This window comes from Pecten maximus, chromosome 18 (genome assembly GCF_902652985.1).
Source record: "Pecten maximus chromosome 18, xPecMax1.1, whole genome shotgun sequence".
Taxonomy (NCBI): domain Eukaryota; kingdom Metazoa; phylum Mollusca; class Bivalvia; order Pectinida; family Pectinidae; genus Pecten; species Pecten maximus.
Genome location: NC_047032.1, coordinates 32,250,702 through 32,311,649, shown reverse-complemented (window position 1 = coordinate 32,311,649; position 60,948 = coordinate 32,250,702). Strand labels below are relative to the sequence as shown.

Below are 60,948 nucleotides of genomic sequence, written 5' to 3'. Positions count from 1 at the left end.
ACGATCAGATCGGATACATGTAATGACGATCAGATTGGATACATGTATACAATGACAATCAGATCGGATACATGTAATGACGATCAGATCGGATACATGTATACAATGACGATCAGATCGGATACATGTAATGACGATCAGATCGGATACATGTAATGACGACCAGATCGGATACATGTAACGACGATCAGATTGGATACATGTAATGACGATCAGATCGGATACATGTAACGACGATCAGATCAGATCGGATACATGTAATGACGATCAGATCGGATACATGTAATGACGATCAGATCGGATACATGTAATGACGATCAGATCAGATACATGTATACAATGACGATCAGATCGGATACATGTAATGACGATCAGATCGGATACATGTAATGACGACCAGATCAGATACATGTATACAATGACGATCAGATCAGATACATGTAATGACGATCAGATCGGATACATGTAATGACGATCAGATCGGATACATGTAATGACGATCAGATCAGATACATGTATACAATGACGATCAGATCGGATACATGTAATGACGATCAGATAGGATACACGTAATGACGATCAGATCGGATACACGTAATGACGAACAGATCGGATACATGTAACGACGATCAGATAGGATACATGTAATGACGATCAGATAGGATACATGTAATGACGATCAGATCGGATACATGTAATGACGATCAGATCGGATACATGTAATGACGATCAGATCGGATACATGTATACAATGACAATCAGATCGGATACATGTAATGACGATCAGATCGGATACATGTTATGACGATCAGATCGGATACATGTAATGACGATCAGATTGGATACATGTATACAATGACAATCAGATCGGATACATGTAATGACGATCAGATCGGATACATGTAACGACGATCAGATTGGATACATGTAATGACGATCAGATCGGATACATGTAATGACGACCAGATCGGATACATGTAACGACGATCAGATCGGATACATGTAATGACGATCAGATCGGATACATGTAACGACGATCAGAAAATCATGTAACGACGATCAGATTGGATACATGTAATGACGATCAGATCGGATACATGTAATGACGACCAGATCGGATACATGTAACGACGATCAGATTGGATACATGTAATGACGATCAGATCGGATACATGTAACGACGATCAGATCAGATCGGATACATGTAATGACGATCAGATCGGATACATGTAATGACGATCAGATCGGATACATGTAATGACGATCAGATCAGATACATGTATACAATGACGATCAGATCGGATACATGTAATGACGATCAGATCGGATACATGTAATGACGATCAGATCAGATACATGTATACAATGACGATCAGATCAGATACATGTAATGACGATCAGATCGGATACATGTAATGACGATCAGATCGGATACATGTAATGACGATCAGATCAGATACATGTATACAATGACGATCAGATCGGATACATGTAATGACGATCAGATCGGATACATGTAATGACGACCAGATCGGATACATGTAATGATGATCAGATCGGATACATGTATACAATGACGATCAGATCGGATACATGTAACGACGATCAGATCGGATACATGTAATGACGATCAGATCGGATACATGTAATGACGATCAGATTGGATACATGTAATGACGATCAGATAGGATACAGTTATACATCAGTTTACGATATATCATTCAAAGTTATTAAATATTTGTGTGTGTATTGCCCCAGAATGGTTGCAGTAGTTATCAAAGATGATGCCATCATCAGCCTGCTGGCCATTGATGCTATACCAGGTCTGATAATGTGGTAAAAAATATATACCATTACACATACAGTGAAAATTGATCATCCCTTTGGACTTCAAAACAATATATATGTATACTACAACGGAAATACAGATTCTATAAATACTGAAACCAAGAATTGGCTTATATAATACCCAATGTACGTACATAAAATGAGTCATGATCATTAACATGTTCATTTCAAAGACAACAGCTTTTTAATATCACAAATATGTTTAATTGCATTGATGTATAGATTTTATATTATAAAGCGATAATGTACATTAAAATAAAATAGTCAAATATGCGACTAACAATCCAAAAAACAAAAAAAAAACAATAAAACAAAAATTAAAATCTACTAAAAATGTGTAATAATGTACATTATTTGTACTTCAACGAGATAATAATAATAAATAAACATATTACATACAAAAAAATTAGAAGAAAAAAATGCTTTATAATATATGCAAAATTAAACTATTCCATGTGTACATGTACGTGTATGATAAGATCTGCTATCTACCCCTCATTGTACAAACCCCCATCTTTTCCCTTTACATGTATACATACCAACCAAGTGTACATATATATATATATATATAACAGTAGTATATAGTACAACATCAGTGGAATTTTCTATATATATTGAGACAGTTTATACATGTTTATCATACATTACCAAGGCAACATCAGCTCCAACAAAGGTCGTGGATTACACAGCAAGAAACTTATGACAGGCACCTTGTAACAAATATGTAGGTACAATTATAATTTAAATGTAATCAAAAATTAAAAACATTTAAACTTTATAGAATATAAAAGATTGTATGCATTTAGAACAAATCTGGGCTATTTAAGTTTGTTTTACGTGTATTTACCTAATAATTTTTTTTAATTCTAAAGAACTACAATTAATCCATTTGTTATTAAAATTGTATCCTCAGTTGTCTCCCCTTCTACAAAGAATCAATGATGAGAGGAATGACAATTTACCTCCGACACATTTTACTACACTGTATAAAATTAACACAATTATATCTCAAATCAATACAACTATTAAATATTAATAGTTATCAACAGATTCAACAAAAATGAACAACAAACGGTAACCAATATTATATATGCTATCAGTAACTATTCTATGAAGATTTCTGCTCAGCTTTCTGACTTAAGACCAACATCAATTTTTTACAAGAGCAATCAATGTATCTATGAAACTGGTAATAATTTCTTCCACTTTTAAATACTGTGTAAACGGAGCATCATATTGTTCATTCAACAACAATAATTAATATCCCCGGTAATTGGGTGTACTGTATGACAACCAATGAATGAATAAAGAAGCTAATATCAAGAACCTGCTGAACAGTTTAATTATTATTAAAAAGTTCTATTAAATGAATGTATAACAAAATTTACTTTAAGTCATATCTCATGCCTTAAAACCTGAACTCATAATGTGGTTTCATAATTATCAGGGGAGACAACACCAAAGTAAGGATCAACTTTCAGAGTTACATCCCCTTCATCTTCAGTGACAGGCAAGTCAGTGTTATCACATGGTATCGTTCCTGCCAGGTGATTTGCTTGTTTTGACTGCAGAACACAAGTCACAATATCTGGTTGTCTGATGACCTTCACACCACCAACACCTGAAACATGTTTCTTCAAGTTCCGGTCTAGTGAACCAGCATCTAATGTAATTGAAGAAGGCAGAATTTTCTTTTTCTCCAAGTTTCCATCCAGTGTTTTGGACGAGTGTCCTTGTAATCTCCCAGAAGATCCTGAATGCTCTTTCTGTTTGCTGTCCAGTGTTTTTATCATTTCATCATCATGACCTTTCTCCCAAACCACTGGCAGTTTCTTACCGAATATTCTCACAAAACATCCTTGAGTGGTAGAGTTCTCCTCGCCTAGTTCTTCATCTTTATCACTTTGATTTTTATTTGATTGCTTTTCTGAAGAATCACTATCCGACAATTCTCCATTCAGGTCATTGGGTCTGTTCTTTGAATCGTTTTTCACTTTAACATTCAAAAACGACTCTTCTGCTTTGTGATTTTCATTGCTTTCCTGTATTTCAGAACTGTCTTTCCTGTTTGTAGACTTGTCATGGTCAACACTTGCATATGATGTTTTAACATGGAGGACTTCACCTTGATCCTGATCTTTTGAAAGCTTGGCAGTTGTCTGGGTGAGAACGTCCTCTAGGTGACCTGTATTTTCCACTTCCTGTCGCGGATCTGTTTGACTGTTCTGATTATGACAGTGTACCCATACTTCCACCTCCTGTGATGGGTCATGCTCTGCTCCACTTTCTGGCGATTCATCATTTGTAGAATTGTTATCCATTTCATCAAAAACGGAACCAAAAATAGAACTATTTTCACTCAGGGTATCTCCTGGAAAAATATGAATTCACTGAGGTTAATTGAGAGTAATTTGCAAATGAATAACTGGTTCATTCTACTATATATAATACCACATGATATATTTTAAGATTTGTAGTAACATCAGGGCTTTTTCTCACTGGCTTGGGAAGGGGCCTTTTTGTCTCATTTTGGGAAGAAAAATGATGAATTGGGAAAGATTTTTTCAGGAGTAAACAGCAAATTTTGGGAATTTGGCTTAAATATGAAATAGTTTCAATTGGGAATAGGGCCCATTAACGGCCCCAAAAAGCCCTCAGAAAAAGCCCTGAACAGGAATGTGACATCATCGATTGTTGTGACATCATAAATATGATTTATGTGATGAAATCTTACGCTAATCATGACGATGTCATATGGAACTCAAATCAGTTCATCAGCCACTTACAAATGTACCTAAATCAGGCCATCCAATTAACCCTTCATTTTTAGCAATATCAGAAGTCAAATACTATATCTGAGAGACCTGAATGGTCAAAATATCTGTCAAATATACAATTCCTTCAATCCCATAATTCAAATTTGATCTTGGGGAGTCAACACCATACCCTCAGAGTCTACTGGATACCCTGTAAAGGCCCTCAGAGTCTACTGGATACCCTGTAAAGGCTCTCAGAGTCTACTGGATACCCTGTAAAGGCTCTCAGAGTCTACTGATACCCTGTAAAGGCTCTCAGAGTCTACTGGATACCCTGTAAAGGCTTGTGATACACCAAGTAAATGAACTTGTTCAATAAATTCCATATGACATATATAAAGATGTACTTGTAAGATTCATTATTTCTAAACAATCCATAATCAACAAGCTAAAGGCAATGTAGTGAGTTACAGTCCCCTACAAGAGGTGTAATTATATACCAATAATATAAAGATGAATTTGTGTTGGAACCAGGTAATTCTACTCATTGAGTGTTTGACAGACCCATCACATTGAGTGTTTGACAGACCTATCACATTGAGTGTTTGACAGACCCATCACATTGAGTGTTTGACAGACCCATCACATTGAGTGTTTGACAGACCCATCACATTGAGTGTTTGACAGACCTATCACATTGAGTGTTTGACAGACCCATCACATTCAGTGTTTGACAGACCCATCACATTGAGTGTTTGACAGACCCATCACATTGAGTGTTTGACAGACCCATCACATTGAGTGTTTGACAGACCTATCACATTGAGTGTTTGACAGACCCATCACATTGAGTGTTTGACAGACCTATCACATTCAGTGTTTGACAGACCCATCACATTGAGTGTTTGACAGACCCATCACATTGAGTGTTTGACAGACCTATCACATTGAGTGTTTGACAGACCTATCACATTGAGTGTTTGACAGACCCATCACATTGAGTGTTTGACAGACCCATCACATTCAGTGTTTGACAGACCCATCACATTCAGTGTTTGACAGACCTATCACATTCAGTGTTTGACAGACCCATCACATTGAGTGTTTGACAGACCCATCACATTGAGTGTTTGACAGACCTATCACATTCAGTGTTTGACAGACCTATCACATTCAGTGTTTGACAGACCTATCACATTCAGTGTTTGACAGACCCATCACATTGAGTGTTTGACAGACCCATCACATTGAGTGTTTGACAGACCCATCACATTGAGTGTTTGACGGACCTATCACATTGAGTGTTTGACGGACCTATCACATTGAGTGTTTGACAGACCCATCACATTGAGTGTTTGACAGACCTATCACATTCAGTGTTTGACAGACCTATCACATTGAGTGTTTGACAGACCTATCACATTCAGTGTTTGACAGACCTATCACATTCAGTGTTTGACAGACCTATCACATTGAGTGTTTGACAGACCCATCACATTGAGTGTTTGACAGACCTATCACATTGAGTGTTTGACAGACCCATCACATTGAGTGTTTGACGGACCCATCACATTCAGTGTTTGACAGACCCATCACATTCAGTGTTTGACAGACCCATCACATTGAGTGTTTGACAGACCCATCACATTGAGTGTTTGACAGACCCATCACATTGAGTGTTTGACAGACCTATCACATTGAGTGTTTGACAGACCCATCACATTGAGTGTTTGACAGACCCATCACATTGAGTGTTCGACAGACCCATCACATCGAGTGTTTGACAGACCCATCACATTGAGTGTTTGACAGACCTATCACATTGAGTGTTTGACAGACCTATCACATTGAGTGTTTGACAGACCTTTCACATTGAGTGTTTGACAGACCCATCACATTGAGTGTTTGACAGACCCATCACATTGAGTGTTTGACAGACCCATCACATTGAGTGTTTGACAGACCCATCACATTGAGTGTTTGACAGACCTATCACATTGAGTGTTTGACAGACCTATCACATTGAGTGTTTGACAGACCTATCACATTGAGTGTTTGACAGACCTATCACATTGAGTGTTTGACAGACCTATCACATTGAGTGTTTGACAGACCCATCACATTCAGTGTTTGACAGACCCATCACATTCAGTGTTTGACAGACCCATCACATTGAGTGTTTGACAGACCCATCACATTGAGTGTTTGACAGACCCATCACATTGAGTGCTTGACAGACCCATCACATTGAGTGTTTGACAGACCCATCACATTCAGTGTTTGACAGACCCATCACATTGAGTGTTTGACAGACCGATCACATTGAGTGTTTGACAGACCTATCACATTGAGTGTTTGACAGACCTATCACATTCAGTGTTTGACAGACCTATCACATTGAGTGTTTGACAGACCCATCACATTCAGTAAATTCAAGATTTGCATTGTGAGGTAACAATGTGAACAAATTTAGCTGTTATATCACTAAGTATTGCATTGTGGGATACCCACGGTTGATTGCACTATGTTACGCTACATTTATAATTATCACAGTGAAAAATCCTACTTTCAATGATGTCAATCTATAAATAGAAACCAATCAACATAACCTAAGAACATGTCAGTTTAGAGGGAAAAATAAGACCAGGTAACAAGTTCCAGTTAATAGAAGTGAAGGAGAAAGAACCCAGGACAAACTTTTCTTTGATGTAGGTCAAGGATCAAATCAAAATATAGACTACAGTAACATTTTGGTAAACGACACACTGCCCTACCTAGGTGAATCCATGACTCAAACATGAAGGTCCAGTGAAATCAAAGTGCTGATATCGACAAAACAACTTCAAACCTACTTATTTTCCAATCATTAAACTTAAAACTAAACAAAGACAATTTGGGACCAAGTGAAATCTACATAATTATAAAATATTACAAAGAATGTTTCTGAAACATAGTGATAACAAACTTCAACTGTCAAAATTCAAAAATGACCAACTGGCAGCCATTTTCTTTTTCTCATCAGTCTAAAAATTGAACATTTAAAATCAACATTTGAGAGATCTGTCAATACATGTCAAGAAATAGACATAACAAGGATTGTTCACAGACAGAACACAGACGTAGGCGATTTGAATCGGATTATTGTTTAATTATTACAAACAAGATGTCTGCCGACTAGGGATGGAGAGATAGTCACCTGGCCGGGTGTTGTTAACCATCAGCTGTGGAATCTCTGGTGGTGGCAGGAAGTGCCGCGCTAAATTGATATTCCTGATCGTCCTGAACCGTTTGCGGTTTTTCCTCTGTTTGTGATAACGGTAGCCAGTGTAGGCGGGAACCACTATAAAACTTGTTCCTACCAGAATAACACCGGCAGCTACTATTAGACCTCCTAACAGGATTCCACCTAACACTTTAGCACCTGTTCAATTTAAAAACATAATTCAATACATGTATACCAGATTATTATTCACAAGTGATTTCAAATCTGTAAACTAACTGCATTTTAAAATTTAAAATGATTGAAAATTAACTACATTTATACAGAGTCAATCAATTTTCACACAAGTTATTAACAAATATTTACTTTTATAAACAGCTTATAAACGTTTAAAACAAAATCCAAAATCTACATACTGTTATCATAAAACCTACCAAGTATTGAGTGCTGAATAAGTGTGTTATACTTTACCTACCAAGTATTGAACCATGGATAATCTTCCTTAGTAAACTACTGTTATAGTTTACCTACCAAGTATTGAACCATGGATAATCTTCCTCAGTAAACTACTGTTATAGTTTACCTACCAAGTATTGAACCATAGATAATCTTCCTCAGTAAACTAATGCTATAGTTTACCTACCAAGTATTGAGCCATAGATAATCTTCCTGAGTAAACTACTGTTACAGTTTACCCACCAAGTATTGAACCATGGATAATCTTCCTCAGTAAATTACTGTTATAGTTTACCTACCAAGTATTGAGCCATAGATAATCTTCCTGAGTAAACTACTGTTACAGTTTACCCACCAAGTATTGAACCATGGATAATCTTCCTCAGTAAATTACTGTTATAGTTTACCTACCAAGTATTGAACCATGGATAATCTTCCTCAGTAAACTACTGTTATAGTTTACCTACCAAGTATTGAGCCATAGATAATCTTCCTGAGTAAACTACTGTTATAGTTTACCTACCAAGTATTGAACCATGGATAATCTTCAGTAAACTACTGTCACAGTTTACCTACCAAGTATTGAACCATGGATAATCTTCCTGAGTAAATTACTGTCACAGTTTACCTACCAGGTATTGAACCATGGATAATCTTCAGTAAACTACTGTTATAGTTTACCTACCAAGTATTGAACCATGGATAATCTTCCTCAGTAAACTACTGTTATAGTTTACCTACCAAGTATTGAACCATGGATTATCTTCCTCAGTAAACTACTGTTATAGTTTACCTACCAAGTATTGAACCATGGATAATCTTCCTCAGTAAACTACTGTTACAGTTTACCTACCACTTAGTATTGAACCATGGATAATCTTCCTCACTAAACTACTGTCACAGTTTACCTACCAAGTATTGAACCATGGATAATCTTCCTCAGTAAACTACTGTTATAGTTTACCTACCAAGTATTGAACCATGGATAATCTTCCTCAGTAAATTACTGTTATAGTTTACCTACCAAGTATTGAACCATGGATAATCTTCCTCAGTAAACTACTGTTATAATTTACCTACCAAGTATTGAACCATAGATAATCTTCAGTAAACTACTGTTATAGTTTACCTACCAAGTATTGAACCATGGATAATCTTCAGTAAACTACTGTTATAGTTTACCCACCAAGTATTGAACCATGGATAATCTTCAGTAAACTACTGTTATAGTTTACCTACCAAGTATTGAACCATGGATAATCTTCAGTAAACTACTGTTATAGTTTACCCACCAAGTATTGAACCATGGATAATCTTCCTCAGTAAACTACTGTAACAGTTTACCCACCAAGTATTGAACCATGGATAATCTTCCTCAGTAAACTACTGTAACAGTTTACCCACCAAGTATTGAACCATGGATAATCTTCCTCAGTAAACTACTGTTATAGTTTACCTACCAAGTATTGAACCATGGATAATCTTCCTCAGTAAACTACTGTTACAGTTTACCTACCAAGTATTGAACCATGGATAATCCTCCTTAGTAAACTACTGTTATAGATTACCCACCAAGTATTGAACCATGGATAATCTTCCTCAGTAAACTACTGTTATAGTTTACCTACCAAGTATTGAACCATGGATAATCTTCCTCAGTAAACTACTGTTATAGTTTACCTACCAAGTATTGAACCATGGATTATCTTCCTCAGTAAACTACTGTTATAATTTACCTACCAAGTATTGAACCATAGATAATCTTCAGTAAACTACTGTTATAGTTTACCTACCAAGTATTGAACCATGGATAATCTTCAGTAAACTACTGGTATAGTTTACCTACCAAGTATTGAACCATGGATAATCTTCAGTAAACTACTGTTATAGTTTACCTACCAAGTATTGAACCATGGATAATCTTCCTCAGTAAACTACTGGTATAGTTTACCTACCAAGTATTGAACCATGGATAATCTTCCTCAGTAAACTACTGTTATAGTTTACCTACCAAGTATTGAACCATGGATAATCTTCCTCAGTAAACTACTGGTATAGTTTACCTACCAAGTATTGAACCATGGATAATCTTCCTCAGTAAACTACTGTTATAGTTTACCTACCAAGTATTGAACCATGGATAATCTTCCTCAGTAAACTACTGTTATAGTTTACCTACCAAGTATTGAGCCTCGGATAAGCTTCCTTGCACACGGATCATTAGGCAGCAGTGTATGTTTGCATCCAAAGGGGCTGAATTTGCCATGGTGGTCTCCTATCAGTGTGGCAATGATGTGATTAGTGATGTATCGCTCACCACACCTGTAACAGAAACTTGTACCGCACTGTTTACAGGTCATGTGATCACAGCCTCCCTTACGCTGGATAAACACCTGAAAAAAAAAAAAATTATGAAGCTTGGTTAAAAAACCTTGTTAAAAAAAAATATTTACATGTATCTTGGGATCAAATAAAGCTTTCAATTGGTCATGACAACATAGGCCTTATCAGTCACCTGGGTTTTGAAATATTTCAGCTAAATTTACCATTTTTGGCCCCGTCCATAAGCCCCTGGGCCTCTGTCATTCATATGGCCAGCATGTGCATGCCATCAAGCTGTCATCTTATGCTGATAATGTTATAACCAATTGAAATCAAACAAATGATAGTCAAAAATGTGATTTCCCATATAGTAACGTTTACTCCCTCCACATGTACAAGGGCAAATGTGATCATCCCAGGTCATAAAATTCACAATTTTGATACAAAACCAAAGATCCTTCCATCTATGAAAGCATTTTATTCTACTTTATTTTAATGGGTCTTGAGAAGATTTTTTTTTAAATTTCAGTTAATTTGATCCTTTATGCCCCCCCAACCCTCAAGTCCCTGGGGGTCAGTTGGTCCCAATATAAACATATCATTCAATAGACATCCCATATCATACTGATAATTCTAACCAAGTATGTATTAATTATTTCCAGTGGAAGTTGGAACAAATAATGACCAAAAATTTGCCTTCCCTATACAAACTATAGTAAACTTTACCCCCTCCTCAGGGGGAAACGTGAGACCCAAGGGTCAAGAATTTCACAATTTAAAAAAAATTTTTACACGACGGACGGAATATGCACATGCACAAGCGAAACAAAAGGTGATCGTAATTGATCATGAGACTTCGCCTCAGGTGACCTAATAAAATTCACATGTAGCTAGGTTCACAATCCTTTCTGTGTCATATATATATTATGCCATGAAATTAAAATCTGAAGTCTTCAGGTGAAAAAACAGTGCATTTGATAACTCATAATGTGTTAATTTTTAGACAACTCATGATCTACGACACCCAATTATATAATCACCAAATGTATGGCTTACACTGTTACATCTGGTCCAGGGCCCTATCGTGAGGCCCAGTCATGGCTAAAGTCATAACATTGTATTCCTTTGACATTTGTTTTACTATGGACGAACTTGATTCTAGCTTGCCCTTTGTGCCGTTTGCCGGTTTCGAGCTTGACGACGGCACGTACATTCAAGCAAAGCGGCTCAGTTGTAATATGGCAGACATAGAGAGCTAGACCTAAACATATTTATTTATTTTATTTATTTTATATATTGATATCAGAATAAACATATCTCAAAAGCATTGTAAACATTGAACGTTGCAGAACATTCAAAATCAACTTATTTTATATATGGCAAAAATAGCCTGACAGGATCAAAACAAGTTGAAAGTCTTTAACTTCTCATCTTCTAATCTTTCGGTTGAACAAGTCACCATCTTGTTTGCCTGCAGTGCTTTCAAACCGGCAGGAACTTATACAGATCAGCACGTGCCAAAATTGAGCACGCATTTTGGGGACACTATCAAGTAATTTTACTGCCTCCGCGCCGGCACACTGGCACGTCAGAATCCAGTTCGCCCTATGTAGTATATCACCTACCTAATCTATAATGAAGTAATCAGAGCAGATCATTTAAATTATAACATCTATATACAGTCTCTAATCTCCTACCTTACAACGGGGACACTGTTGAGCATTCCATTCAATTCCTGTTTTTACTTTTGCCCAAGATTTCAAGAGTTTGTCTCCCTTTGCAAACTCTTTACATGTAATGCCCTGATGCGCTGGAGCTTGGCAAGGGAAGCACCACACAAGCTCACATTTTGAACAGGTCACATTTGTACGAAGACCTTTGGCCTTCTTCTTGGCAGTTTTCACTTCTTCTTTTGTCATGTTGTAAACTGTTGAACACTGAGGGCAGGTTTTGACCATAGGATCTTGATTGGCATTTACTAAAAATCTGTAATATTTTTCCTTCATCTCTGCCGATAATCTAGACAGAATTTCATCCCGATGGACGAATGACTTACAGTAACCTATACACTGAATAGTAACAACTCCATTTGTCACTTTTTCCTCAACATATTTCTCCATACAAGGGTCACAGACAGGAAAATCACAACACAAGCGTTTTCTTACACTAGTTTTCTCATAACAAACTTCACAATCAGTTCTTGGTGTTAAACTTGCCCTTCTGTATGGTGAAGATCGAGATCTTTCTTCTCTGTTTGACCTCTGGTTTTGCAGATGAAGATCGATATCTCGGACATAAATCCAATGTTCATCAGGCCATAGGTCATCATCATACAAGTCTGTAGGATCCTCAAGCTCTAGGGCTAAATGTACATCACCAAAGGGCATGATCACATGTGTTTCAGTCAGATCTTCCAAGTCGCCCCCATTAAATGAAGTATTTTCAGCACTCGAGTCTAAATCAATGGCAGAATCTACTGGCGACTTCCCTTCATATCCAGTTCCATTTGAAATGGTAAAAACAGAGGGTCCTCCCATGTCAACATGTCTTCGATTTCTCTCAGCGTTAATATCTTTCATAATTCCACTTCCCATATCTCCTATTCTACTACTAGATGGATTTTTGTTTGATATCTGCTCAGTATTAGATGTACCCTGTACTGCCGTTGAAGTTGTACTTCTGCTGTTTTTTCTATAAACCTGTGTCTCTGTCGTTGCCATATCCCCACTACCGACTGCTGTACTGTTGTCACCTTTCTGATTAGACTCTGTTTGTTTCCTCTTGCTAACTTTGTAGTTTCTGCGATGTCTGTTTAATGGATTCTGAATTTCTGTAAACTCTCTTAGTTTATGTTGCTGATATTGCCTTGTTAACGACAGAAGGGTAGGCTCCTCTTTGGAATCGACATCTGCATTTTCTTTATCCCCATATTTGGATAATTCTTCAGCCTTCTCTAATGGCAGTATCTTAGTCAATGAAGATTCTTTTAAGTCTGTGAGAGAAGTGAAAGAGGACTCGGCTAATTTTTCTCCAATCAACTCCTCATGATCACTGATGTCTGATTTATTTTCCAAGCTTTCAGTAAATTCCTCAGTATTTTCTTCAAGTTGATGATTTGGTAAACTGTCAGCAGATTTATCCTCCATCTTGTCAGACATTTTCCCTACAAAGTAAAAAAAAGAAAAACACATTACGTACAAAAATGCTGTAATACCATGAATTCTGGAAAGTAGTAATTTGATTGCTGAAGCCACATACATGTAAACTGTCCTTTAGCAATCTATATGTTTTATGGGTTGTTTGCTATAGTATACCAGGGTAACACAGAATGATTAATACATACCACCATATCATAGCAATATAGCCATCTAAAAGCAGTTCTCAAATTATTATCTGTGGTTTTTGGCCTGTATGATATAATTAACAACAAGCGATTTTCAATGTCAGTCTCATCTCCCTAGGGAGCATACAGTCGGAGCTGATATATCAGCACTAGCAGCTTATACACATGATAGTTCTTTCACTGCCCAAGATCATTACAGTCACTGCCCAAGATCATTACAGTCACTGGCCAGTCCTGTGATCATTTACAGTCACTGGCCAGTCATGTGATCATTTACAGTCACTGGCCAGTCATGCGATCATTTACAGTCACTGGCCAGTCATGTGATCATTTACAGTCACTGGCCAGTTATGTGATCATTTACTGTCACTGGCCAGTCATGTGATCATTTACAATCACTGGCCAGTCATGTGATCATTTACAGTCACTGGCCAGTCATGTGATCATTTACAGTCACTGGCCAGTCATGTGATCATTTACAGTCACTGCCCAGTCATGTGATCATTTACAGTCACTGGCCAGTCATGTGATCATTTACAGTCACTGCCCAGTCATGTGATCATTTAAAGTCACTGGCCAGTCATGTGATCATTTACTGTCACTGGCCAGTCATGTGATCATTTACAGTCACTGGCCAGTCATGTGATCATTTACTGTCACTGGCCAGTCCCATGATATAAATACATATAATGTATAATACAGGTATTCAGGGATAACTCTGGCTCTTAAAACCTATGGGAGATTTTATGAGATTAGCAAAATTCCTATGAGATTTGTCTGTATAAAGAGGTACAATTTTGAATTTTTAATGAGATTTTTTGAAAAACATGGGTAAAAATCCCCAAATCTCTGCCCAAAGTGATCCCTGGGTATTTCATTCAATTAAGCCATGTCACATGCACCTTGGCTTCTATTTTGGATAGGGATGTGGCATTGGAAATTAATGTGGTTTTGTGACATTTCTTGAGATTTTTCTCAAAAAAGCACTTGATAGGTTGACAAAGAGCAAAGTACAGGACAACACATCTAATGGTAATTATAAATAATGCATCTCCATAAACCCAGACAAAGTATGTGATAACATTTCATGAAAAAAGACAAATTTCGCTTTTGCTAACATTTCCCCATTATTTTATCATCTATATATACATATATATTAAAGTCAGTGAATAACTTTAATTTTGTAAGTAAACGTTTTTGAAGCATGTTTTCTTAATGTGGCACCTATTTTATAATGTATATCTGTTATATCATTGGTGTGTTAATTGTTTGTGTTTTCCGTAACATTCTTTTATTTTCATTTCGGCTGTATGCACTATTACAGTAGTAGGCCCTGAATAGGTATACTATTGTTTTATATGGGTGTTGTGATTTATGGACACACTGATTCCTTTTACCTAATATCCTTCACACTTTGCAAGTGTGTATTTGATTTATTTGTGTTCAATTGTGAGTTTTATGATGTACCTGTTCTGCAAATTAAAGTTAAGTATTATTTCAGTGATGTCGAGGCGATTCCATTCACTTCGCCTCATTGATCTTTCCATAAATAAATATTCAGAAGCACTTCACCTAGTTGGTCATTTGTTAGCTTGTCAATAGAGTGAACACTCACCAATTCTAAATCAATAACCAGTTTTAACTTGATTGTGTCGGTCATTAAGATTTATGATAAGATAAGTTTATTTCTGGTTCAGGACTTTTAAAGTCCTCTATACCAGACTCAAAATAATACATAAGATTGATATAGTACTTCTGTCCGGTCTACTGTACATTGTTTATGATTTAATTGATGCTTTGTAATTAAAGAAAAGTTCTTGGTTTTTCAAGTGATCGTCTAGCTTGTTTTTGAAGGAGTTTACATTTAATGCTGATATAACCTGTTCTGGCAATTCATTCCAGATTGACACTGTTCTGTTTGAAAAGTAGTTTTTTCTTAGCGTATTTGTGGATAGTCTAGGGAATATTTTTTTGGTATGTCCTCTGGTACTGTTGCGTTCGGCAGCATCCTTCCATAAAATGATACCATTAATACATTCTTTATCATATATTTCGCTTATTCATTCACTCGGCAATACATCTTATTAATTAACACAACTAGGAAAGCTGATCATGAGGCATCGACACTTGTATTTGGTATGTAGCAGGCCTTCTAGCTTCCAGCTAGGGGGAATTTCCCTTTACCTCAGTCGGTAGAGCGGCAGACCAGTAAGCCGACGGTCGTGGGTTCGATCCCGGCTGGTTGTACACTATATACTACTCCTTGAACTTTTACAGGTAATTAACATGTACTCCAATACACTTCGATATTTATCATATTGATACATAGATTGGCTTGACATTGTATTAGATTCTACTTACATTTCGGCCTTTGTGCTGAGTCGACGTCACTTAAGTGCATGTTTTTCTCAATAACAAATAGTGAAGTAGTTTCTACCACAAACACGACCAAATCCTGTTACATCATTTGCCGTACAAGCCATGACACAGCGTTACTGATAAACAATATTTACACAGCATGAATCGTAGGCTAATCAACACAATAAAAATATCGTTTCCTGGTTTAAAGCCAACCAAGTCACTTCATTATTTTTAAACGGAGAAATGAATTCTCTTTGTAAACAAACCGTCATAACGGTAACCACAGTCACAGAATCACGAGATGATGGTGATATAGATTCCTAAAAATAGAACAGCTAACAACACACCATTCCAACAGGCTTTGATTATAGCAATCGAAAGTATGACTCACCTGTTCAATGACACTGCTGAACCATATTGTGATTTCCTTTGTTTGCGTTTGTTAGGAAATATTCGGCCTAATCTGCTACTCGACAGCATTCGCGAAAAATGTCTTTCATAATTATTTGTGTATCCTCGGATTTTAATATAGAATATCGAGAATAAGTCAAGAGAAGTTCCGTCTCTAACTCAGTCACCAAAATGTTTTGTTTTGTAGGGAGCCATAACGTGTTAGTGAAGGTTTCAATGGATTACGACAATGTTCGTTTCCGTAATTCTGCCATACGTCTAATGGACCGAATTGCTTTTATGGGTTATATTTGCCTGCTTAACAGGGCTACATGGGTTTAGGATACTAAATTCTTTTGAAAATGAAAGGTATTTTCCTATTCGGATTAATTAATTTTTGATGTCGCCCTGGTGCCCTTTACGAATATTTTACTCTAGATCTGTGCCACATCACGTAGTCTAGTCCGAAATATGTCCTTGATAGTTTATATATCTTCTCATTTAAATAGGTCTCTGTTTAACTATAGGACAGTCTCTTAAATGTTGATCTTGAGATCAGTGCTTTATTTGAATGCTCATTAATTTATGCATATGTATGTTTGTATTACCTTTTGCCTGAATTAACATTAATATTACTATAAACTATTTCACATAACATATGCTTGTACATATATACGCGTTTGTTAAAATCTCTTTTTTAATACCATTATTATTATTTGTAATAAAGTCGGTTGTAAAAGCCTGAACGGCTTGTGTTGCCATGTTTCATATATGTAGATCTACCGAGTTTACTTGACTAGACTTTACTTGACAAATAAAAAGCCGGCTAGACTATTGTAGGCTTTATTTCACGTGAAACTATCAAAACGAACCACTATACTTTTTTGGTGTTCATATAAGGTAAAACATTTTTGTATTTTTACTTATTTGTGGCATATATCAGTTATCTATTACTTTTATTTTTATCAGTGTCAGTGATATATCGAAAATTATTCATTCTATAAAAGTGATATTTCACTAGTGAAAAATATATCACTTTTTCTTATATGACCAATCAAAACACTGCTTACAAACGACATTGTGGAAATGCTATAAAAATGTAATAAACAGAATATCTAACAGTGTCTTCAGTAGTAGCAGATATATTTCATGAGTGGCAAAATAAACCGGTTCAGCTTTTAATTAATCAACGGACACTAAACATTCACCTTATATAATTATATGTAAAACAGTTTAACACAATTGTTTCTAAGACCGTAATAGTTCATGACGTCATGGGGCTAATTCATGGTTGTATATAAAATGTAAACCTGTTATTGCAGTCGTCCCGATGCCACCAGAAAGTGGAGCCAACATATGCATGTACAAAATTAAAAACCTATGTCATCGACAGAGAGGAGCAGAAAGTGGGTACAATATTTTACATCAATTCTACACTAGAGTACAAATTATATTTAAATAAGGGTGTTCTACCAATATACAAATGTATTGTCACTGAACTGGGTACTGTTCTACCTAAAATGGTCTTTCATTAATTAATTGAGCTGGGTATTGAACACTCAGGCCTAGGTAACTATATCCTTATCTAAAATTTCCCATAGGAAAGCATTATACAATTGTAGTTCTTACTTGAGGAAAGTTCTTTAGCTTAAGATTTTTACTTTAAATTCAGTAATGCTTTCCTAACGGGAATTTTAACTTCAAGACTTTTCTTGAGTTAATGAATATTGATGAAACTGAGTCCAGGTAGATCAGCGCTATTTTTTAAATATGGAGTTACAGAATTAAATTGCTATGGCACTGCACCAGAGTAAAACATGCTGTTGTGATCACTGTAAATTATACTTAATCTGTTAATGTATTGTTTGTTTGTTTGTTTATGTTTTACGGCCCATCGACAACTACGGTAATTTAGGGCCAAACAATATACTAACATGTTTTATTTTTAAAGTTAAAATCAGATAAAATTTGTCATTTTTAAAAGCATCCGTATTGTATACTTAGATCATTATGATAAAAAAGTTGGTTAAAAATGGTAAAATATATATATGTACGAATAGATTATGTGAACTTTGTTATATAAATAGAACGTCAAAGACAGTAACGTAAAAGACATCAAAGTCTATAAAGTAGATCGATTTCTTTCAAGTAGCTAAATATTGATTTCGAGTCCACGGAACTGTTAATGTAGTGATGATGTAGTTAAGATTAATTTTAATATCAAAGGTCAAAATAAATGTTTATGTTTTATGCATTTTAACAAAAGAGTGTAAAATTTCTTTATAAATTTATCAAACAAGCCTTCAGTCAATTGGGTCATAGTTTGTGTTGACTAAACTGGTATGATTTATTTTAGTTTCAAAGGTTAATCATTGATAACATTTCTATCACCGATGCCACCAATCAATTAACTAATAAAGTCTTAGAGCTCCACACCTTTCACCACATACCTAAAAACATTTTTTTTACAAGAGCAAAGAGGGATAAGCTGAGAAAGTACTTGAAAATACACAAACGTGAATCCAGAAAAGAAAGGAGCAGTCAGAAGATTAGGAGAGTCCGGGAAAAGGACAATAATTACAGAAAGGGAAAATCAGAAGCAAAGATGAAGAGAAATTCTCCGTCACAAACTTCTGTAGGAGACCGGTGGAAAGCAGATGCGAAACGGAAAGCCATTTCCAGAATCAAGCTGCATGTACCAAGGGACTCATTAAAGTTTGCAGTGTCAGTAGCATCATTAATAAAAATGCTTCCCAAAGGGGAAAAAAGAGAAATGGTTATGATAAGTCTTGAGATACAGAAAAAGAAAACCAACTCCTACAAGAGATCCGATTTATTGGTCCGAGCTGTACTAAATAAAAACATCCAGAGATGAGGAAGAAGATCACAAAAGAAATGATGCTTTTAAGGAAGAAAAGGCAAGTTAGAACTGTAGCCACCTGTCTTGGTATCAAAAGTGGATATGTCAATGACAGCACATTGAAAGATACGAGGAAAAACAGATATAATGTTACCAGCGAGGCAGTTGTAGACGATATAAATACATTTTACAACCGTGTAGGTGTATCAACTAACCTTCCTATTTCTAAAAGAATAAAAAAGGATGACGAAGAAAGAAAAGTTTTGGATCGTACAATGGTGGATTTATACAAAACCTATCAGGAAAAAAATCAGCACGCTACTGTAAGCTTTTCAATCGACAGAAACCAGCCAATATAGAGACTACCCGTAAACAACATTGGTATGGATGTTTGTGCGAAGTTTGTACTTTGCAAACAAAGAAAGGATGTAACTCAGATCATGCATGTAAGGAAGAACCAGAGCGCAACTTCTGTTGTTTTGGTTTGGTTTGGTTTATTTTGTTTAACGTCCTATTAAAAGAGCTAAGGTCATTAAATGACGGCCTCCCGTGAGTGCGACATGCATGCGTGTGGTAAGTGCGTATGTGTGTTTTGGAAGGCTGAGGTATGTTCGTGTTAAGTCTCCTTGTGATAAGCCGGATCTTTTGCCGATTTATAGTGCTACCTCACTGAAGCATACTGCCGAAGACACCAAGCAGGACACCCCACCCGGTCACATTATACTGACAACGGGCGAACCAGTCGTTCAACTCCAAATATGCTGAGCGCTAAGCAAGAGTAGCAACTACCATTTTTTAAGACTCCGGTATGTTTCGGCTAGGGAACAGAACCCAACGCCTTCCTCACAGGGGCGAAACGCTCAACTAAAGGCCAAAAGTGAGGCATTGTGAAGGGAGACATTACGAAGAAGAAAGCTGTTAAGAAAGAACAGAAAAGATAAGATCCCAAATTTAGTCGCCTCTTACGATCATGCAATGGGGGCAGCAGGTACAATTCTTACGCCCTACCCAAAGGGCAGCTGTTGTTTTGGAGTTACGGAGGGAGATAGAAACTCTTGCTGTACATTTGTTCGTTGCAAAGTGGCAGCAAGATCAGTTTTCAGGCCTAATCAAGAATATCCCAGACAGAACAGTTGTACTAAACATGGATTTCAGTGAAAACTACACATGTACTTCCCAGAATGAGGTATAAAGTGCCCACTGGGGCCATAATAAAGTAACAATATATCCCACTGTAGCATACTACAAGTGCCCAGTGGTTGATTTCAGTGAGGTTGTCACTGAATCACTGATATTTGTATCAGATGATCAAAACCATGATGCCAGTAAAGTCCATATGTTTGTAACACTCGCCAACAATAAATATAAATATTGGCGAGGATTTGTTCATGTTTGGGAAAGAACATTTGGAGAATGATGACAATGAGGAGCATGCTCAGCATTCAAAGAGAACATTCTTTCTTGTTGAAAATATTGCACATGATCGACCAGACCGTCAGAAGACGAAAACATTGAGTGGAACAAGAAAACTTCAAGCGTGGCAACAAAGTCGGCTATCAATGTCGAAGTTAGAAATTCGTGCTGCTTTTGTGAGAGATGCTTACATTTTGCAGGTTAATGCCAGAATTCTCATTATGTAGATTTGTGGCGCGAGCATGAACTGACATTCCATCATGACCACACAACACAAGGAGCAGAGCAAAGGCAGGGAGTAGGTGGACGTCGGCAAGCGAGGGGAGTTCATCAAGCAAGGGCAATCTGAACACCTAATCCATTTTTTTTCAGGAGCAGGCCAACCCAATCCTTCTCGGGAGAGATTATCAGATCAAAAAACAGAACCGAAGGAAATCAATCAAGAAAATATCCAAAAGTAATTAACTTATCCAATAGAGAGCAATATGAGCATGATTTAAAACTTCTAAAACACAGACTAAAACTTTACTCAAACCCCGAGAAAAGATAGACTAGAACTACAGGTAGATATCAAAGGGTTTAGAAGTAACTACGTCTTATGGGTTTTTTTGCCGATAAGGATTACTCACTGGTACGGAATAAATCAACATTTACACCCCAAAGGGTAGGGACTCTCATCTGGATACATATATCAATACACTTTCAGATTTGATACAAACTACCGATAATCAGTTCACCGACAGAACATTTGCAGAATAGATGCCAATGATTGGTTTGGTTTTATTTGTTGAACATCCTATTAACAGCTAAGGTCATTTAAGGACGGCTTTCCGTGCGTGCGATATGCATGCGTGTGGTTAATACGTATGTGTGTAAGACAATGAACAATCTAAAAAATGACAACACTTTATAGTTATTAAACAAGCCGATAAAGGTGGAGCCATAGTTATTATGGATTCTGATCATTACAAGCAAAAAGTTCTGGAACAATGAAATAACCTTAACTATTACTCAAAAATTACCGAAAATATAGACAAAAACACTATTAGGAAAATTGGTAAACTAACGTCCCAATAGACGAAACTCATTGACAAGGAAAAGGATCACCTCACGTCATTTAAAATCGACATAAATAGATTGATCCAATAATTTATCAGCAAACAAATTTCAGAATGTACAAAAATCCTTACACCTGCAGTTTGAAAAGCCCGAGCTACTTGAGGGATGATATGGACTTCATCCTGATTCATTACTGGTAAGCTTTGATGTTACATGCCTATATACGAATTTATCTCATGATCTCGATATCGAAGTCATACGTTTCTGAACAAACAAACACCCTAATGCAGTACATTCCAGATTCAACACAGAATTTCTTATTGAATCTCAGAAAATTATCTTTCAAAACAGTCCATTTTACTTAGATGGAAAAAACAACTTTCTACAAACCTTAACAATGGGAACGAATGTTGCCCAAACGTATGCAAACCTTGCAACTTAACAACAAACTAAGATCAATTTACTGTGAATCATTTTTCAAGTACGTACGATAATGTTGGAAGAGATATCTCGATGAGTGTTTTAGTACAGGGACAAAGTCTAGAGATGAGTTAACAGTATTCCAGAACACTCTAAACAACCTTAATATGTCCATTCAGTTTACAATGGAATGTATCCAAACAGAACTTCCATTCCTTGATGTACATGTTAAACAAGTGCAATCAATGATTGCGAAAGCTCATTAATTGTTTTATGTATGTATAATCATGTCATTTTGGGAATTTACGTCACATAATATCGCTCCAATACCTCTGATTGATGTATAAACCAAATAATAATTTAGGTTTGGACTAACAAGCTTTCCAAAACATACCCCCAAAATCTTTAAAGTAGTTTTGGGATCCAAAAATGGACTTTCAAGCTTTCCAAAAATTATCTCCAAAATCTTTAAAGTGGATTTTGGTAACTTTAAAGTGGATTTCGGTGCTATAAAGTTAAGTCAACAAAATGGTAAAATGCGACAAAATCACAATTGTTATCTGCATGATTTTGCCATAACATCACTTCTTGACCTCAAATGAATGCATAAAACAAATTGAAACTGTACGGCAATTTCTTAGTTATTGATGTTGTTTTCTTAGTTACATTTAGTATGTTCCATCAAAGCTGAATCATAATCGTCTTTTGCTGGAATGCAAGGTTTGCTGGTTATACATTTGTTTAATCTTTAAACAACATACTATTAAGTAATTATAGTTTGTTAAACCAAGGGTTTGGAGGGGGAAAGAACGTATGTTATGCATCTGCGGTAATCAGTTCCAAGAACAGGTATATCCGCATGCTTTCCCTCGATGTGCTATCGAAATCGAATTTCTTGAGCATCAGTGTTAGTGGAGTATTGTGATACTGATAACATTTAAGTGCAAAAAAACAGGTTAAGTTAATTTGTAAATCTGATGTGATGCTGCTGGAAGAAATTGTTAAACATGAATCTTACTTTGGCAATATTTGTATCTATTTTCCTCCTCTAAGTAATGGTTGTCTGAAACAGTATTAGTTTTATTAGTTCATTTGTTTGCGTAAATCAATAGCGGAAAATTGATGTACAATAAATATCACTTTCAAGGTCAGTGTTCTTGGGTATCCGACTCGTCTTTTCCTGAAACTGAACCGTAGGATCGACATGTAGGTACCTCAGTTGCATCAAGTGAAGCAGACAGAAGTGATTCCTCCTCACTGTCAGAAAACAGTGTCTCTGGTGTTTGCTAAAAAATAGAATATTATTTTGTTAATGAATAAATACATAACAATATTCAACATTGTGTGGGTTTTTTAACAGCTATATTGGTTTCAATGTTTTAAAATGATGTATTTGATAATATTCATTTTATGTTTAAGTGGTATTGTCAGTGTGACAGTGAAGGGGGCCAAGTATACGGATATAGTTCTATATATACAAAGTTTCTATAATATTGGTTTTTATACAAATTAAGTTTCTATATGGGTTTTTATACAAAGTTTCTAACAGTTTTTATACAAAGAACATTTTTGTCATGCCTTTGATGGTCCTTCTTCAGGAGCTTCTGATGAATTAGAGATGGATGTGACTTTGTTCTCATTTGCTTCCTAAAAGAAGAGGATACTGTTGGATATTTTTGAAAATGATGATCTGAATTTCTTTATGTGTTATTTGGTGACTGTTTTCATTTCATTTTCATGAATGTTATTATAAATTCATTTCTTAACTGTTGTTTTTGTTTTGTAGACTTAGTTGCTTTTTATTAATTGTTTTACATTTTAGTAAGTTCGATTTCATTTATCAAAATCCTTTGTTAAGAATGTGTTTATTTTAGACATGCCTTCTGATTTTCTAATTTTGAAAATATTGTAGCCATGGATTCAAGTTGATGACGAATGCCTGGCATTTCCCCCCCCCCCCCCCCCCCCCCCCCTAGATTTTCAATTTTATTCAGATGGTTATTCATTCCCTCAAAATCCATTTGAGTGTGGGCGTTCGATAAGCAACACATACTGTGCTCTAAATTGTCCATTGCGCCTTCTAGGCTTTCAATGAACAGCTGACATTTTTTATGGCAGCTTTACACAGCCTTGCTGATCGTTTTACTGTTTGTATTTGTTTTGCTGTGTTGTAGGGTCTGGTTGATCTTATAGTCCTCAGTTCAGCAATGTTTTTTGAAAGATCTTCACTGTCCTTCTTGATTTTGGTAAAGGTATCATTTATTTTGCCCATTTTCTAAATCTGCAAAATAAAATCTGATTGCCGTCTATCTCGCAAGGTTTTGGTTTGGTTTGGTTTATTTTGTTTAACGTCCTATTAACAGCTAAGGTCATTTAAGGACGGCCTCCCGTGCGTGCGACATGCATGCGTGTGGTGAGTGCATATGTGTGTTTTGGGAGGCTGCGGTATGTTCGTGTTAAGTCTCCTTGTGATAGGCCGGAACTTTTGCCGATTTATAGTGCTACCTCACTGAAGCATACTGCCGAAGACACCCAGCAGCACACCCCACCCGGTCACATTATACTGACAACGGGCACAGGTACACAACAACAAAATACCAAATTGTAAACTATATAAAAGGATAAACTTGCAATGCAGGATGTTCGACTTGATTTGGTATTTGTTCTTAGGGACAATTTCCGAATGGTAATTTTTGTAAGAAACAAACTTCTTCATAAATCTATGTGTTGTTATTACTTTTTGTTTTACACCTGTTATATACACTTTTGAAGGTGGTCTTTTTGTTGTTGAATTCAAATAAGATGACTTTTTGTAATAATCAACAGAAGTAATAAAGTCATGGATCATACAAATTTTAGTGGTTACAAAAAGGAAATTCATGAAAAGAAATTTTGAATTGTTAAATAAGGTGTTTTTTCATAATCGTTCATTTTGTTGTTGGAAAACTTTATTACAAATATCTGCCACATTTACTGTGAATTGCAAAGGTTCTCATCATTCTTACAGAATTTCCAGATTGCATAACACTTAAACTTGTGGTGTGAACTCTGAAAATGAAACAAATTTGAAGTTTTTAAATAATGGAGCTGACAAAAAGACAATCCTAAATTCATATATATTTGTATTGTGACTAGTACATAGAAATGATAATTAACTGTTTAATATTGCCATTTGCAAAAATATGTTCTCTCTTGCAGTCACTGCAATTTGATATTGCATGTAACGACGCATTATTCAGTTGTATAAGGTACTTTTAGGGTATTCTAATGAATACATGGACTTTATCATTTTACCATCACTGGTATTCAACAATGATTAAGATCTAAAGCAAGAACAAACCCATTTTTATGGTATGAAATTTAAACACATTTTCCTATGCCAATGGGCTTGTGAAATGCACATGATTAGGTGACTAGAAATTGTATACTGTTATGCTATTTAAGGAATAGTATATACATATAGTTTCGTTGATGCCTTGATTTCTTTTCCAAATTATATATGATATTTTTAAACTAGGTAATCTACCTGCTTCGGACACATACATATGTACTAACTCCATACTAACCTTGCAGATTGATTCCTGCTCATAATGTCAGGAATCGTGAGGTTTTATTTGTACATACAGGGTGTCCCAAAAAACATGTCCCGACTTTGACAGGAATAACTTTTGCAATACTCAACTTTTTTTGAAAATTCAAAATGCTTTGGAAAGCAGGAGTATCCTAATTTAACTTAATTGGGAAAACATGTACTGATTACATCATCAGTACGTGTGATGACGACATAATAGAAATGATGACGTCATCGATGATGTCACAATTCAGTGACTTTCCAGCAACATGAAGATTCAGGCTGAAATTATTGAACTCTACTATGCGACCGGAAAATCCCCTACTTTAGTGAATGAAATGTTACGAAAACGTCACCCAGGTATGCAGTCCATCTCCAGGAAGCAGATTTACAGAATTGTATCAAAATTTGAAGCTGATGGATGTGTCACCGATCGCAGGAAAGGAAGCAGTGGTAGACGGAGGAGCGCTAGGTGCGACGAGAACATCAGTCAAGTGAAGAACATCATAGAGGAAACACCACAGAGGTCCATCAGAAAGGTACTGTCTGACATGAACCAACATCCAAGTTATGTAATTATGAAATTAATTTCAATTTATAAATAAATATGTAGAACTCAATAATCTCATCCAAGCTCATCTGTTGTGTGCTACTGGAAGCGGATCAACACCGGTTTGCGATCAGAAAAATGACTTTCTGATACATGACATGTAATACTAGTGGCTATGTTTTTTGTCACATACACATGGTCCAACAAAGTGTTGTAGTTAGTTGTAGGGTATGTTATAAGTTGTTGATATTCTTGAAATAAATCTAATATGTGATGTTGTGGTGCAGATGAAAAATCAATGTGAAATCTCCCACAAAGACAGTGGGTGAGTTGATAAAGTCCTGCTGAATGGTCACCAATACTTCTTTCAATTCTTTCCACGTTGCTCTAGGAGATGAGTAGATTGCAATGAGTTGCCGAGACTGGATAGTTGGAGTAACTTCATAGAGGTTTATGGTGATATATTCAATTGCTGTTCCTGATTTTGTAGTACAAGTTGAGTGGTGAATGTCCTGTTGTGAAATGGGAAATTTGGAAAACAGTGCTATTCCTTACATTGGTCTGATATTAGATAATGTTGGCCAGTCGAAGCGTTGCAGGAAAAACTGATCTAGTTGAAAATGTTCATTTCTGTCCAAATGATTTAATTTATGGTTTCTACAAAAATTGCTATGTCAGAATGCTTTACAAGTGGTTCTGTTTTTAGATCCAGAAAATGTTTGTGCAAAGATCGCACATTTTGAAAAACAACAGAAAAATCTTGAACATCTGATTTTGGTACAGGTATGCATGGTGTTAAACGCATTGCTGTCATCATCCTTTGCATTTCTATTTTGACCTCTCTGCTGGATTTAATGGAGTTCTCATTCAGGTTTCTGATGTGCAGGTTGTCCAGGTTTTTTTACCCTACTTAGAACAACATAGAGGGAGTGGGAAAAGCAACGCCATGTGAAGTCCACGACAACTGATTCCATTGTGTCTCCTTGACAACGATGACAGGTTTATGCAGATGCTGGACGTAGTGGAAACTGTTCTCTTAAAACTTGTGCATTTCTGTAGTGTCCAACTGAAATTTGGCGTTTCACTTTGTAAATTGGTGTCCAATCACATTGTATTCATCTGCCCTGCAGGTAGGGCGTAAGAATTGTACCTGCTGCCCCCATTGCATGATCGTAAGAGGCGACTAAACTCGGGATCTTATCTTTCCTCTTGTTTCTTAACAACTTTCTTCTTCCTAATGTCTCTCTTGACAATGCCTCACTTTTGGCCTTTAGTTGAGCGTTCGCCCCTGTGAGGAAGGCTTTGGGTTCTGTCCCCTGGCCGAGACATATCAGAGTCTTTAAAAATGGTAGTTGCTGCTCTTGCTTAGCGCTCAGCAAATAAGGAGTGGGGCGACTGGTTGGCCCGTTGTCAGTATAATGTGACCGGGTGGGGTGTGCTGCTGGGTGTCTTCGGCAGTATGCTCCAGTGAGGTAGCACTCTAAATCAGCAAAAGATCCGGCCTATCACAAGGAGACTTAACACAAACATACCGCAGCCTCCCAAAACACACATACGCACTCATCACACGCATACATGTCGCACGCACGGGAGGCCGTCCTTAAATGACCTTAGCTGTTAATAGGTCGTTAAACAAAATAAACCAAACCAAACCAAACCACAAGGCATAACTAGGAAAACATTAGGGTCTCTAATGAAGTTACATGTAGTTTGAAAACTAATCAACATATCTGAAATGAAATTTGGTGACAACATAGCAGGATAAGTGTTGATTGAAATTTAGGACAAATTAAGGTCAAATCTTGTCTATTTTTAGAATGGAAGCCATTTTATTTTTCAAAATGGCCGCCAAAAGAGTAATTGATGACAGAAATGGCTATGTAGATTGTTTTTATCTCAAACAATATCAAATATATATCTGAATGAAATGTGTTGACAAAACTGCAGGATAAGTGTTTATTTAAAATTCGGACAAAGTAAAGTCCAATCTTGTCTATTTTTAGAATGGTAGCCATTTTATTTTTCAAAATGGCCGCCTTTAGTTATTCTTTGTCAGTCAATTGATAGTTACTCCGACAATTACAAAGATATCCGAGTGAAATCTGAAGAAAATATACGCGTTCAAATGTGGACTAAAGTCCAAACAATTCTGCCTTATTAATGTTTCATTTTTATTTTTATTTTCAAAATGTCCAAACATAACAGAGTGATGGTAACTTCCAAGATATCCGAGGGAACCTGAATTGCATGATCTCAAATGGAATGATATATTTGCTCACATTTGAATAAAGGAAAAGAAGAACTTTTTTTTCATCTTTTTTCTTTTTGCACTCGGAGCATAGAGCAAAGACTTTTCTGTATTAGCAGACTATATAGATAGACACCAACACACATATACGCACAGACACACCCTATACTTACAGATACACACAAACAGATGCACCACATGCATAGACAAAACACAGACTTACTATATATACTTACGTTATATATTTTTTCTCGGAATTATTCTGCTTTTGCATTCTAGGAAGAGGCATATATATATAGTAAACTGCACATGTCTGTCATGATGCAAAAGTCCATTACATCGAGTTACAGACAGTGAGAATTGCCTCTTTTGTTTGCAATATAATTTATTTTTTAGTTGATATTTTCATACATGTGTGATACAATATCAAGGGGAATTATTTTCCTTCTTTGTGTTTTACAATATAACCAAAGCTCATTTTTTTAGTTGTCTTCGTACTTGTATTTTCGTTCGTACTATATTTGTCTGACTGTTGTTGTGTTTAATATCATTTCTTACCTTCCATATTACCATTTCACAGTGCATATTATTGTGTTTATCAAAAGAGAAAATGTGTTATTTCCTGGATATCCCAGTATTACATTTTCTTCTTTATCAAGTATTTCGTTAGTATAACCTGGGACAATATCCCTCATTAGGGTCTCCACAGAGTTCAATATATTTCTAGTGTGTGCACATTTAAAGAATAAGTGTTGTATGTCTTCATTTTCGGTTTTACAGAAATGACATTTTCCATCAGAATTTCCAATTTTTTTTATTTTCATTTCTGTGTATAATATTTTGTGTACACATTTCCATTGAAATTCCTTAATCTTTAAGGCTGTCAATATATTAAAACAGTTTTGCCAAATTTCATTCCATGGGAATTGTTTTTTATATATATTCTCCCATTTCATTTGTATTGTTGGCTCAATATTACCATTTATTTTCATTATAAGTGTTTTTAATTTTAGTTTCTTATATACGATATGTTTATTGTGTTAATCGACAATATTTAATGTTGTATCTATTTTTGGATACACAATGACATCATGAATGATTTCTTCTTCTTTTAATATTCTTTTATATCTTTGCGGAATAGCAGACTTCAGTCTTGCTAATTCAGATATACAATTTCTTTTATCTAGAAGTCTCCCATATATATCATGGTCATTCTTGAACGTATTTTGCCCTGAGTCCCATAAATCCTCTATGGTGTGTATTCCACTCTTTGTGAAAGAACTAAATAACATAGGTTTTCTGTTGAAATGTATATGATTGCCAAAAAGTTCTTGTTTTATGACTTCGTTTTTATCAATTAGTGTATTGGTTTTTAATAATTTGGACCATGCTGTTAAGAGATTTCTGTAAAAGTTTTATGCGTTAGCTTTAGCGTACTGGTGTCGGAGCATTTGCATAAGAAATAGTTTAGTTGGTATTTATCATCTAGCGAATGCAGCCAATATTGTCCTATAGCATTCCATGTGGTAGTGTTTGTTTGCATGATTTTGTATATCAGTTTTATTTGTTTGCTCAATGTGAATAGTGTTATATCCATAATATCCATCCCTCCATTTGATTGTTCTGAGCAGACTACATTTCGCTTAACTTATTCTAATTTCCCATTCCATATAAATTTCCAGATAATTGTATTTAATTTTTTCAAATATTTATCAGGTATGCCACGAGCTTCTTTTTCATAACCAACCTTAGATATTATTAACGATCTTATAATAACATTTTTTCCGAATAGTGACAGATTTCTTGTTTTCCATACCTGCAAACAACTATTGATCTTTTGGATTTTTTCTTTCCATAATTTATCATCATCTATTATGTGTCCATGATATACTCCTAGCGTTTTTATATTTGTTTGTGTCCAACTGATTGCTCTGGGAACATTTTTTTCCATCTTCCAAGATAGATACCGGTAGTTTTATTCAAGTTGACCTTCGATTCTGATGCTTTTTCGTATGTACTTAGAACTTTAAAAGATTATATTATTGATTGTTCATCTTTATTGAATAGTTGTGTATCGTCTGCAAACATATTTAATTTAGCCTCAATGTGACCTGGCAGTACTATTCCGTTTATATCTTTATTCTTGCGGATGGAGCATGCTAGAGGTTCCGCTTGTATGATGTATAAAATTGGCGCGATCGGGCAACCCTGCCTCGCGGATCTCGATATATTAAAATATTCCGAGATAAAACCATTTGTTTTTATGCATGTTTTTGCATCTACTAATAACATTTGCACCCATCCTCTAAATATTTTTCCGAAATTTAACCGTTCAAGACATTTAATCTACCCATCCCCATTCCACCCTATCAAAAGCTTTTTGTTGGTCTAAGAAAATAACTGCTCCCTCCTTATTTTCCATATCGGTATATTCAAATATGTCTTGTATTAGCCTATTTGCATCCGCAATATTTCTTCCCGGAACAAATCCTTTCTGGTCCGGATGAATAATGTCTGGGAGTATTTTTTTTAATTCTATTTGCGAAACATTTCGCTATTATTTTATAGTCAACATTTAAAAGCGTCAGCGGTCTCCAATTTTTTATATCCTCACGCTCTCCGTTTTTGTACAACAATGTTAAAATGCCCTTTGCCTGCGATTCTGCTAACTTATTTGTTCTACATGTTTCATTTACAAGTTCTAAAAATTCATTCTTAATGATATACCAATAAATTTGATAAAACTCGGCTACAATGCCATCCTCCCCAGGAGACTTGTTCTTTTTCATATCATGGATACTTTTAAGTACTTCCGCCTCACTTAAATAAGTTTCCATATATACACTTTGTTCATTTGTTATACGCGTTTCCATATTGGATAGTAAAATATGTGCTGCTTCTCTGTCCCACCCTTCAGAGCTAAATAATGTTTTGTAAAATTGCACTTGCTCCTGTTGTAAGGATTTTATGTCATTTTTATATTCCCCTTCTGAAGTTTTGATTCTAAGCCATAACTTTTCTTTCGCTCTTTGTTTTTCTAGCTCAAAGAAATATTTTGTTGATCTTTCATTCTCTTCATAATCTCGAACCCTTGCTCTTACTCTCATTCCAGTTGCTTTCTTACTATAATGCTCTTTTATTGCATTTGTTATTTCATTTATTTTCTCGTTATTTGGGTTTTCTGCTTTTGTAAGTATGTTTAATTCCTTTTCCATTTCATCAATTACTGCGTCAGTTTTGTTCAGTGATTTTGATATAGTTGTTGTGATTTCCCTAATCTTTATTTTTGCAATATCCCACCATTCTTTCAAATCATGAAAGTTATGTCTTTCTGAAACCCAGTGTCTCCAAAAAGCTTCAAAAGTATTCTTAAAAGCCTCGTTTGCTATTGTATTGACATTCATTTTCCATGTCCCTGGACCAATTGGTGTTTTGTCAATGTTAATTTTAATTGTAATCATATTGTGATCGCTATATATACGTGATAAAATACCAGTGTTGAGTACATCGCTTTCAATAATTGAAGTAATTAGAACCATGTCTATTCTCGATTTCGAGTTTCCCCGTTTGAAAGTATAATCTTGTTTTTGGGGATTACGTAATCTCCAAATATCTTTCAAATTAAAACTTTCCATAAAGAATTTCAGATTAGACATTGTAGGATCATCTGTGTTTTTATGTGGGAATCTATCAACTTTATTATTTAATATACAGTTAAAATCACCTGCGTATATATAACTACTTTCGCAGGAGTGATCGTTTGCAATTTTTTTTTGTAAATTGGTTTCGTTCTGTACAATTGTTTGGCGCATACAAGTTTACTAAATTAAACATGCATTTATCATCTTTATTTATTTTACATTCTAGCAATCGTCCTTCTAAATCCCTCCTGTATTCTGTAACTTTTACTTTTGATTTCCCATTTATTAATATAGCTACACCTTTTGAGTTTGATGTGCCATTATTCCAAATGCTGTGGTCACCTCCTAATATTTTCCATTCTTTTGACCATAGAGTAATGTCATTATTACTACAGTGTGTTTCTTGTAATGCTATTATGTCGATTTTCTTTTTAATTAACCAATAAAAAAATGCATTTCTTTTTTCAACGTCCCTCAACCCATTGATGTTAATTGATGATATAGAAATAGCCATTATTTACTTCGGACATTAACAAACCTATCTTATACGTATAGGTGTTAATCAATTAATGTTGGTGTACCCTGCTTTTGCATCTTGCTTTGTTGACGTTCAGCGGAGGGTAGTGTTGATGCTGAACTCATATTGCGTTTCCTACTATGCATTGGAGTGCCTTTAATTGTCGATGGATTGACCACGTGTGTGCTTGTGAAATCATTGATTTTGGCCCTAATTTTCTTCATACCATGTTCACTTATATGAACACCCGTCGCATCAAAACCGTCATACAGGCGATCAATCGGCATGCCGTCGTTCTTGAACACATCGGGGATATCTATATAGTTCAGCGTAGGATGGTTTTCGCATATTTGTTTTGCAAAACTGTTCACATGTTCTGTTACACCATTGAGATATGTTATTTTTCCGGTGTTTCCTTTACGGGGTAATATACCTCATAGGCCAATAGGTGTTCCGGGAAACTGATTTTCTATTTTGGTAATCGCAGCAGTTAGATCTGCGTTGATTTGATCCGCGTCTTGGTTTCTTGACACATCATTTGTACCCAGACAGACAGGTACATTTTTGACAACAGTATCTTCCGACATACCCGCCAGAGCTTTATCCAAAGGTTGCTTAATATTCGCCAATGATGCAACCGATATCGAAACATTAAATACATTCTTTGATTTAAACTTAACTCGTTTCATGTTGGAGGCGCCGAGTATGAGTGATATGGGTTTCAGGTCCTCATATTGTTCGCATTCACTATCTGACTCGTCATCATTACTTGACTCTTTCTCCTCTGTTAATAACGCAGTTTCTGTTTCTCTCCCTTCCCTTATTTCCCCCGCGTAGTCGCCGTACTGATCCGTTTCTCGTTGTCGGCATTCTGTTTGAATGTGACCCGGTAGATGACAATAGTGACACAAGCGGGGTTCCTTTTGTGGACAGTTTCGCGCAATATGCTCAGTGCTTTCACATGTATAGCATTTTTGTTGTTCACAGATCGGTTTGTAAGTGCATTTGTAAGACGGGTGATCTTTCTCGTTGCAGTGAAAACAAGGTGTTCTATTGTTATTAGCGAATATTCGCACGTTGAACCGCCCTATTGACGTTCGCAATGGGAGGGTGGGAACGCACCCGACAATATCGAGATACCTGGTACCATTTTCAATATTTGTATCGCGAATTTTTCCTCTTCGAATGCTCCCTGAAACCACCTGTCCGTATTTGGACATATAAAGAAAAAAAGGAAAATAAGAACTTATAATATAGTGACATATTTATTTTCCAAATCATATGTATACATACAACGAGTTCTGTAAAGGCAACATTTATACATATGAAAATAGAAAAATAGAAACTAAGAAGAAATTGTTACATCGGTAACCTCTCTATATAGTACATCCATGATCAATCATTGTCGTAATTACCAATAATTATTAGCAATAATTAACTATAAGGTTTATATATTAATGTGAATTCATGTATAAATGACCTCAGGGCCTATAGGACAACTTATCTGAATGCATCTTGATAAAACTAGAGGATGAAACCATTCGGGCACCTTGTCTGATATTTACTTAGCAGTATATAAACCTTATTCAATTGGTTAGCTTGTAATGGAATATCAATAATGATAATTCTATGCTTTGTACTAATTATAAATATTGCTTAGAATACATAAATACAATGTCATTAAACATGTATATGAATAGTCCTTAGAAATAACTATTTCTGTAATTTTCAAATTGGTGTATAATAATATCTAAAGATGGTACGCCCCCATGAATCCTTTGGGATGATGTCTATTCCAGCATGAAAAACAAATATATTTTCAATATCCGACACATCTTCTTTAGATGGTCATCTAAAACTGTCACAGTTTTTGTTACAAGGATGTAATAATTTCACACATGCTTCAGTAGCATCAACAATTGAAATTTTAACAACTTCTCCTGTCACCAGCTGTCACAATAAGCCACCACAACAACTTTGCCTAAAGTAAACTTGAATTGGGATGAATTGAAGTCAGGACACAGTCACAGGGTCCTCAGTTTCCGATTCCAGTTCACTGTCGCTCTCCGATTCTAATTTCTACATTTCTGCAACAGATGCCCAAACCCCACCATACTTCTTGATCTCTGTGCTTATTTTCAAAAGTTCTTCTGTCCTTTTTTTTCTGCATTTAACATATTTTGTTTTCTTTCCAATAGTAACTGAGCATGTCTATTCTTAATGTCTATCTTTCTTGCGCGATAGTCAGACAACATACCTGGGGCACATTTTTGGGCATGACTGATAATTTTTTTTTTTGCAACATCCATTTCATCTAACCACTTAGTTTTATTGTTAGTAAAGATAATCATACCTTCAAGGGCTATAGTGTTGGCATTGGGTTTTTCCCTTTGCAAGCGGTCCAAGTTTGCGAAATCTCTTTCAGATATGATGTTTGTATTTGACACAGATGTAGATTGGGATTTCAAACTTTCAAAATTTTGACTACTTTGACTGCTGGAATGAAATTTACCTCCAGGCAGGTTATCAGATAGTTGCCGATTGATGATTATCAAAAAGTTAGTACATAAGATTTGAAGAGCCTCTATTGTCAATACATCTATCTCTTCATTACCTATATGAAATAAAGTGTACTCTGGATAAATGGCATCGCCAAGAAGTTCTGAAAAATCAAGCGAAAACGTTTCAAAATGTCCGAGGACAGTTGACCAAACTTGGTTCAAGTCTAAGATATGTTTGGCATCTTCAATTTGTCGCCACAATGGGCCAGTGAAAAGTTTATCTACAATACCAAGGGCTCTACACCCTGCCAGAAACACATCATTTGAAATGTACTTGGATATACAGGTGGTTTGGTTTGGTTTATTTTGTTTAACGTCTTATTAACAGCTAAGGTCATTTAAGGACGGCCTGCCGTGCGTGCGGCGAGTGCGTATGTGTGTTTTGGGAGGCTGCGGTATGTTCGTGTTAAGTCTCCTTGTGATAGGCCGGTACTTTTGCCGATTTATAGTGCTACCTCACTGAAGCATACTGCCGAAGACACCAAGCAGGACACCCCACCCGGTCACATTATACTGACAACGGGCGAACCAGTCGTCCCACTCCAAATATGCAGAGCGCTAAGCAGAAGTAGCAACTACCGTTTTAAAGACTCTGGTATGTCTTGGCCAGGGAACAGACCCCAAAGCCTTCCTCACAGCGGCGAACGCTCAACTTAAGGCCAAAAGTGAGGCATTGTCAAGGGAGACATTAGTAAGAAAGTTGTTAAGGAAGAGAAAAGATAAGATCCCAAATTTAGTCGCCTCTTACGATCATGCAATGGGGGCAGCAGGTAAAATTCCTAATGTCTCCCTTGACAATGCCTCACTTTTGGCCTTTAGTTGAGCGTTCGCCGCTGTCAACCGTCCTTAAATGACCTTAGCTGTTAATAGTTTGGTTTGGTTTATTTTGTTTAACGTCCTATTAACAGCTAAGGTCATTTAAGGACGGCCTCCCATGCGTGCGACATGTATGCGTGTGGTGAGTGCGTATGTGTGTTTTGGGAGGCTGCGGTATGTTCGTGTTAAGTCTCCTTGTGATAGGCCGGAACTTTTGCCGATTTAAAGTGCTATCTCACTGAAGCATATTGCCGAAGACAATTCTTACGCCCTACCTGCATGGCAGTACTGAGTAGAGTATAACTTGTCAAAACCAGCCTGGTCTAATCCAAATCTCAATCTATTTAAGCCTTGGTGCTCATTGGTCCATGGATTTCCCTCCTAACTTATATAAACCAGACATTTTTGTGAACTGGGAAAAATGTTGGTCCCTGAGGCTTCTGGTTTTAGAAAAAAATATGCTGTATTAAATCAACATATATTTTACTTGTACTTAGGTATGCAGTGTGATGATCACCCTATAGTGTTGGAGATAGGCGTCTTCAGGAGGAAAACAGGGTGCTGAAAGAGGAAATATGCCTGAACAAATGGGGAGTGGATAAGATAAGAGACAACGATACTCTTACTCGTTTTTACACTGGTCTCCCAACATTGCTGTTTTCTTGTGTCTGTATAAGTAAGTCAAAGTTAGTCCTGATGATAGAGGTACGACGAGTCAATATTGTTGGCATGTTTTGTTGTAATTAATCATATACAAAATGTACAAGTAATAATTAATCATATACAAGTAATAATTATCCCTTATATGAAGCAGTAAAATTGACAGACAGTAAACCGTACATTCAAAATATTGATACTTATAATTCTATTTAAGTTATACTAAAACAATGAAATGGGTAAAACACCTAGATATTTTATGTATTTCACTAGAATATGGAGGGACTCTCTGCCTATAATAATTCATGTATCATCAATTCAATCAGCAATATTTCACTTAATTGGAATGAAAAGCAACCACTGCAGCACGCCAAACCTGTCGACTTTAAATATGTGATTTGATAAAGGTAGAGAAAGATCAGGCATAAGTTTATAATGTATGTAAGGGTAACCGGTGGGGATAATGCTTAATGATTTAAAACATGGATAACTGAATAAAAAGTGATTTCCCCCCCAGTTTCCTGTCCAACAAAGCATCACGCATGACATCTTGGAGAGGTGACTCAACAACACCCAACAGTGATAGAACCAGAATGTCAACAACTATATTGCAACCAATTGACCAGTTTTTGGCTGTTTTAATGCGTTTGAGGCTAGGTTTGTTCGTTCAGGATATTGCCCAAAGATTTTCTATCTCAACGTCTGCATTTTCGTCATACTTCACTACATGGGTCAGCTTATTGCATTTTAAAATGAAAGAACTTAATCCGTTTCCATCCAGAGAAATAGTTGATCGGACTATGCCATCATGTTACAAACTAAAGTATTCAAGTACACGTATTATTCTTGATTGTACTGAAATTTACATTCAGAGATTTTCTAGTCTGGTAAACCAAAGTATGATATTTTCAAACTACAAGCACCATTGTGCCAAGGGTAGTCTTTTTAAACTTTCGTGGGTCGCCATATTGTTAACACTAGTTACGATGGAATGCGGAAGACGCAAAGCGGAAATCTGGGATACCCACTCAATGCGCTTTCTGCGCATGTCTGCATAAATTAGTGAGTGTGGTGTAAAGATTGATTTTATACATGATCCATACTCAACAGATACAGCTAACACAACCAGTCAACACGATCGCGAGGACCTGCAGATAAATTACACAGAAAATGCTAATGAGTTTGAAGATGAAATATTTCCATCTTGCTCTGGAAAAAGTCTAGCTCAGGTGTTTTTGAGACTTCAAGACTTTCTCCATCTTCCTGTATCAACAGTTGATAGCATAATTGAGGAAATAAAAACTATTTAACACTACGATAGAAAATGTACAAGAAAAAGTTGTTGGTGTATTGCAGGATAGAATTGAGCCTGATGTTTTGGAAAAAGTCATCAATGAAATCCAAACAAATGTCTTTACTTCTACTGTTGTCAATTTCTTCTGCCTATAAATGGCATATGTTTATGTCAGAAAATGTCCCATTTGTTCAGCCAAGAACAGTAAGTTTGGGGGCAAATAGCTAACATAAACAGAGGGAATTCCAATATATACCTATTTTGGAAACTCTTCAATGTATGTTGAAAGATAATGAAGTTATTACCTATGTTTTAGGCACTGACTAGGAAAACAAGAATCACGACTCCAATATCCTGACCGATTATAAAGATGGTAAATACTATGCTGAACATGAACTATTTAACTCAGAAAAATGTTGTATTCAAGTTATCATCTATTACGATGAATTTGAAGTTGTAAATCCACTTGGCTCGCGAAGAGGCAAGCATAAGATGGGTGCTTTTTATATGTCACTTGGAAACTTTGACCCATTCATACGCTTGATATTAAATAGCATTCAGCTTTATATTGTAGTGAAAATCCAGGGAGAGTAAACCAGTAACGCGCACGGGGAGACAAACCAGACAACCCCGTAGATTTGACAACTACTTCCTACCCTAGGTTACACTATGGGAGGGGGGAAGGTAAGGTAGGCAAGCGAATACAGGTGGTGTGTGTAGGCACAAATGCAGGTGGTGTATAGGAGTAAATAGATAGGAAATGCTACTATTCCGATCCATACAATGCAACTCTCAGTCAATTCCGTTGCAGGATTATAAATGGACATCCTAGAATTGCACCACCGGGAAGATGGGCTCGAGGACCTCCTTAGGGAGGTCCAAGGGTTATTAGAACCCGAAGCCCCATTGCCATCGACCCCCAAAGGGCCGGTGGGTGGGACTTCTCCCTCAGGGACTTCACCGTCCACAGGGACGGAGGACGTATGCAAATCCGACTCCTCAATTGGAGTCGGAGACTTCCTCGCCCGCAGGGGCCGTCGGTGCTCCCCTGGCAGAGCCGGCGAAGACGGACCTCGAGGGCGACAACATTCCCCCTGAAACGTCCGGGGGGGGGGGGGGGGGGGGGGATACCCCTTCACCAACCCGGGGCCCCACTAAAACACCGGACCTGGCTTCTGGGGAGACAGAATCTGATCCCCGGGAGGCCAGTCCAGAGCCCCGACTGTATCCCCGGGAGATACCCTTCAGGACTGCTGATCGCCCGGACGGGCCACTGGCTGTCCCGAAGGTGCCCCTAGGGGTACCGCTGCCCACCCTAAGGCTCATGGAGGAAATAAAGGCCACCGCGGTTCCATTGGAACCCCGCGTGGCACCTTCCACGAGCCACACCACATCTAGACCAGTTCTCTCGACCCCTGCGGATGAAGCATCCCTGCTGATACCCGGGGTGGTCCCCGCGGGAGCCGAGGGGACATCTACACCAGGAAGGGCTTCCTGGGGATGGGAGGACACCGAACGTGTCCTCCACTATAGGAAGAGGAGGAGATCCCGGAGGAGGCGGGGTAACACCCCCAAATCCGGGCTCCCCGCTTCAGAGTCTCCCCTATCCAGCCCTCCCATACAGGGAGGGGGATAAGGAGGGACTCCGGGCCTAAAACGACCTCTGCCCTCGCTGGGCCGCCCTCCTATACAAGGAGGGGGCTCAGCGAAGACACACAAGCGAAACCAACAGAGGGCCTGTAAGAGGGAGAGCTCCTTATGCCCCCTTTGCGGTAGGGAGGTGACCAGCCTTCGGTCCCACGCGCTGGAAGTTCATTTGAACTTCCTAGCCAGCGTGGACGGTGGTTGTTTCACCTGCCGGCAGAGGGGGGCCTCCAGTATCTCTCACTTAAATGGCCACTCTGGTCATCGGGGGACCCTGGAGGAGAATGTGGCCCCGTGGATCGCGGGCCTGAAGCGCATGCTCTGCGCTCAGGCCCACGATTGCGGGTGCGAGGAGGTCGGGGAGCTGTTAGGCCTGATTAAGGGCCTACATCTCCCTACAGAGGAGGGGTATTCCGGGGAATTCTCTTTGCGAGAAGGGGAGGTGGCAGAGGCCATCAACTCCGAATTCCAAGATCCCCGGGATGTCTCCCCCTCGCCTCCTCGGTCAGTTGGGGCCCATCCCCCTTTCCCCATTCCCCCCCCCAAGAATCCCCGGGGTTTTGGCCCCCCTTCCCCCCCCTTTTGGGGGGGGGGGGCCTTCCCCCCTCGGGGGGGTTGGGTTTTATTGGGGGTGGGGCCTTTTGGGGGGGGGGGGGGGGGGTGGGGGGGGGTGGGTTTTGGGGGGGGGGGGGGGGGTGTGTGGGGGGGGTTACACCAAATTTTCCCCTTGGGGCCGCCCCCCTATGGGGGTTCCACCCTTTAAAACCTTTCTCGGGGGAAAATCCCCCTTTCCCGGGGCGGGAGGAGGGGAAAGGAAAACCCCACTGGGGGGGGGGGGGGGGTTTGGGGGGGGGGGGGGGGGGGTTTAACTAACCAATATGGTTTTGGGGGCCGCCCCTTCACAGGGGGGGGGGGCCCCCACCTTTGTTCCTTTCCTAAGGGGGGGGGGAACCCCAATTCCCCCCTTGGGGGGCGTTGAATTTTTAATTTCGCCAAACCCCCGGCCCCTCCCCGAGTTGGATCCGGCCGCCTCCCAGGGGGGGCCCGTGAAGGAAAGGGGGTTTCCTTTTTTGCCCCGGGGGTCCTTTCCCCAGGGCCAAGGGCCCTCCCGTTTTTTGGGGGCCCATTTCCGGAGGGGGAAATGGGCCCCCAAGCGGCCCTTTCGTTGGCAGGCCCCGGGCCCCAACCTTTTGGTCCTTTGGGACTGCCCCCAGGGCTTTTGGGGAACCCCGGGGTTGCGGAAATTGGGGGGGTTTTCCCTCCAACCGCCCCTGGGGGTTTTTCCCTTTTCCGGGAAAACCAAGGCCCTGGGGGCCGGGCCAACACCCCATTTGGTTTTAAATGGTTTTTTTGGGATTAAAAGATCTCCCTTTCTGGGAAACCTTTTGGGGCCAAAGGGGGGGGGAAACCCCCTGGCTTTGGGGAAAATTCCCCGGGGTTTTGGGGTTTTGGGGGGAACCCCCGGGCCACGGGGGTTTGGCCCCTAAATTTTTAAAAGGCCAAAAGGGTTTACTCTCTCCTGTAGAGCCGCCCCTCAGGAGGTTCTATCAGTTCCAGTGTATATGCCAACTACGCCCCTACGGGGGACGTCTAGACCAACAGCCACTATAGGGTCTTATTATGGATTTTCTTGAACTTCAAAGTATCTCCCTTTACGAAGGGAGGGGGGAAGTTATAATGTTTCTTTTTTAAACTAATAATGGTAATAATGTTACAGTACAATTACAGTAAGGACATAAAATTAGGGTAAATCAAGGGTAAATTAAGGTTGTTCAGGGAACCCCTGGGGTAACTCAGGCTGGGGTCTTCGGAACAACCTCAATAGTCTGTAATTAAGAAAAAAAACAAATAAGCGTAGTTGTTCAAGGATCCCCTGGGGTAACTCGGGCTGGGGCCTTCGGAACATTTGGTTTGGTTTGGTTTATTTTGTTTAACGTCCTATTAACAGCTAAGGTCATTTAAGGACGGCCTCCCGTGCGTGCAGCTCTCAAATCTCACCCTTAAGAGTATAAAATTATAGGTGTCCGCTCAAAGGGAGCCGGATTGATAGTTAGGGAATTTGGGTGTAAGAGCTCCCCGCCATCCGTCGTCTATATAGCAGTTATGTCTAGAACTGCCAATAAAGAACGAAATACGTTAGAAAATAAACAATAGTTCCCCTCTTTTTCTCATATACCCTAGGTAATATGATAGGGCTTAAAATAAATTATACAAATATAAAATTCCATGAAGGGAACGGTTCAAAATAAGTAACGTTCCCATTCATGGGTAAAACTAAAGTTTAGCTTAAGGGGGCTCGTACCACTTGTTCCTCACGGGAGGTTCCTCGACCCGGACACCCACAGGCTAACCTTGGACCCATGAGTATCCTGAACGACTCCTCTCCACTTGTTCGCCCTGAGGAACCAACGTCCAGAAGGGGGCCTTCATAAAACGGGGAGGAGTGAAAATCCAGGGAGAGTGATCTCCCTCGGTAGGAACTCGCTCCGTGCACGAGCTGGAGGTGCGCTCGTATGTAATCCCGCGAGGTGACGGAGAGCGCCCTCTTTATCCTAAGCCATCAAGTAAACCAGACGCACTAAACGGGAGTACTCACTGTATTGTATGGTTTTGGGATACGGGAGCATTCATAAGTCTTCTAGAGAAGGCTGGTGATAACCAACACCAGTTTTCTCTACAATATCTTGAGTCCTGTTCCAGACATAAAAGAATTTGGATTAAGAACTATTCTACAACCACTGAGTGATTTAAAAAATTTGAAATGATTTGGGGTGTCCAATTCTTTCCTTTCAGGATATCTGATCAATCAATCTAATTAAAATCTAGATGGTCATTCTCACTACGCTACATGAACATCTAACAACATCCAATATGGGGTCACGTTCTGATGACCTTTGGGATGTGTGTATGTCACTTTCAGGGCGAATTGTTTTTTTTATCGATGTAAACATCGCAAGCAAAACATTTCGTCACAGCATGCATCTGAAGCAAACCATTTCGGCAGGGTATATAGCAATATGCTTTATGGGACGAAATGACTTGAAACAAATTGACAGACAATATATACTCTCTAGTCATGCTAATTCGGACATATAAAATCCACTTCCAAGATTCTGGAAGTAGCCATTTGATTGGCTAATCCAAAAGGTCACTCTGACGTGACCCCATATTGGTTTGGTTTATTTTGTTTAACGTCCTATTAACAGCTAAGGTCATTTAAGGACGGCCTCCCGTGCGTGCGACATGCATGCGTGTTGTGAGTGCGTATGTGTGTTTTGGGAGGCTGCCGTATGTTCGTGCTAAGTCTCCTTGTGATAGGCCGGAACTTTTGCCGATTTATAGTGCTACCTCACTGAAGCATACTGCCGAAGACACCCAGCAGGATGTTGTTAGATGTTCATGTAACGTAGTGATAATGACCATCTAGATTTTAATTAGATTGCATTATACTGACAACGGGCGAACCAGTCGTCCCACTACTTGTATGCTGAGCGCTAAGCAGGAGTAGCAACTACCATTTTTTAAGACTGGTATGTCTCGGCTAGGGGGACAGAACCCAAAACCTTCACAGTGGCGAACGCTCAACTGAAGGCCAAAAGTGAGGCATTGTCAAGGGAGACATTAGGAAGAAGTTAAGAAAGAAGAGAAAAAATAAGATCCAAAGTTTAGTCGCCTATTACAATCATGCAATGGGAGCAGCAGGTACAATTCTTACGACAGTACCGACAAGTAAATTGTCGAGTTTTCGAGGCAATCTGCCCCTTTATCAAGACAAATGTAAATTACAAACGATCACATATAGACCGTAAAGCAGATTCAAGGAAACATATTTCGTGTTGATCAGTTTGGTATGTACACGTGCATGCGTTAAGTATCCATTTTTTGTTTCGAAAGCTACATGAAGTTTAAATTTATGCCTCGTAGTTTTGATTTACATTGCGCATAAAACTGAGATTACGAGATGTTATCATTGTGATTATGTTATGTATTCAATGGTATTCACATTTCTATGTTAATGAAGTAAAACTCGTCTTCAATCAGTAACGCATATTGCACTGAGAATGTAATATATGTTTGTTTCACGAATGATTATGTAACCAACAGACATGTACGACTATATTTACATCGATCATTTACTGTCAGGGTGGAAAATGGTCAAATCCAGAGCGTATTTGTTTGTTTATGTTTTACGGCCCATCGACAACTAGGGTCATTTAGAGCCAAACAATTTAATATCGTTTTTATTTTTAACTTTAAAATCGGATAAAATTGGGACATTTTAAAAGCATTTGTATTCTATAATTAGATCATTATGATAAAAAAGTTTGTTAAAAATGGTAAAATATATATAACATGTACGAATAGATTATTTAAACTTTGTGATATATACAAAACGTCAAAGAGAGTAACGTAAAAGACCTCAAAGTCTATATATAGAATAGATCGATTTCATTCAAGCAGGTAAATATTGTGTTCGAATCCACGGAACTAAAAAGTGTTTTCATATCTGGGACTCGAAAGTATTTATCACATATGTGCTTGAAATCGGAACATTCAATTAAAAAATGCTCCACTGTGAATTGAGCCTCGCATGCAAAACATATTGGTGGATCTTCTCGTTTTAAAAGAACGAATGAGTAGGATATGTGTGCCCGGTACGGAACCGAGAGAGGACTATTTCCTCTCTACGATCCTTCCGACTTGGTGTTGATGTTTTAAGTTGCGGTTGTACTTTAAAAAGTTTGTTGCTCGTCTGAAGAGACCAGAGTTGCTGCCATTTACTCTGGATGGCAGAACTAATTACAGGTTTGAAATCTGTAATGATATTTGTTTGTTGCAGATTTAAGGTATGTTTTGCTTGGCGGTCAATAAGTTCGTTGCCTTTAATTCCGACATGGCTCGGAATCAAAAGTAATGTTATTTTGCATTTGATAAGATACAAGATATTCGAAAACAAGGCTTTGTATGAGTATATTTTTTGGATCTCGTAATTGTAAACTCTGAAGGACAGATAGAAAGTTGGAACAAATGATTACCTTTCTAATGTGTTGTTCATCGGTACGGTCGAGGGCCAAGTCGATGGCACATGCTTCACCAGAGACAAGAGACCCCAGAGGGATCTTGGCGCCCACCATTGAATGATCTTTATAGGTTCCATGTCAGATTGATCTTTTCTCTACTTTTCCCTTCCTCAGAAACATCCCTCTAGTACTTTTCAAACAAGGGGAACCTATATATAAACTTTAAGATTAAGTGATAATGGCCGTCTGTCGGCCATGTTGTTTTCGGATTGGTCCCAAAATGCATTACCAGGGACCAAGGGGAACCTGCATACGAAATTTGTGAGAAATAGCGATAGCACATTTGTCAAAATCCAAGATGGCCGCCTGTCGGCCATGTTGTTCTCTGATCAGTGTCAAAATGCAATATGCATAACTAGGCAGCAAGTGGAACCTACATATGAAATTAGAGAAAGATCCCTACAGCACTTTCTGAGAAATAGCGATAACAAACTTCAATTGTCAAAATCAAAGATAGTTGCCTGTCGACCAAGATTTTTTTTGCGATTCGTCTCAATATGCAATATGCCTAACTAGGCACCAAGAGGAACCTGCATATGAAATTTGAGAAAAATCCCTCCATTGCTTTCTGAGAAATAGCGATAACAAACTTCAATTGTCGAAATCCAAGATGGTTGCCTGTCGACAAAGATTTTTTTGCGATTGGTCTCAATATGCAATATGCCTAACTAGGCACCAAGAGGAACCTGCATATGAAATTTGAGAAAAATCCCTCCATTGCTTTCTGAGAAATAGCGATAACAAACTTCAATTGTCGAAATCCAAGATGGTTGCCTGTCGACAAAGATTTTTTTGCGATTGGTCTCAAAATGCAATATGCCTAACTAGGCACCAAGAGGAACCTGCATATGAAATTTTAGAAAGATCCCTTCAGTACTTTCTGAGAAATAACGATAAGAATTGTTTACGGACGGACGGACGGACCACGGACCACGGACGCATTGCGATTTGAATAGCCCACCATCTGATAATGGTGGGCTAAAAATAGAGACACCGTCTAGTAAGCGGATTGAAGAGCAATGGTGATCGGTGTAGCGTACTGCGGAGACCTTTTCTCCGTCCTTTGGGCCATCAGTGTAGATCTGAACGTGATCGGGAAAATCTGTAATGCACTACCGAAAGGAGGATTTGTGCTCTTCGGGTAATGCACCCGATTTTTGTCCTCTCGTGTAGAGTTAGGTTAATATCCGTTGTTTCCACAAGCTATGGCGGTACATCAGATAGCGTATAGACAGATTAAAATCAAAAGATGCGGAAGGGGACATGAACAAAGAAAACAAAATATTCGTAGTCACAAGGATGATTAGTAGATTTTAATCCCTTAAAACCGAAAGTTTAACAGTCAGTAGGAAAAAACGTGTAGCTCTTCCTCCGATTTACATGAACAACGAAGTGCAGTCAGTTTCCACAAACATAGGTGTATACATATACAACAACGGCATATGGAAAGACTACATTCATTGTGTTGTGTTTAGTATTATTATATGATGCACCTAATTTTGAGCATACATTAAATATATTCCATACACGATACGTTTTAAACTCTGATAAATACATTATCTATGCTCAATGCTTGGGAATTATGTTAATAATTTGATGTATTGTGTAAATTATGCTGTAATGTGCGATGCATACGAATTATATGAATCAATTCATGTTACTTTTCTCTTATGCTTATTAATTAGTAGATTTATAATTAGTTAAATAATGATTACTGTTTTGCATATGAAACTACTTGTATTTATATTTTCATTTACATGTACTGTGAGCTAGAAGCCTTTGATACTAAAATAAATCTTGAAACTTTAGACATTCATTATAAGATTGGCAAGTATCCTTTAAGTTTTCTCTAGATCGGTAATCACTCCAAACCCTGTTCTTTTCTCTGCGTTCGTCCAATTAAGAATATTCTGACATTGTGCGGCGCTAGACTTTAACGGGGATGACAAAGCTTACGAGTAAATTTCTGCTGTCACCAATCTATGTTGTTTTGACGTAACCATAGGACACAGTGATGACGTCACAAATAAAGCCTTTCATTACACCTGAAGAGCTTGCTCTCAAAACATGTGAAAGCGCTTGTGATTTTCTGGGTTTTGTTTTTAATTAATAGTATTACTATGTATATACAACACAAGGGCATTATTTACTTTTTATTATATATATATATATATATATCAACGAGTGATATCCGGACTTCGAACCGGATGTCACTCGATGAATTTATAGATCACGCAAACACGTTCCATCCAACAATCAAATTCACTGCAGAGGTCTCCACGGAAACTTAACACATTTCTAGACACCAGTTCAACCTTACTTGACGGAAAAATAAACTGACCTCTATTCCAAACCAACGGACACGCAACAGTATCTCCGCCAGTCCAGCTGTCATCCCTCGCACACAACAAAGAGCATTCCCTATTCCCAAGCTCTACCTATCCGACGGATAGTGTCCGATAATACAGTCTTCGAACGTCGATGCTCAGAACTTAAATCACACCTTCTTGCTAGAGGATATAAATCTACTTTGATAGATCAGGAACTAGACAAATTCAGGGTACTTGACAGAGCCAGCCTCCTAGAATACAAAGCCAGAACTCCGACACAAAGGGTCCCTTGTGTGGTCATGTTCCATCCTAACTTGCCGTCAATTTCTTCCATTTTACATAATCATTGGCGCATCATTAAGTCGTCAGCTACACTCAAACCGATCTTTCCAGAACCACCGTTATTGGCCTATCGTAGACCAAAAAAGGTAAAAGATTGGTGGTTTGGTTTGGTTTGGTTTATTTTGTTTAACGTCCTATTAACAGCTAAGGTCATTAAAGGACGGCCTCCCGTGCGTGCGACATGCATGCGTGAGGTGAGTGCGTATGTGTGTTTTGGGAGGCTGCGGTATGTTCGTGTTAAGTCTCCTTGTGATAGGCCGTAACTTTTGCCGATGTGAGCAGCAAATTACATTCATCTGTCTCTGTCGTTACAACAGGCTCCTTCAACACATGCGGCAAAAAAACGTGCAAATTGTGCCCATACACTGAGTCCACAGACACGTTTAAATGTGTATATCTCCTCTACTGCAAAAAATGCAAAATGCAGTATGTTGGAGAAACCAAAACAAAGCTCAACATCAGAATCAACAATCACTGTTGCTCCATCAAGCGAAACAGACCAGACTTTCCTGTGGCTAGGCATTTCAATTTACCTTGTCATAGTTGGAAGGATATGCAGGTGGTCGCCATTGATCACTGTCCCACCTGGAATGAAACGAAACGTCGTTCCAGAGAAAAATACTGGATTAACAATCTCCAAACCTGCTACCATCGGGGTATGAACGAACGTTGAAGGGTGTATTCTCCATGTGACCATTATATTTAACAATTCACGTAGTTAATTATTCAATTTGTTAAAATTTTAATAATTGCTGTTCTTTTTTGGGCATCAATTAATTGTTGCTCTTTGAGACTCACATTTAGTCGCCCTCCGCCATCAACAGCATCTTGGTCCGATTTGGCCCGAACCGTCCGTTTCCCGTAGCGTCCTGTAGGACACTTCGGCATTCAATATTTCTTATATTCTTAGTCTTGTTGATATTCGTAGTAGTTTTTTTCACATCACTCTCTATAATTCTAATTATCTAAAAGATATTTTTCAAAGTTTTTCAGACTTTGTACACGATATTTAATCAATCACTGTAGAGACGATAATGCAACATTTTTATTCTGAAATCTGATATCAATGCAATGTCGTTCGATATATATCTCTGCCTTTGGTCGCATAGTGTTCTAGTGTTGAACATGATACAGTCACGCTAGTATCCGCCTTCGGCCCACGTTTGCCGAAGGGTTCATTGTTGTTTCTTCAGTTACTAAAACATTATTCTTATTATATTTTATTGTATTTCCAGTACTTCTTATATCTATTATGTGATTGTATTTGTATTTTTTGTGTTTTGATAAAAGGGGCGGATTGCCTCGAAAATGTAACAAGCCTCATTGTCCACACTGTTTGAATTACTTCTTTGCCCAAGACAATCATTACAAGTAATTCGTCTTCTTTGCCAAAGACAATCATTACAAGTAATTCGTATCCTTCATACATTTATGTGAGGATCCAGTGTTATCTGGATTATACTGTTTCTATTACTTCTTTGACCCATATATTATATATATATATGTACATAAGATATGAATCTGTAAATAATAAAATTGCTTCCAACATGAAGTGCCTGCATATCAATATGCCTATCAATCCCCAAAATTAATTTTATCCCAGGCCCCCATAAACAGATGGTGGTCTATTCAAATCACCCTGCACCTGGGACAGATATCTGGATCATAGTTTATAGGTAAACTGAATGTTGAGAAAACAGAAGAGGAAAACAGAGGAAGAAACAGTCCGTCATAGATCAAGGCATATGCCAGAGCATTCAATGGTAGCTAGGTGTCATGGTGCAAGATCCCTCTTGGATATCTTGTTAAATGCTTAGGATGTTCTTAAATGTTTACTTATCCGAGTGTATTTCATATTACACGAAAGTTAAAAGAGGAAGGTCAATGCAAAAGCAATATTTTCAATTTTAGAAATATTTGTTTTGATTTTTTTTTGTGCATCATAAAAATTATAATAAATTTGTAGCTGATGACGCACAGATAAGACAACAGGAATTTGCGGCTTTTGAGAAGACAAAGCAATCAGCAAATAGAGACATACCACGCCAAGATTTGGTTTGGTTTGGTTTATTTTGTTTAACGTCCTATTAACAGCTAAGGTCATTTAAGGACGGCCTCCCGTGCGTGCGACATGTTTGCGTGTGGTGAGTGCGTATGTGTGTTTTGGGAGGCTGCGGTGTTTGTGTGAAGTCTCCTTGTGGTAGGCCGGGACTTTTGCCGATTTAAAGTGCTACCTCACTGGATCATACTGCCGAAGACACCCAGCAGCACACCTCACCCGGTCACATTATACTGACAACGGGTGAACCAGTCGTCCCACTCATAATATGCTGAGCGCTAAGCAGGAGTAGCAACTACCATTTTTTAAGACTCTGGTATGTCTCGGCCAGGGGACAGAACCCAAAGCCTTCCTCATAGGGGCGAACGCTCAACTAAAGGCCAAAAGTGAGGCATTGTCAAGGGAGACATTAGGAAGAAGAAAGTTGTTAAGAAGAGAACAGATCCCAAATTTAGTCGCCTCTTACGATCATGCAATGGGGGCAGCAGGTACAATGCTTACGCCCTACCTGCAGGGCAAAGTTTGAATCATTTTGGTAATAATAAGACTGCATTTGAATCAGGAATATGATTTTGATAATGTGTCATTTGAAAAGAAACATCCACTTATTTAGCTTGCATTCAATCTTAACTCTGTTTCGTTTTTAACTGCATATCTGCATTTTGCATTGACCGCTACATTGACCAATCACATACTTCATCTTGACCGGAAACGCCACCTGTCGCGTCATATCCGGGGCCAAAACAAAATTAGACGGCTATGCCGAAAAACCCTTGCATTGGTCTAATTTCCCTAAATCATAAAAGAAGCATTCACTTTCACGGTGAAGGCTTATCAATCATCGTTGGCAGGGCAGATATTTTTTGCTAAAATTCTATGTCAAAACTCCCGAAAATACCGAATTGGACTGTATTTATGTTTAAAGTTACCGTACGACTAATTATACATGTACATGTATATACCCATCCTCAATCTCCAGGAGTTCCGATCACATACGCTCTCTTAACTCCTGTAAGCCAATCAAATTACTTTGAGGGAGCCTTCGATTTTCACATGAAAGATTCCAGGGGTGAAAAGAGCATATTGATTGTAACCCCTGGAAAATCGAGGATGGTATAAACCATCTTAAAATCTTCTAACATAGATATAACATGCTAAGCGCCCAACGAAATAGATGTACAGTAATTGTAAATGTTCATAATTTAGCGGTTATCTTATTTTAGCAACTTTCGCGTGCTGTAAGAATTCCGCTAAAATATCACTGCGCAAATTGTAGTGTTTGTATTCTATTTTAAATGGACGATATTAATTTTAGGTGTGCTAATTCAATATTGCACTGATCTATTTGATTGGTTTTGTGCTAAAATTTGAATGTGCAATACTCGGTACACTCAAATTTAAAAACCAACATCTCGGGCTAGTTTACTGTTTATCATTTTCCCGTATGATCAATATCTTTTATCAGGGTAAGCTAGTAAGCTTATAGCTCGAGACGGGAAGAAGATAGCTCAAGCCTCAAGGAATGCTCGCTACTCCTATATTGTCTTTCCGAATTCATTTTAACGATTTGAAAATGTATGGAATCATAAAGATACCACGTGTATACGTCTAGTCAGAGCTTCTATTCACTATCCGTTCACTGGCCTATTGCAGTGAAAAATGATACATTTGTTGCAATGTTAGCATTCCAGTGACGCCATGTTGTTTACAACAGTTGTACAACACTGCACTGGTTGACATCTTGGCTAATATTTTGTATTTCATGTATCTTTTTAAGTGCAACGCCTTACACGAATACATACCTTGATGGAAAACTGTATTAGGATGCGTTCCAAGACGCTTTCATTAGTTTAAGCTTCATATCGATGCTAAACTCTTCTGACTTAAGTTTTCCTATGCCAGGATTGGACGGTCCTGTCTGAGCTTGCCCTAAGCTCGGGACAAGCTTTTCCGCTTCCTTGGATTCAGTGGGTTGATCTCGTACCTGGATCTGGCGATCATCAACGACTGAAGCTGTCGGTTTCATATATTTAAATAAAGTTACCTGATGATTAGCCATGTCTAATAGTGTACAGATAACTCTGATGAACACAGCTCGGCTCGAATTTCAAAATATTCCCGCTTAGTTACTTTATGTAATGTACAGATCACATGACATAAGCTTAGGGCTTTCTAAAATCAGACAGGGAAGTCCGACTCGGGATCGGATTTTTCAATGGTTTATTAGTCTGTCTTTCCCGTTGAAGATTTTATTGATAAATCGATTAATGTCTATATCTTTTACAATATGTTGACATGAAAAATAATGTGGAAGCTGTGCTTCCAGGATTCCGCCTAGCTACGCGCCTTATATACAATCCGAAGACCGAAGGTGGCGCCGTCTATGCTCCCGCCGGAACATCCCGATACTTAATCTTTGTCTATAAAATATTTGAATGGTACGTGCTCTAATCACGCCATGCTACAAGCTTATTATTGACACAGAGGTTTATCAAAACACGGGAGTAAACCATTATCGTAACATAATGAACTTTGTAACTTATGCACAAATAAACAGCGCTAGCTTGATAGATGAGAAAGAACTTGTCACAGAAAGAAGAGAAAAGATAAGATCCCAAATTTAGTCGCCTCGTACGATCATGCAATGGAGACAGCGGGTACAATTCTTACGCCCTACCTGCAAGGCATTGGTAGTCCGGTATATCTCCTCACTGAAGCATACTGCCGTAGACACCCAGCACCACACCCCACCCGGTCACATTATACTGACAACGGGCGAACCAGTCGTCCCACTCCTTATTTGCTGAGCGCTAAGCAGGAGCAGCAACTACCATTTTTAAAGACTCTGGTATGTCCCGGCCAGGGGGACAGAACCCAAAGCCTTCCTCACAGGGGCGAACGCTCAACTAAAGGCCAAAAGTGAGGCATTGTCAAGGGAGACATTAGGAAGAAGAAAGTTGTTCAGAAAGAAGAGAAAAGATAAGATCCCAAGTTTAGTCGCCTCTTACGATCATGCAATGGGGGGCAGCAGGTACAATTCTTAGGCCCTACCTGCAGGGCAGCACAACCAAAATTCCTCGCAGGGGCGAACACTCCACTAAAGACCAAACATGAGGCAAAGTTGTTAAGAAACATGGAAAGAGATAATATCCCAAATTAAGTCGCCTCCTACAATTGGGGCAGCAGGTACAATTGGCCGATTGCCAGCCGATATTAAGCTACGCCCCTAAAAATTCAAGGGAGATAACTCCCGTATGCTCCGACATTGCTAAAGTAAACAAGATGGCGACTGCTAATCAAGGCCATATACCTGATGACTTTTTGCGACGTATATACCGTACAAACCAACTCCAAGACAAAAACAGAGCAACAGCATTTGTGAATGGTAGCTATGTAAAAATTGTGACATTATCAACGGATGTGATGAAAACTTTCATTCATGTTTGTGCCAAAATATACCGCAGTCAACGAAAATTAGAGGAACCTCATTCAACCAATATTGAAATATCCCGCTCCGAGACTGTTTTGATTGACGCCCACTTTCTTGCAAAGTTGGGTTAGTACTTATATATATCTTTCCTTTGCATTTTGATTATCATTATTATTATTTTTTCTTTGGGAAAAGAATACACTTGCAGTCTCTTGTTATTTATTTAAAGACTTCAGTAGAGGCCTTTTCATGTTGTTATGCCCATGACAGGTAGTTAAGAGACAACTGCAGCCTTTTATATATATATATATATAAATAATAACAACTAGTAAATAAATTCAACTATGTATTCAATGAACACATAATCCAATCAACATGCATACCAGAATAATCACAATTAAATGTTTGGTTATGTGATAAAATTGATATCAATTTACATGAATAAAGAATACAAATATTCATATATTTATGAAAATACAATGGCATTGCAAAACATGTCTGTCAATAAATAATTGCGAAGACAAAAAACCACCAAATATAACTACATAAAGATTCATATTAAAACACTATGAATAGATATAATATGCACATTAAAATTGTAATATTATATCTGAATAAAAATATTCTCAAAATGGGTGGGCAGTGTTCCCATGTACTGGCCCTCATAATGATGCTGGAGCAATGGAAAATTGCTGGCTATAAAAACATTCCAGCTAAGCCAGCATGTACAAGCCTTCCAAAGCAGTGGGATAAGCCAAGGGGAGATAAAATCCACCCTGAACCAGTTTCTCAAATTGTAATCGCCAGACCAGGAAATATAAGCAGAAAACGCAAACCAGTGATGCCAGCATTCAATGATAATAGGAAATAAATAAAAAAAATTAAGGATGCATTGAATCACTTGAGATGGTAAAAGAAAATCCAATCAGTTATCTGGTGGCAAGTGCAGGAAATCAGGAAACCAATTTGTTGGCTCACCACTAAGTTACCATGTATGATCACATATATATGACCAAAAAAAAATTACAAATAATAAAAACATATTTGTATCCAATGAAATTTCGGCTATTGATTATATATTTTCTAACTGTATCAGTAGCCTTATTTATACAGCTGTTTGAAACACTGATGTGTTGTGTTGAAATTTTAACATTACTTATCTTTACTAATCAGAAAAGGCATGAAATTTGTTAGCAGACAACAAACAAGCCAAATTTGGTTTACACATTTAAATAAACCCAAATTGATCCTCTGTGATACGATTTTAAACTGTTTCACCCCGGCTATGGCCCTTTCCACATGTACTCTATGTTTAGCAATGGTGATCATCTCTGGCACATCTGCAACAGACATTTGTCCAGCAGCTGAAGCAAAAGGAGGCATGTTTTGTTTCAAACCAAGATTTTTTATTTTATTTTCAATAGTAAATCCTTTATCTGCCATAATTCAATCACCTTCCTTCAGCATATTACTACTCGTAAGATTTTTCACTGACTTCATTATCAGATATTGATCCTGAAAAAAAAACATTGAAGCAAAGATTATGGACCCTCTAGGGTCAACACCAACAATTCCTTTAAGAGTAGTACTTGAGATTTAATCTGAATAAAACTTAGACTGTGTTTGTAGGGAGGTAGGCTTATGTACTTTGACTTCAGTGCCATCAATGATTACCATAGTGTTGGGGAAGTCCTTTTGAACTCAGCAGGCATGTTTTGTATGATAATATCTCTGAGGCCAAATTGAAACATATTTAAGTCTGTGAAACATAAAATTTATCCAGTCAGAGAAAAGAGTACTGCAATCTTGGGGTGATATACCAAACAAAGTGGATGAATGGTAAAAGTCAAAGTTCTGACGGAGTTTTATGATCACTAAAAGTAACTGATCATGGAGACTCCAATTCTTTAAACAACTCATGTTCTTTGAATATTGAAAAGGAGTATCATTTGGCACTAAAAATTTAACAACATCCATATATCTGTGGGTCTAGCCACCTGTTACTGTCTCTATATTAATTAACTTTGATGTCTACAATTGTTTATTTATTTCATTCGGAACTGAATCACTGTTATATTTGTTTATATTTATGTTAAAGTATGTATGTGTGTGTGCAAGTGCTTTATGTAACATATTCTGTGTTTATCTTGTATTGAAAAATAGTTACTTCCCTTAATTCCTTTGTTTATATTATGTATTTCATTTCAAAATATTTAGACGAATTAATTGATAAGCTTGTAATTATATTCGATCACTCAATCCACCATTGAAATTATTTATATAGGCTTGCCTGTTATTCGATCCAATTGATATTAACATCATGTCAAAAAAATTTGTTGAAATGAAATCCATATATCTTTCATAACAGTATCCTGTGAAGTACTAGAAATCTTGATCTTTCATTGTACTATGTCTGAAATAATGTAACTCAGTCCTTGAGTTTCTGATCATCAAAATTTCTCACAAGATCTTCCTTTTCTAATACCAATTTTGCTGTTTCCTCCCTGACTCTGTTCTTTTCTCCCTTCAATAAATCAATTTCTTCCTTCGTCTTTGCGTTTTCTGCATTCAATGCTAGCATATCCAGATTTTGTGTTTTTGTAATCAAACAGAAAATTAGCAAATTACAATACCATACTATTACTTTGAAACACATCCCCCCCCCCCAAAACATATGTCTTTGTTATTCAGTAAGAGATATGACTTCAGATGAAGCATGTACAACTAAAAATAATTTCTTCTGGGACCTGTCGGTAAAAGCCAATCAGGACGTGGCTAATATGTGTGTAGTCGTACACACGGAATCGTGACGTCACACGGTGAACACTCAAGATGGAAGCTTACAGTGATTACACTAGCGACGGGTCAGAAGCAAGACGCGATTCATTTTCGGATACAGATTGCGATTTGAATATGGGATATTCCTCGTCGGATGTCGAACCAGACAATTCAGAAGGGATACGACAGTATCAGTTTGAACCAGAAGTTGGAAGCGACGAAGATCTCGAGAATGATCCGCAACCGGCAACCGAAGACCGCTTGGGGTCGACCGACTGGTACGACACGTACTTTGTTTGTTTTTGTTTAACGTCCTATTAACAGCCAGGGTCATTTAAGGACGTGCCAGGTTTTAAAGGTGGAGGAAAGCCGGAGTACCCGGAGAAAAACCACCGGCCTACGGTCAGTACCTGGCAACTGCCCCACGTAGGTTTCGAACTCGCAACCCAGAGGTGGAGGGCTAGTGTTAAAGTGTCGGGACACCTTAACCACTCGGCCACCGCGGCCCCATACGACACGTACAATTTTGAATTAGTTCTTTATGAATATAGAATGCATATTGAAATTTCATATTTTGATTTATTTGTCTCTTTTCTTTATTGTGTGAAACATCGAAGCATATGGTATATTTACGGTCGATTATTCATATTCGACAGGTTACAGGGAAATGAACAGGACATTTATAAATCGGTCACGTTATAGGCCTATTTTGACGAAATTTCAATGATTTTGTACGCCTTCACATTGGCTTTTCTTATCCTAAATTAGACTCTTTTTAAACTTCGGAAAACACCACCATTTCGCATAGGAATTACCGCACATATATATGTATATATATATCACGGCAGAGACGTATATACAAGTCTCTGATCACGGCAAACAAATATAGGTAGTTCTCCGTGGTCGACTATAAATTGGCTGGAGTGGTAACTTTAGTAAGCACGATATAAAAAACAGATTCGAACTACAAAAATATATATAAACGTTCATTTGTTTTTCCAGTTGTCATCAGTATAGGGACATATTTTTTTATGAGAATATGTATAAAATACCCTCTAAACTACAGGTACAGTCTTTCCTCAATCTAATTCTATATAATCATACCATTTAAACGTTTTTCCTGATGTTGTTGATAAGCCAATTTCATCAAAAGTTTTTACGCTGAAAGATAGTATATGTACTACATGAATTGTCGCTATATGATTTTTTATATATATGTATAAATGATGAAGGTGCCACGGGTTTAATTTTAATTTTGTTGCTAATTGTATTTCTTTTCGTAAGGGATGTATGTGTACATAGTAATTTACATGGGGATTTTCTATGTTTTTTTCTTTATCGACACCCAAAACATCAATTAATACAATCATGATTGAACTCAGGGGGAGTAATTGAAAAAGGTTGAAAATACAAAGAAATTATAGTAAAATTAAATTTTGCGTAAAGACTTCTGACCGAAAGTGTAGTGATAATTTCATATAGATATGATATATAGACAATGTTTGTCAGTCTATCTCCAACTTCAGCTCTGATAATATTACGTGACAAAACTAATGCCAAGGGAAAATAAAACAAAATCAAAGAATATCGATTTGTTGTCATATGTTTCCATTGTTGTGACAGTTAACCTGCACTATAAAGCACCAATTTAGTTACAACTATTCAAAACCTCATTGGCCTGTATACATTACAATTTTCATATACAATATATTTTGACACTTATTGAAGATAAATTTCATTTATAGGTGCCAATGTGAAAACTGTCACGAGATGCCAACAGCTACAGAATGCATCTGCTGCTGAAATATTGCAGATTCAACACATCAGAGGCGAAATCCCAGATTTGAAATGTATCACACAACATCCTGGATTTGCTCCAGTCTGCCTGAATGTCTTTGTGCTACGAACAGCATACCATGCATTTAGACAACACCACAATGGCAACATACCAGAAAGTCCAGCGTAAGTAGCTATCACTTCATGATCATCTGTTATAAACTGTATCATGCTCGCAAATATTAATAAAAATATAGCACTTGTATTTCCTTGGCCATGTTCATTAGTTGGTTGATTCCAAAACATAAGACATGACACCCCAAACTATCTTGAAAAACACTTGAGCCCACCACTAGCACCCAATGAAAATTATATCATTGATCTACTGCAGTGAAATTTTACACTACTTTAGTATGAAATATGTACTAATTTAGTAATTTTAATTTTGTACACCTATATAATAAGTGTCTATTTTTTTCCTATGCGATATAGGTACACCGCATACAGACAGCTTGTTCGATGGTGTTGGGGTTTTCTTGGGAGGAATGTTCGAGTCCCACTTCCTGCCTGTGCAGTGCATGTCATAAGACAGACTTTCCCATGTCCTGAAGGAGAAATAGCGACTGGCTTCAACTATGGTGATGAGTGACTTCATTTACAACAGAAACGGGACTGTAGTGAAGCAATAGCTTCCTGTTTTGATGGACAGCAAAATGTACTGCATAATGCAGGAGGCGGATCCATAAGGCTGTCCTGCGAGTTCTTCATGGTGGTGGTTTTTACCCTTTCCAGTGTGCTTTGTAATAGCTCATGAACCTAACCTGTGAATAAAGATGGGTAAAAAATTAAGATTGTTTCATCATTTGTTTAGTGCCCAATGAAAAAAAAACAAAAAAAAACTCCATTGTCACATAAAGAAAATTGTATATTGATGCATTTGGTTGCAGATTATGGTAAAAGAGAAAAACAGAGATACAAAAATAAATTTGCAATCGGTGTAACATAACCAAACTAATTAATAGATTGTAATGTCAGAAAGAGCCACATTTCCCACCTGTTACATATTGTTTGAATTCTGAACAACACTGCTTCAAGTAAAAGCTAAATGTTTCATCAGTTTTTTTTTAAAGATGCCAGATTTGACTGTGACCTTTGAATAAAATGACCTTGACATTTGACCTCCATTAGTATTTTTGTGTCCATATACTTACTGTATGTTGGCTCTGTCTTCACTTCACGGACAGTGTATCCTCCTTTCTTGTGTTTGGGGAAAACAATATTTATGCGTGTAGCACCATCTTTGGTGACCTCCCTCCCTCCATTTTCATTAAAATGAAGTGCAGCAAGTAGAAGTCTGCAAGATTAAATTATGAATGCAAATTTGATAATTACGCTAGAGGAGGTTTCATTTTATGTCACAAAGAATGAAGATTGTGTTTTCTTTCTTTATTGCAGATGCAATTTGACTTTGATTTTCTATAACACAATTTTTTTTCTGATATGTCCATTAGATAATAACAATGCAAAATGCACTAATTTCTTAAACATCATTCATACCTGGCTTCAGCCACCTCTTCCTTCTTTCCTGTCCTGCGAGATCTGGATGCAGACATCTTGGAAATAGCTGACCATGACCCTCGTGGATATTTTGGATGTGGTTCTCTAATGAACGCCACTTCTGCATCATCAGATCTGCATCTGCATCAGGTGTAGATGCAGCAACCCAGTACAGATGATTGGTGATGCTCTTGATCCAACTGCTGAGCTCCCCAGTCCTTCTCCTTTGAAAGAGCCAATACTTTCTTCTTTAGTCCTGAAAACAATTAAATAGAAAAAATTAGAAACTGTTGTCTATCATGTTATATGGCTATGTTATAATTATAATATTGTAAAACAACTTTGAAAATAATGTCTTCATTCATATGACATTGCACAGTATTGTCCATCTGAAGAAAACATATAGCCTAATATAACTATACCAGCCCTGTCTTGCTGCAATTTATTTCGATGTAAAATATATTTAGACATTTACGTATTTGGACGTGTCTGTCAGTGACAATGGTGTCGATTTCTATGATTTTTTTTAGGAAAGCCATGCTGCGCGATAGTCCCTCCTTCTCCATGTGGCAGCTGCTTTGCACTTCATTACTCTACAAAACATATGTGAAATGAATTACATCCAATTTATTTGCTATATCTGGCTATTATCTGCAGACTAATTTGATTTTTCTACAGACTCCTTAGAAACACTGCACTGTTTCAGAGCCTATTTAATTCAGCAAACTTTATCAACCTTTTCGGGTAATGAAGAAATAACCTTAATTTTCAAACCAATGAACTCAAGTGATACCGATGGGACACAATTATTATTGACTGTTGTGGTAATTATTTTGGTTATATTTGTAATTAGTTGTCCTTTTAGAACAACTTCTCTGAATATCATGTCATATGTTTACCTGCACAAGTTGAACATCAATGACTTGTCCTTTGTCCAAATCCATGACAGAGTAGCTGCCAAATTTTGCAGAGTGACCTGGTGTGTCACATCGTCCATTGTCTTTCGACATACTCCAATGATACTTCAATCTAATTAAAATCTAGATGGTCATTCTCACTACACGTTACATGAACATCTAACAACATCCCATAAGGGGTCACGTCAGGGTGACCTTTTGGATAAGCTAATCAAATGACTACTTCCAGAATCTTGGAAGTGATTTTTATATGTCCGAATTAGCATGACCAGAGTGCATAGCTTGTTTAATCTGTCAATTTGGTTCAAGTCATTTCGTCCCATAAAGCGTATTTCTAAATACTGTGCCGAAATGGTTAGGTTCTGATGATGATGTGACGAAATGTTTTTCTTCGATGACACTGACAAAAATGCCAATTCGGCCTAAAAGTGAAATACACACATCTCAAAGGTCATCAGAACGTGACCCCTTCTGGGATGTTGTTAGATGTTCATGTAACGTAGTGAGAATGACCATCTAGATTTTAATTAGATTGATGATACTTACCCGTCTATTTTCCCGTTTCACGAACGCAGATCTTGGCGTTTTTGACTTTGGGGTTGATGCACATAAAGGTGTCAACAGCACCGCATCTGGCCCCGGGGATTCAACCTGGATCGTTGGGATGGCATCGGGGTTGAGCTTCTTTTTAAACGAACATTAATGTTCGGTTATTGCAATCAAGAACTGGA

General features: G+C 37.7%; 2 protein-coding genes and 1 pseudogene across 3 annotated transcripts; 2 read left to right on the top strand and 1 right to left on the bottom strand.

Moving 5' to 3' along the window:
• Positions 1–2,583: 2,583 nt before the first annotated feature.
• On the bottom strand, positions 2,584–16,899 carry LOC117316110 (uncharacterized protein DDB_G0292642-like). 2 transcript variants are annotated; one of them, XM_033870604.1, is made up of 5 exons: positions 16,698–16,899; positions 12,300–13,765; positions 10,460–10,673; positions 7,801–8,025; positions 2,584–4,219 (listed from the first exon to the last, which is right to left on the bottom strand). In XM_033870604.1, exons 2-5 carry the CDS (start codon positions 13,758–13,760, stop codon positions 3,270–3,272), a joined length of 2,850 nt encoding a protein of 949 aa, XP_033726495.1. In that variant the 5' UTR covers positions 13,761–13,765; positions 16,698–16,899; the 3' UTR covers positions 2,584–3,269. The 2 variants fall into 2 exon arrangements, with proteins under 2 accessions (XP_033726495.1, XP_033726494.1); XM_033870603.1 differs by lacking the exon at positions 16,698–16,899 and adding an exon at positions 16,307–16,530.
• Positions 16,900–19,567: 2,668 nt separating this feature from the next.
• Positions 19,568–24,633, top strand: LOC117316370 (annotated as a pseudogene).
• A 31,273-nt stretch (positions 24,634–55,906) lies between these two features.
• LOC117316936 lies at positions 55,907–58,184 on the top strand. The gene is made up of 2 exons (XM_033871714.1): positions 55,907–56,245; positions 57,713–58,184. The coding sequence occupies exons 1-2, from the start codon at positions 56,122–56,124 to the stop codon at positions 57,931–57,933; spliced, it is 345 nt and encodes a 114-aa protein (XP_033727605.1). The 5' UTR covers positions 55,907–56,121; the 3' UTR covers positions 57,934–58,184.
• The last annotated feature ends 2,764 nt before the right edge of the window (positions 58,185–60,948 follow it).

What these genes read in the sequence shown, in the direction of transcription:
- LOC117316936 (XM_033871714.1), top strand. Translation starts at nt 56,122, where the DNA reads ATGTCGAACCAGACAATTCAGAAGGGATACGACAGTATCAGTTTGAAC. An exon ending in CGCTTGGGGTCGACCGACTG is followed by an intron (nt 56,246 to 57,712) that starts GTACGACACGTA and finishes TTTCATTTATAG; the next exon opens with GTGCCAATGTGAAAACTGTC.
- LOC117316110 (XM_033870603.1), bottom strand. Translation starts at nt 16,346, where the DNA reads ATGCACTTAAGTGACGTCGACTCAGCACAAAGGCCGAAAT. An exon ending in TATCCGAGGCTCAATACTTG is followed by an intron (nt 8,026 to 10,459) that starts GTAGGTAAACTA and finishes TAAATTGAACAG; the next exon opens with GTGCTAAAGTGTTAGGTGGA. An exon ending in GGTTAACAACACCCGGCCAG is followed by an intron (nt 4,220 to 7,800) that starts GTGACTATCTCT and finishes ATATTTTTCCAG; the next exon opens with GAGATACCCTGAGTGAAAAT.